Genomic DNA, 72,089 nt, shown 5'->3' with positions numbered 1-72,089 from the left:
GTTCCTCTAGACAGCATCCTTAATTACCTCATTTTGGTATGAAGGCGGTGTTGCACGGGTTCTTTGTGTACACTATCCTCTTTAAAGATGACATCATTGCTGCGTATAATCTTCCGTTTGACGGGATCCCATAACCTGTACCTCATTTCACCTTCGTCACCATAACCCATAAAGATGCATCTAAAAGACTTTGGCTCCAGTTTGGTGCGTAGTTCTTTGCGTACATGAGCAAAGCACTCGCAGCCAAACACACGTAAGTGCTTATATGAGGGTGGCTTGCCAGACCACACCTCCTCTGGCACTTTCAACTCCAAAGCCTTGTTTGGCGACCTGTTAATAATGTGAACTGATGTTTGCACGGCTTCTGCCCAAAAGCCATGGGGCAATGCAACATAAGACAACATACATCGAACTTTCTCCTGAATAGTTCGATTCATCCGCTCACTTACACCATTTTGAGATGCATTATGAGGGGCTGTGAGTTCCTGTTTAATGCCCTTAGCTTCGCAAAACTGCACAAAAGCATGTGACACATACTCACCCCCATTATCGGATCTGAGGCATTTCAGCCTACGACCTGTCCGATTTTCAACCTGAGCGACAAACTTCTTGAAAACATCTAAGGCATCACTTTTATGCTTCAAGAAATAGACCCACACTTTGCGTGTGGCATCATCAATAAAAGTAATGAAATACTTTGCACCCCCTAGTGATAACTGTGGCATTTCACACAAATCAGTGTGCACTAGATCAAGCGGTGCTCTATTTTGGGGAGTTCTCCTCTTATGAGGAGTCATAGAATGCTTGCCAAATATGCAATGATCACAAGTAGGCAAATCTGAAAACGAAAGAGACAGCAGATAACCTAAACGTGATAGTTCTTGCATTCCTTTAACGGACATATGTCCCAACCGGCTATGCCACAATGAAATCTTTGGCAGCTCGGTTATGGCAACAACATGATTACCTACACTGGAAACATAAAGAGGGTACAAGGTATCACTCTTAAAACCTTCAGCCACTACAACTTGGCCATCAGTAATCACCCATTTGGAATCCCCAAATGTGGTATGGCACTGTCATCCAATAAGCCAGTGCTAATCAGATTTTTCTTGATTTGCAGCACATGGTGAACACCATCAAGCATAAATGTGCGTCCATCAGGGAATACTATCTGTATACTGCCAATCCCTGCAATCTGACATGCATAGTTGTTCCCAAGGTGAACAACTCCATGAGTACCTGTGTAGGAAGTAAACCACTCCCTATGAGGAGTAACATGAAAAGAAGCACCTGAATCCAAGAGCCAGGTGTGCATGTCATGGCCATCAATAACCAAAGTATGTGCAATTACAGCGGAAGAGTATAAAACATCATGTCTGTCACTGTCACTGTCCTCTGCTGCAACATTCACTGCATCCAAGTCATCTACCTTGGCCTTGCCTTTGCCTTTGCTTCCACTGCCTGCATCCTTTGCTTCAGCCTTCTTGGCTTTCTGATCCCGTATAAACTTGAAGCACTTAGACTTCACATGTCCCTTCTTGCCACAATAAAAGCATTCAATATCCTTTTTACCACGGGACTGATTGCGGGATTTGGACTTACTAGCAGATCTCCCCTTCTGCTGAGTCCTGCCTCTTTCCTGTACCTGCAAAGCATTTGAAGACTTGCTGCCCGCATTATTTTTCTTGCTCATCTCCTCCATGAGGAGAGAGCTCTCTACATCAGCATATATAAGAGTGACATTTGAATTAGACAAGGTGGTCTTGAAAGTGTCCCAACTCTCAGGAAGGGTACACAACAAGAAAGTAGCCTTGAACTCCTCATCAAGGTTCAACCCCTGTGCAATTAGCTGTGTAAAGATGGCATTGAACTCACTCAAGTGTGAGGTCATAGCTGTACCTTCCTTCATGCGAAGATCAACCAGCTTCTTCAACCAATACACCTTACTGGCTGAACTCTTTTGGGCATACAACTCTGCTAGCCTCTGCCATACACCATAAGAGGTCTTTTCAGCCTGAACATTGTACACAAGAGAATCACTAAGAGTAAGCATGATAGCAGCCCTCGCGGACAAATCTAGCTCCTCCCATTCATCATCTGACATCCCAGATGGCTTGACACCCTTCACCCTTATGGGCTTAGAAATCTTCTTAAGCAGAAGTACATTCAAACACTGTTCTGCCCATAATGCATAATTGTGTGCCCCTTCCAATTTCTTTATGTTCAGAATTGATGATTCACTTCCCCCTGATGCCATATCAGATAAGGAAAGTACCTGACTCCCTGTAAGTTAAAAAGGACTGAATAAAATTCTGATTTCTCAGAAAAAAACCTGCTCTATCAAGAGCCAAGAGCACTCACAATAGTGCTGTTTTTTACTGTCAGAAAATCTGCAGCAAAACAGAAAATTCCCTCCAGTTACTGTACCTTCTGACACACTGTACCGTGCTCAAATAGGCATAAAAACAGTAATTTCAGAATGCTGCAGCTGCTCCACAAGTGCTTTAACAATGCATCATCAGTTGACAAAGCACAAAACACTGCTGTCCTGATCACTTCTCCCACCTCAGATGAGGTATTGCACTGATTTAATATGCATAAACCACTTGGCATACACTGTTTTGTTCACTGAAAAAGAGGCTCCAGACACTTCAGCCTGTCACAAACCTGCAACAGAAAATGGGATAAATCCCAAGCAATCACCCTTCTGCCAAGGGGATAAAAGGCATCTGAAGATCTCTGACAGTAACCCAAGTGCTCTCAAGCAAAATCTGGGCAAAAGCCCCTTGATTTAACACCTGTACCAAGTGAAAAACACCTCAACACTGAGGTAGCAAAGAAAATACAGCGCTCTCCTGGCACTTTCACCTGACAATGCAATGCATAAACAGCCCTGTGTACACAATAACAACACAGATCCCAACGTACAAACACTGAAGAGAAAATCTTTTAAACACTGTCAACGATGGACAGTTAGGGACCGAGTAAACTCGATGCGCCCTGGCCAAACGTGGCTCAACTGAGATTTTCCAAGGTGTCGTACACAAAATGTGACCTGTAGAAATGTCACTGAATACACTGCGGAAACAAGACCAATGTGGGCTCCCTGGCTCCACACTGCCTCAAGGCATACACTGCATAAGCTTCCAGGCAAAAGCCCTTTGAAAATGTCACCCAAAAGCTGAGATTTGCACTCAGCAAAAGCATAAAAATCCTCTTTAAAAAAAACAGTTTGAAGGACTGAACAGCCGGGAATGCTCTCTCTTTGCCTTCTTTCCCCAAAGAAAAATGCTGTACTTGCTGTACCTGTGTACTGGCAGCACTGTACCTGCTGTACCTGTGTACTTGTGCAGGGTACGAAATCCCAGAACAGAGAGAGAAAGGAAGAAAAAAAAATTTCCGAAATGCTCTTCCCTGATGCAGCTCCCTGTCGAAGAAGTTCCTGACGCTGCTCCCTGTACGTACGGCGGCGTCCGTACTGTACGGACGCCGTACGGCGGTACGGACGGCCGTACGGCCGTACACGCGCGCGCTTGCGCGCCGCCCTGTACGAAGCCCGAAGGCTGTAGCAGCTAGCTGCTGCTGTGCAGCTGCTGGCGCTGCTCGGCGCCGCCCTGCTGCAGCCCGCGATGCGCCCTGCGCTCCTGCCCGCGCTGTCCTGCTGGCCCGCGCTGCGCTGCCGCTGCAGCTGCCCGCGCTACGCCCTGGCTGCTGCCCTTGCTGTCCCGCTGGCCCGCACTGCCTGCGCAATGCTGAGGGCATGAAGCCCGAGGGGAGGGGGAAGGGTAGAGAGAGGGGTAGGCAGGGGTAGGGAGGGAGTGAGGCTGGCTCTGATACCAGTTGAAGGGAGAAAGGGATGAGGGAGAAGAACAACCGGGAGAGAGTGAGAGAGAGAAGTGACACTCAAGATGCGGGTGTGAAGTGATGAGCCACACCACAAACTCATAGGTTTTATTAGGATTAGGTTTTTCACCCTATGACTGTCTTAAGACAGTCATAGGTGTCATATCTTTAATAAAGGGGTGGCAATGTGCCTTTACCCTAACATCTTCCTCTCCCAAACTGAGATGCACGAGAGAGGAGGAAGAGAGAATGGAGGTGGTTTTGATGTCAAGAAATCCATGGGATGTAATAGAGAGGCTATCTGTGATCAAGTTGAAAAGGTGATGGGGAAAGGTAAGGAAGAGATTCAAGAGTGGAGGCATTGTCGGTGGTGAAGCTATTGAGTGTAGCAGAGGAAGAGTTGGTGTTAGTGTCGAAGTACCAATGGGAACAAATGGAGAGGTAGGGAGAGTGGAGGTGGTACCACGCCAATGGCGCAACGGAGGAGCCAGGTGGAGATAAGAGTGATGATGGCAAAGATGCCAATATTGTCTCCTCTTCAAGATGAGTATCAAGGAGTTCAAGTGACCGTGCGACTCTATATCAATCGTAGAAGAGGGAATGTTTGAAGGAGGGAGAACGGATGAAGAGTTTGATCAAGTATCCACGTCTCTAAGCTCACAAGCTCCTTGATCTTCATCCAAGACTATGATGTCCTCTTCACTAAGCCTCTCCTTAAGATGATTGACATGGAATAAAAGATGAAATTCGATACCTTTAGAGTTCTAATACACACACACACACACACTTTTTTGTTTAAAAACCTGTCATTAAGAAGAGATGAACACCACCATTGATGTACAAGCACTCATGGTGGGGATCGTAGAAGAGACTTGGCAAAAAAAGAGTGGAAACTCTTGTTGTTTTTCGGCACATTGAGTGCAGATAGAGGCAGGCCCATGGGGGAGGAAGTTCGTCAAAACAATTGAAGCTCACTATAGCAAGTAAGATCATTGTACAAGCCCATAAGTGGCATTGGAAGAACTGAGCCCGTACCAACTCTGATGTGGATCTCTAGAAGAACAACAGATGCGAATCTGTGGCGCTAGAAGAACTGATGCCAACGATCTCAAACCCATCTAGAAGAACTGACGCCATGAATCTCAAACTTGTGCCGCTAGCAGAATTGATATGAATCCGATGGCACTTGAAGAAGTGGTACTGGTGAATCCGATTAGCGCAAAAGTGCCACTGGTAAATCCGAGGGTGAAGAAGCGGCATTGCACAGGATTGGTGTCGCCAGAAGAACCTAGCAAGATTGGTGGCCGGAGGAGAATGAGCGAAATCTAGGCGTAGGAGAAGTGGCAAAAGAGAGGTGAGGATCAGAATCTAGGCATTGGCACTAGAAGAGAGATTGGAGGAGAGATCGCATTGGAGAAGGCAACTGGCGTTGGTGCTAGAATACAAAGCTATGGAGTTGAAGCATGTGCATTGAAGGTGGTAGAGAGCTAAGCGTGGAAGATGGCAGTTGGAAGGGGAGGTCAAAGCAACAAATGTTTGTAGGAGGGGGGACCGATGAAGAGGGAGAGTTGAACACTACCTCGGATGTACAAGCACTCATGGTGGGGATTGTAGAAGAGACCGGGTGAAAAGAAGAGCGGATGCTCTTGTTTTTTGGCGATGTGAGTGCAGATTGAGACAGGTCCATAGGGGAGAAAGTTCATCAAAACTATTGAAGCTCACTGTCGCAAGTAATCTCATTGTAGAAGCCCGTAAGTGGCATTGGAAGAACTGAGTAAGCTCGTTGTAGAAGCCTGGAATTGGTGTTGGAAGAACTGATCCCTTACCAACTCTGTACCAATTGATGTGACCCCCTAGAAGAACAACTAATGTGAATCCGTGGTGCTAGAAGAACTGATGCAAACTTGGGTGCTAGAAGAGCTTATCCCAACAATCCCAAACCCCTGACGCTAGAAGAACTGATGCCAACAATCTAAAACACAAGAACTGATGCCACTAATCTCAAATTCATGCCACTAGCAGAATTGATTTGGATCCCATGGCGCTTAAAGAATTGATGTGAATCTGATGGCACTTGAAGAAGTGGCACAGGTGAATCCGATGGTACAAAAGTAGCACTGGTAAGCCTAATGGTGAAGAAGTGGCGTTGTGCATGGTTGGTATCACTAGAAGAACCCAACAAGATTGGTGGCCGGAGAAGAGGTGACTTCAGGGATCCAACGATCATAATACATGCGTAGTAGAGGTGGTGTAAGAGAGGCGAGGAGCGGAATCCAGGCATTGGAGTTGGAAGAGAGACTGGAGGACAAGTGGCGTTGGAGAATGTAGCTGGCATTAACACTAGAAGACAGAGCTACGAGGGAGTTGAAGGCTGTGTGTGAAAGATGGGTAAGCGTTGTGCGTGGAAGATGGCAGTTGGAAGGGGAGGTCGAAGCAACTGAGGTCGGTTACAATGAATCGGTAGTCAGTATTGATGAAAAAGTCAACTACTTTGCCATGAAAGCTAATATCAAAGTGGAACATTCACAAGAGTAGTGTAGCAATTGAAGCTTGTACCAATTGAAGACCATATCAACTTTGTCACAAAAATTGAAGCATGTATTATCACGAGAGAGACGTTGACATGGAAGGGAGGGGTGTGTGTACGGAAGAGAGGTAGATGGGCAACGCAAGGACAGAGATGGAGTTGGCAATGTAGTTAGAGAAGAGAGGGCATTCACATGAAATGGAGTGTGTACAGAAGAGAAGTGGATGGGTAGCGTGAAGATGGAGCGTTGCAGCAATAGGCAACGGCAATGTTGTATGAGATGGAGCGTTGGGTAGAGAGCAACGGGGGATAAAGACAGAGAGCAAGAATAGCATTAGAAAAGCAAGGAGTACAAGAATAGACGTTGATAGATCTAGCGATGAATGGGAGTACAACGTTGGCACAAAAGAGCTTTGGAGGCAAGACAACATTGAAGGCATCGTAGGTAGGAATTGATGATTGGTGTTCAATGGATCTCCGATAAAAATGGCTTGTGGACGAAAAATGGAAGATACGGTTGGTGATCAGAGATTGTCAACGATGGAAAGCCAAAAATCTAGATTGAAGATGGCTTGTGGCTAGAAGAAGATACGATTGGGAGTGCTAAGGCCGCAAGGTGTGGAGTAGGTTGGATTTTTTGTGACAACGTTGAACTGGTCTAGTGACAAGACCTTGGGGATGACTGGCTACAAGAGGAGTCATTGGATTGGACATCGGTGACAACCATGACAAGCTATGGGAGGCAACTTTGGTGATGAGAATTGTACAATAATGGCCGAGCTAGTGGCGTATTGGATTGCCCACAAGGGGAGGTTCTTGTTATGGGGCTGGTGGCAAGGGGAAGTGGTGGTGACAAGAGGAGGTTGGTGTAGGGTTTGGTGACAAAAGGACGGAGTTCTTTACCACCTTAACAAACAAGAACTTGACAGAACTCTTGACTCTCGAGTTGGTGACAAATAAGAATTAAGAACTTGAGAACTCGAGTGGTGATGGGGTGAGGAAAAAGAACCTGAATGGTGATGGGGTGACAAATACGAACTTCACAGAGAATACTTGAGAACTTGGGAGAATTGTTGGTGATCAACTTGGTGACGATGAGGAATGTTGGTGATGATTGTCGGTGATGAACAACGATGAGAACTATTGGTGATGAACAAGAGTGAGTGAAGAATTATTGATGACGAACAAGATTTGGTGACGATGAAAATTGTTGGTGACAAAAATCCGATGACAAAGAGAAACAGGTGACAAAGTTATTGAGTGACAAAGAAGTTTGGTGATGAGGAGTTGGTGACGATGAGTTGGTGATTAGGAATTGGTGACAAAGAGACATTGAAGAGGGGTGACAAAATGGTGGGAGCTAGTGTTGGTGACAAAGTGTCAGGCTTGGGTGATGGACGAGTTGGTGACACAAGCGACAAGGAAAAAGCACTTGGTATGACAAGGTACAAGGAAAAAGCTCTTGGTGGAAGTCTGTTGACGAAAGAGGTGTGATAAGGAAGGTTGGTGACGAAAGAGGTGTGATAAGGAAGGTGTGACGAGGGAGGTTGGTGACAAGAGCCGGTGACAACTGAGAGGGACAATTGAGGAAAAAGCATCCGATGATGAGAAAGGTAGTGATAAGGATTGGTGTCGAGAAGAGTGTCATAGGTTGGTGACAAGGGAAAAAACAAGGTTGATAACGAGAAGGGGGTGACAAGGAGTTGAAGATGTGTGGTGATAAAAATTTGGTGACGGAGGTTTGTGCCGATCACCAATCCATGATGCCAAAAGTCTAAGGCGGTGAGGGCCTTTCTTTCTCCGAGATATACAAGTGGGCAAGATGGTGAATGAAATTGCTCATGGTTGGAGAGGGGGGATGTGGGTGAATGGAGGAGGGGTAGAGCTTGTAAAAAAGGGAGGAGCCAGCACTGACATCAAGGGGATCTTAGCAACACTCTATGGTCCTTCACAAGAGACTAGGTGGCTCACAGGGATATGTAGCCTAGGACCCAATATGTCCTTGCTAGTTTTCTCAATTTTAGTTCTACATGTTTGTAATTTTGTTTCGTCGTCTTAATAACTTTAGACTCAGTTGGATAGGTTTACATAAGCGAGTACAGATTGTTGTTTTTTTTGGTCCAATGAAGTTATGTCCAAAACTCTCTAAACCTTGTTTTGTACTTGCTTTTTTTCCCCAGTCCCATAGATCCTAACAAGTCTCCCATGGACTTACATACAAGCATAGCATAGCATTTCATTTCATCTCTCTCTCTCTCTCTCTCTCTCTCTCTCTCTCTCTCTCTCTCTCTCTCTCTAAGGCACGTTTGGGACTTACCTCGACGGAGACTACCAAGGCAAGCCCTAGAGTCATCCAAACAACTAACAGAGTGCAAGGCAGACACATGGTATGCACATACATCCACATGGTTTGCCAAGGGTGCGGTATTCAGATGGACAGGCTTCCCCCCTTTCAATATATCATGGACGCACCTCTTGAGTCGATCCTAGGAGATGAGATAAATCGTACCACAGACATCTCAAAATTGGGAGGGGTGATCAAGAGCTCCACAATAAGACCCAGTTCTATCTCGACCACTTCCTAAGAGTATCGAAGGAGGGATTCATCATCACACCAATATGTTGAGGACAGAGGAGTCTCGCATGCATTGAGAATTGGATAGGGAGAGCAACAAGTATACCCAGAGAGCAGTGGATCTGTATGCTATGCACATAGGGAGTGGTTGAGACAAAGGAGCATTTTCTCTATGCTTGCAGGGGACGATACCACTGCCTCTACCAAGAAAGGAGCTGCTTCTGCCCACTCTCACGGACTGATCCACTTCCATGATCATGTCTGCATTAGGCTCTATCTACTTCAAATGCGCCAACACACAGAGACTCTACTACAAGATTAGAGAGCAGCAAAAGGCAACCAAACGACAGGATACAAAGGTTGACCGGTCACACCGACGTGTCACATATTTTTATGCATTTGAGTCAGCACCAAGGCACAACGGCGTGGAAGAGGAGCTAGTTGATATGTGGATAGTCTGGATCACTGAGAGAGATGCAGAGGCCACCCATGACACAGAGCCACTAGAGCACACTCTATATCACAACTTTCCTCAAGGAAGACCGCCCAAGACGAGGGGTCACTCTCAACATAGCCCAACGGTTTCAACAATCGAGGAGACCCCGCCCCCCCCCCCCAACACAACGTGAGACAGCTCGATAGACGCAGATCTGAGATATGTTCACCACTCATAGACCAACCACCATAGTGCCATGCTTCGATTTCTGAGTCCCAACTCTCAATCTGTTTCGGTTAGTATGTGATTTGTACTTGATTTTTTGCTTGAGCTATTGAGCTGTTCAGATCAGCATAGTACTCAGCAAGGGTCCTAGCACACCTTTTGCTCCGACCCATTGAGGCTTGTATGAGTTTTTCCTTTTTGGTGTACTTTTTACTTTGTTCCAGAGGCCTGCGAGGCCTCCCATGGATGTTAATACGTCTTTCTTTCTTCTTTTCTCTGTGCAAAAGTCTTAGCAAACCCATTGCTTCAGCCCCCTGCGGCTTGTATGAGTCATTCTATAATTGTACTTTATCTTATAGGCCCGTGAGGCCTCCTGACATTGTTTGGCCTCTATATAGACGACCTTGAGTCTCTCTCTTCTTGATTCCTGGCTTTATATGCCGATGATGTGGTGCTCTTATCTTCATTTGCTGAGGGGCTCCAAAGACATCTAGATGCAGTGCTGACTTTTTGTGAGTCACGTGACTTGAAGGTCAACTTAGGTCAAACCCAAGTCTCGAGCAACTGTCCACAGAGAGCATTTAACTTTTGACGGGACACCGCTTGATATTGTTTCATCATATACATACCTGAGGTTCTATTTTATGGCCCTATCTTCATGATGACTACGGTGATGCAGGCTCGACTTAGTAGAGGATACACTTGCCTTGCCTGATTAGAGAGATCGTTCTTCCACTCACATTTCCAAGACCCAAGACCAAGATTCTTCTCTTCAACTCCTTGGCCCGACCTACAGGCACGTATGGCAACCCTTGCTGGTGGCCAAACTTCTCTGATAAGAAGTGGACTCGAGTGGATAGACTCCAGATTCTCTTCGTATCACGGACGATCCGCAGCAAGCCATCAATTCCCCATCAGATCATCCAAGCTGAGTTCGGGGCATCTCCATTGCAGCTAGATGCGGCATTCCAGACTATCACTTATCTATACCGCGTGCAAGACTATGGCTCTTGTGCTACAGGGCAATGCAGGTTACCTTGATTGGCGCTTTCCAAGTCTATGGTATTAGCAGCTCAAGGCAATTAGAGATGCGGGTATGGACACATGCACATGGTTTGAGCGTCTGGGTTTCCATATGACAAGCTGCCACCCTTCCAATATAGCATTGACGCTCCGTTTGTCCTATTTCGGGTCAATAAATTCAACCCAATCATCCGAAAGGATCTGTTATAGCTACACACATTCAGGACCTGGTTGGGACAAATAGAGCTCTCTAGGAAGCTCAGCTTCATAGGGACATTGCCTACGCATCTTCGAGGAGGGGTTCATTGTCCCGACAGGTACACTCAGATCCACTACCACACTCGCTTACGATTGTCATTGGGCAGTTCCATGTTTCATCGCACCGACTCTGTGTCGAGAGTGGACGAGCAGAGGGGATCCCCACAGCCGTATTTGCACACAGTGTGATGAGCATGAGGTTGAGTCAGAGAGCACTTCGCCTTACGTTGCCCAGACTACAAGGTTCGTGGACCATATAACTACCGCTTCAAGAACAGCTTCGGGCCCCTTTCTAGACTCTCCTCATACCTAGACGAGAGGTGCCCCGCGGCTCTCTCCATGAAGCGGTCCAACACATAGTGTCTCATCAAATCACAGAGACAGCAACCGGAGACCTTATCAGACCCATCTCAGAGTGTGATCTTGGAGTTCTTCCAGCCAGAGCACACTGTCCCGACTCCCCACGATCACCGATAGCCAGCGCGACAGAGACCCCAAGATCGAGATGCGACATAGGACGGATGCGCATATTACGCTCGTTGACATCTCATCTATGTTTAGACCTGGGATACAGCCGACTCAGGTTACTGTAGCGCTTGTCAGGCGTACAGCCGCTACCATGAGATCACCACCAGCTACACTTCCAGACAGTAGACAACCATCTATCACAGGGTTTTTACCTACACAGCCTAGTCCATCACCAGGCCTACTTTGATGTTTCGTGCCGCGTGTGTGTTCTATTGTATTGTATTGACTATGTCCAGGATGCTCGTTTAGTAGCTCCACCCTCTTGCTCTTTGTATCAGGTTTCCTATCAGTCTCATAGACCCATCGGTCTTTAGTAGACTTTAATAAACTCTCTCTCTCTCTCTCTCTCTCTCTCTCTCTCTCATGCACGCGCACACACACATATATTTCTATACTTCCATGCACATGTGGCATGCATACATGTGTACTTAACCAAGGAATGCTGTGAATACATGGCTGTCTACAAGGGAAAAAGACAGATGTTGAAGCCCATCCCTTCCCATTTTGCTATCAACAAACAAAACACCGATCAGAAGCCTTGTTATACAAGCACAAATGCTCTTCAATAAATAAGTTCCCCTGTAGCATTCTTGATTATTGCTACATTATTCATGGTGACCTGATCCTCAGCAATTCAATATCAAAAATAAGAGTGCCGAGAGTAGAACCTTCCCCATTAGCCAACCGAGTTGGGTTGAAAATTGTTGTGTACAGCCGTTGCCGATCAAAAACCTGTAGAAAACCAGGGTTCAATCAGCATTCGTATTCCAAACCTAGAAGCATAGAATATATCACGCAGCACAGATGCACACCTTTATTTTTTGAACTCTACAAGCTTGTACTCGATTACATGTAAATTTGTAATTTCTTGTGTCCTCTATCTCAAGTGCACTTACCAAAGGAACCTCTTTTGTCCAACCTACCAAGCATGCATCCAAATCGAGCAAAACAGAATGCCTTAAATCTCTTTTGTATCCCCACAGCATTGTCATTCACCATGACAGCTACCTCAAGAGGAAGGTTAAAGATGTGCCATTTCTGAGACATTAATGAGAAAATGCAATAAGAATCCAAGGGTGACCTCTTGGACTTAAGACTGAATATGACCCTGTTGGTGATTTAAAATCAATGCCCCACCAATGAGCCCCAAATCAGGAGAGCTCAAGGGATTGACACATCAGCATACTTGAGAGTAGATGAACCTATAGGGGAAAGGGTTGAGGCTGCCATGTGGGCAGTAACATAGCTGCCATATGTAGGGACAAATGCATGCACGTACTGGAGCTGGTATAGCAACAGGTACAACGGGAAACCATGAGCTGAAGCAGTGAGCAGCATCAGAAGAGAAGAAGGGCTATGAATATACAGCAGATCTGCGGCAGCAAATGCAACATGGTGGAGAGAGAGAGAGAGAGAGAGAGAGAGAGAGAGAGGGTTAGGGTGTGAGGAAATGATGCTCAAATGAAGACATGAAGAAGGCTTTCATTCATTCATCAAGTATATCATGATAAGTGAAGTACAAACCTATATAGGCTACTCACACATTAGCACCATGTGCATATGGGATAAGTCCCATAGTGACATGTGACACTCACACATGACTCACACACATGAACTAGTACTAGACCTCCTAGTACTACACACCAACACATCAAATTACCACACACTCTTTGGCTATGATATCTCCAACACCCCCCTTCAGAGCAAAGAGTGTGAGACCCAACACGCAAAGAGTAGACCGATCCCCCCTCCACCACAATACTACAAAGAGTAAGTCCAACTATCCAACATATTCCGTGTGATAGCGACTTCTCAGTCAGCTTGCGATCGGCAAGGGTAGACCATCACTCGTCACCCCCCCTAACTCTGAACCGGGCGGTCAATACCATCAAACCAAAGTAAAAGACAATAGATTCATTTTTGGGGACAACCTAGGGTAGACTACCTCTTAATGACTCCAAATACATTCAGTTTAGAGGGACAGCTTAAGGCTGAGAACCTTTCTTTGACTCAACACAAACACAAATAGCATAGGGGCCTAGAAAGCCCAACCTTGGTCGAAAGGATCCTCAACCTCAAGAGAGGCCATGAACCTCTGCTGTAGCTGCATGTATCTCCTCCGGGGGCTCTTCAGGTTCAGCTTGTTCTTCAGCCAGGAGATTGGCATGATGCTTTTTTTATTCATGTTCCTTCTTCTTGAAGCAATGGGCTTCAATGTGTCATTTCCTCTTGCAAAACCTACAGATAATGTTCTTGTTGGTCTTCCATTTTCTTGTGGAAGCAAATGCTTGATCACCAAGAGAGGCAAGAGCGGCTTCCTTATTGCAACAGTTCTTCTCAATGAGGAGTGCCACCAAACCATCAAACGTGGTAATGGCAAGGCGAAGGACTTCAAGAGTGTGCTTAAAGCAAGAAATTCCATGCATACTCTTCATAAGGACAGTCATCTTATCTTCATCATTAGGTGGGCTCTTCAAACTTGAAAGTTGTTAAAAAAGAGATTGAAACCGGGCTAGATAATCACTCAACTCATTGCTCTCTTCCATTTTCAAATCATAAAACTTGAGGTTCAGAAAGCCTTTAGAGTTGGTGATTTTATTACCAAACAAGGTCTCGAGGCGATTCCAAATCTGCTTAGCTATCAACTTAAAATCCACATGATGGATGAGAGTCACTCCATTTGTGGAAACAATTAGGGTTATGGTTTTTTCACAGATGAAAAATACTATCTTAAACAAATCATATTTGGGAGGCCATTGAGACCCTAGCAACCGTGTGCATCAATTTTATGCAAAAAAAACCCCTGCAAGCCCAAAATCCGACATCGTGCAACGAGAGTGCAGAAACTGGGCTCTGGTCGCACGATGTTGGATTTTGGGCTTGCAGGGGGTTTTTTTGCATAAAATTGATGCACATAGTTGCTAGGGTCTCAATGGCCTCCCAAATATGATTTGTTTAAGATATTATTTTTCATCTGTGAAAAATCCTTATTCTTATTAATTCTTGAAAAATGATGTTTTATTAATTTATATAATCTTTGGGTTTTGATGTAATATGTTTGCACGATATATTATGGATTGATGAATATACCGGACGCAAGGGTGAAACCAAAGGATTCTCAACCACCGCACACGTTCTTGGAGCTATTTTAGTTCCAAGCTAAGGAAAATGTAGACATTTGCAAAGACCAATGAGGGCAATGGCCTTAGCATTCTACTGCTTCCAAATCTTTGGTGTTGCTGATCAAGTAACTCGACTTGGTCATCCTCAACAACATCCCAAACTCCTTCATGCATAAGGAGCCACTGCATTTTGGTCTGCCATGTGGGAAAACCTTCCCCCTTGAACTTCTCCACGAGCAAGGAAGTAGAAGACAACAAAGTCATGATGGTAAAGACGTTCATGAAAGGCGGGCAGCAAGCAGAAATGAAGCACCAGCAAGTGAGTCAGCTGGTCTAGGGCTCTGAAATGGAACAACAAACTCCACGTATGCAAGACGGTGAAGAAATGCTTCGGAGGGCGTCTCCAACAGCTGGTCGATGGGCTGAGAGGCTTCAAAATGCAGAGACAGGTCCAACATATGGAAGGTGTCTCAGCAGGACAGCTCCGAATTGTTGCAGCAGGTGACCAAAGCAGAAGTCGGCTGATGTAGATGTGCTCTTGACATCAGCAGCAATAGATATTCGGAGGCCTGGTGTGCTCTGAAATGCACACAGCAGCAAGAGAATGCTCTGAAATGCAGAGCCAGACCAGTACGCAGCACTTGGAGGCGTGGAAACTGCTCAGAGGTGGTGGCTATGGCGCTGCAGCTGCTTGGAGGTGGTCTGATATGCAGCCGCAGCAAGAGACCTAATCGGGTTGAGAAGGCTGAAAGGAGGAGGTAGAATGAGGCCGAACTGAGGTGGCTGCAAGAGGGAAGAGGCTAAGCAGAATTAGGGTTAAGGCTAGATATGATGACGCGGCAGAACAGAGATTAGGGCATGCCAGGACTAACCTGCTCTGATACCATGTAGGAAACATATTAACGAAGAGAGAGAGAGAGAGAGAGAGAGAAGAGAGAGAGAGAGAGAGAGAGAGAAGGTTAGGGTGTGAGGAAATGATGCTCGAATGAAAAAATAAAGAGGGCTTTCATTCATCAAGTATGTCATGATAAGTGAAGTACAAGCCTTATATAGACTCAATTACACATTAGCACCATGTGCATATGGGATAAGTCCCATAGTGACACGTAGCACTCACACATGAACTAGTACTAGAACTCCTAGTACTACACACCAACATATTTGAACCATACAACCAAGAGCCACACCCACCCATACTTCATCGCACATGGGGCTGTCTTCACCCGTAAGCATTTGAAAGGAGGGGCTTTGCAGTTCTTGCTTTAGGCCCAGTCAAGTTGATTAGGTGGGTTTAATTTTCCATCTCCCACATCATGGTTACGGAGCAAGGGAGTTAAGCTACCAAGAAGCCCAATTCAGCCTGTAGACGACCCAGTAAGAAGCATTCTAAGGGATCTGAAGACGACCTTAGCGAAGGATTTGTGAAAGAAAGATCAAGGAGTTTCAGTCTTTGAAGCGAAAGCCTCAATTTCAGCATCTATTCGAGGAGATGATGACCAAGCAAGTTTGAACGTCGCTAAAAGAAAAGGGAGATCAAGAGCTTTCTCTCACTTCTCCATCAAAAAACCTCTCTAAGCATTCACATACTTCAAGGAAGTGTTCTTGGAGTCCTACATCGCAGTAGAAGCGTCATACCTCAAGAAAAAGAGGGAGGAGGTTGAAGCCTCACGGGAGCCGAAGCCGAAAGCATGGAAGGAGATCTCCCAGTTCAAGCCCATCTTCTTCTTCTTCTTCTTCTTCTTCTGTACCCCGAGGATGCTCTTGTGATAAGGAGATCCAAATCTCGAAGCAGAGACTTCAAGGAAGGTAGTAAGACGGTCAAGTTCACTACTTTTGATGGAAAGTATGGAGCCACAGAAAAAGCTTTGCAGTTAATTCATTAGTTTAATATAGCTTTCAAAACCGGGCACTATCTCGAGAAGTCCAAGTTAAAGATTGTAAGTCTTCAGCTGGCAAATAGTGCCAGTGCTTGGTGGGGAGCTCTTCTAGTTGCAGAAGAGGCTCCAAAGACATGGAAAGACTTTTAGAAGTTGTTTTATGAGCAAGAACTTCTATGATGATGTTCATACATCCTGGGAAAGCATGTCCATGGAAGCCTCTCACACCATCAAGACATATAATCAAAAGTTTAAGACAGTTTATCACGCTGGTCAAAAAAATTTTAGAAAAGACGAAGCTTCGGAAGTATTGAGTGGGATTGCTTCCCAACAAACGAACTCAAGTAAGCATTGCTCCAAAGAAGACAAAGTTTCAAGATTTGTTGCATTCACCTTCTATGGTTGAACTACTAAGGGAAGATCTCCTTCAAACTATAGCAGAAATGTAGGATCGAATGAAAGAGAGAGAGAGTGCAGGTAGCAAAGAGTCGCTGAGTTAGCCATCGTGTCAAATCTTAGATAATGAAAAATAGAAGTACAAGGTACTTGTACCTAGACCTATGACTAAGTGTCCTAGGTGTCACATAGGACTAAGTGTCCTATGTGGCCTAAAAGACACTAACACTACAAGTGCCTACATTTATGCCTACAAGGCACATACCATGGCCTATAGGGCATCACTAGAACCACCAGAAGATGGCCTACAAACCCCCCTCCATGGGATGGGCTGAAGTACTCTGGAAACGTCTCAGAATACCTGGTATTGTCTAGTCATGGTGGCACATGTTCATCCAAAAGGATATAGCCACCTATGAATGTACAAGGAATGTAAGATCATGTAACAAAGGGAACCAAGTGTAAAGCCTGTCAGAAGACTTCGAACTTGGGACGAGGAAGTGCCTTTGTAAACATATCTGCTATGTTGTCCTCTGTGGGAAGACAAGACAACTCTATGCCTCCTGCTGACAACCGCTCCCGAACATAATGATAGTGAACTTCAATATGCTTGGTACACGCATGAAACACTGGGTTACGCGCAATGGCCAAAGCACTTTGGCTGTCAGTGTAGACAATAGTGGAGGATGTCTGGCAAATACCAAGATCTGTAAGTAACTGTCGAAGCCAAACACACTCTACTGTAGCGGTGAAAGCTGCCCTGTACTCAGCCTCACAGCTAGGCGTGGCAACTGTTGGTTGCTTCTTGCTGAGCCAAGAGATACATGAATTGCCAAGCAAAAAACAATTGCCAGTATGTGACACTCTGGTGTCGGAACATCCTGCCCAGTTACTATCCGTGTAAGCATGCATGGTAAGTGAACCCTGATCACCATAGAAGAGGGCTAAATCTTGAGTGCCTCTGAGATATCTAAAGACTCTCTTCACTGCCTACCAATGCTATGAACTGGGCATGTGCATGAATCTGCTGAACTGAGATACTGCATACTGCAAGTCAGGTCTAGTGTGACATAAATAAATAAGGCATCCAACAGCCTGCTGATAAAGAGTGATATTGCATGGTGGGCTCCCATCATGAGCTGAGAATTTGAAGCCAGGGTCCACAGGAGTAGAGATTGGCTTGCAATCCTCAAACTGAAAACGATCAAGGAGCTGTCCAATATACTTGGACTGAGACATCATGATACCCCCCTCAAAGCAAACTGAATGCCCAAATAATAATGGAGCCGACCCATGTCTGACATGTCAAAAATCTGCTGCAAATCAGCCTTGAAAGCTGCAATTTGCTTAGTATCTGGGCCCGTGATGAGCATATCATCCACATATAAAATCAGCACTAAAGAATCAGATCCACTCCCAGGTACATGAACATATGCAAGAGATCCAAAAACTCTCATGTGTGAAAGTGAAGGCTTCCTACCTTTCCATGCTTCATAAGGTGTAATAGTCTTCAATGCTCGTGTAGGTGATCTATTCAGCACATAGTTGGCACACATTACTACATCAAGCCAAAATTTATTGGGCAACGACTTGGCCTTAAGCATGCATCTGGCCATCTCCATTGTGGACCTGTTTTTCCTTTCAGAAACAGGATTCTGCTGAGGAGTGTAAGGAGTAGTGCATGAGTGAATAATTCCCCGTGAAGACAGAAATGCATCAAACTCCTTTGACATATACTCTCCCCCCCTATCTGTGTTAAGGGTGACAAGCTTGCATCCTGATTCATTCTCAACCATATTCAGCCATCTCTAAAAGCATAAGAAAACTTCAAATTTGGCCTTTAAAGGATATACCCAGCAATATCTTGTGAAATCATCAATGAGAGTCATGAAATACTTATACCTCCCAATGGCATTTGTCCTCATTGGGCCACAAACATCACTGTGTACTAGCTGCAATTTCCTTTGTAAGAGTTTTGGACAATTCTTTTGAAAAGGAAATTGATGCATCTTACCCAAAAGACAACCCTCACACACATGTTTGGAAACTGTGTGAGTCTAAGGTACATCATTTGCCATCTTCTGTGAATGTAGCTTTGCAAGAGCTCTATAATTGAGATGGCCCATTCTCTCATGCCAAAGATGACTTTCAGCAAGCTGTGAATCTGAAATAGCCAATGCTTCAACAGAAAGTGCAGCTGAATGATGATCAAGGTGATAAAGCCCTTTTTGCAAAGTGCCAGTGAGAACTATGGCATTGTCATCACGAAGCTCATTAACTAGACATCTGTAGCCATCAAAAATCACTCTGAAACCTGAAGTAGCAATTGCTGAAATTGAAATCAAGTTGACTTCAATGCCAGGCACAAAAAGAACATTTGTCAGAGTGACAGGATGGCTTGAAATGGATGTGAGCTGCACATCTCCAACTCCTTTTACAGCATATGAAGCATTATTAGCACATGTAACAGTCCCCCCTCGAGGTGCATCAGCTAAAGAATGAAACAACTGTCTGCAAGATGTGACATGCTTGGAAGCACCACTATCAAAGTACCAGGACTGAGCGTCATTAGCAGTAAAGAATGCATCAGCCTTGGAGGGATCAAATGAGCAATGGACAGCCCATGCCCAATCATCCTGAAGAGCATGTGCATGTGAAGCATCTTCTGGCTCATGGGATTCAATAGCATGTGAGGCATTAACTGTCAATCCTGCGATCGTCCCGGAGCATAATTTCTTGGAACTCCTGGATTAGATTGGCCATGGCCTGCCCCAGAGGAGGAGCTGGCTGCACTGAATTTAGCAAACAGCAGACATACACCAACATGCATACGGCGCCTTTGCGAGCAGCACGAGTTGTTTCCCACTATTACAAGTAGCAAGATGCCATGTGCTAAGCCATATAGGTCATTTGATGCTACGCCAGGAGCTAAGCCAAGCCCTGGAAATGAGAAATCAGAATTTAAACAACACACCAAGACTATCATGGACAGCAGAAAGCGGGCAAACTTATGTTTTTAAGTGTGGTGAGAAATGGACTCCTGAGCATCGAGAAGTTTGCAAAATGCGTAACAGTGGCACTGCAAAACTCAACATGATTATTCAGATATCAGATGATGAGGATTTAATGGATGCTTCTGAGACCTTGGATGCCATTCATGATGATTCAGAGGGTGCACAGGACGTGGAAGAAGCTCCAGATACTGGAGCCACGAAGGGGGCTGATTTCCCCTTTGATCCCGGTGGTGCTATTGAACATAATATGCATGGTATACAATCCAACGACACTCAACCCACCTATGGCATGCAAGGCCGTTGGCCTACAACCTTTCATGTGGAGCATCAGGTTGCTATGACCTTTCATGCACGAGAGGATGCAAGTGAAAACGCTCCTGTAGCCAAGGAGGAGATCTATTGGGATGCGCAGCAAACAATTTATGCTATCTCTTTACATGCCTTGATGGGTGCCAAAAGTGCTGAGACTATCAGATTGAAAGGGCAAATTAATGGCAAGACTGTTCACATGCTTGTGGACAGCAGTAGTACTCATAGTTTCATCAATTCTAAGACCTTACAGAAGGTGGGACTGATTGCTACTGAGATTGATCATGGGCTAAGAATAGAGGTGGCAAATGGACAGCATTTGGTCAATAAATTTTGTTGCCAAGATGCAAGGATCAAGCTCTCTGAAGATTATGAATTTGCTGTGGATCTCTTGGCACTGGATATGGGCCCAATAGATGCTGTCCTGTGCTGCGATTGGTTAAAAACTTTTATCACTCAGCTTTGTCCACAAGGGTAGAACAGTAGCATTGCATGGCATTGCCACTCCTAAATTGCAGGTCATTTCAGCAAGGCGGTTGGCCAGAGAGATCAGAAAGGGGCATGCCCTCTATGCATTGAATGTGTCAATATCTCAGGGGGGTAGCATTCCCCGTGTTTAGGATTGTGATATGCAGAAGTTGCTCTCGGAGTAATTTGATATCAAAGCAGGCCTTGAGATTTGAGAGAATCTTGCTAGTCAATAACCAAAAGGAATTTGGAGGAAATTTATTCTTGTGTTTTTGTAGGTTGTATTAAGTTCAGAGACGACTAGCCCTACCAAGGGGAATTGGAAGAACAAACTCATGCAAAGTACAACTGGAAGCTAGAAGAGAGCATTCCATGTCGTCGACCCATGAGGAGAAAAAGCAAGAAGAGTTTGATTTTCAGGCTGCCCAATTGGGACAAAGTCAAGGTAAGTGATGATAATAGGTCCATCCTAGCTAAAGATTGGAATGAGGCCGTCCCCAAAGCCACTATCCAAATCCGAGGCCAAAATATCTTCGTGGTGACACTTGCTGGATTCAAGAGCAAACATGCTCTCTAATGCAAATTAGAAGGATGCCTATCACCTTAGTTCGATATATGCAAACGTTGATGAACCACAATTGGATGCAATAGGCAAGCAAACGCAAGCATCATGCAGGCATTCAATTGGACGCACTAGTCGCAATTCACACAACCATGCTCTTCCTCCTTCAATGTCAATCTCATCAGAGCTTTTTAATCTTCAATGCGTATTTGTGCTTCCAATAGGTTAGTCATCACTAACTTTGGGTTTCTAGGACTAACTCCTTGTGCATACCTACAAGACCACCAAAGGTCAATAAGTATCCAAGAGTTGCACGCACGCTACATTACTCTATGTCCATGACTGCTATGCTATAATTATGGAAAAGTTCACATAACAGACAAAACGTTAAGATTGTACAATTATGCTTATGTACAAGGCAAAAGGCTTGCTGGCATAGAATCTGAACTAAAAAGAGACCACAAAATCAAACTCATGAGTTTCTATGGATAATCTCAAGGCACATCCACAACAAATCTTGGGCACAGAGTCGTACATTAGGAGGGATAGGGCCTTGCAATGTATTTTGGTAGCCTTGTGCGGGCGGAATAATAACACGGCGAACACCACCTTCCTTCATTGTTTGTACGGCAAAATCAAGCCCTGAAATCACCTGTAAACATCAAGAAACGATTAATCCTGGCAACATCAGATAGTTAGCACGAACAACTTAAAGTTTAGATGAAATCAAGAGTAACTACTAAATCAAGAAAGATTTATTAGTTAGCTTCAATTTATATATTAACTGAAATGAAATTGCAAAGTGGTCAACATTTGTAGCACCATCAAAGAATGATCATATGCTGCAGTCTCCTGATGAGTCAGAAAGGCAGAAAGAGAAGGATTGTAAATCCCATGACTAAGTTCTCCACAGATAAATACAATATAAACACTAGACATGCAACAGGACTCGCCCTGTTTCGAGCTATCTGTTACTAGTTTGGCTTAGGCCGGAACTATTCCTTAGCAATACCTAAACTGAACTGGAAAGAAATGTGCAGCCAGCCAGTCTGGACAGCATGGTAAGAAGTACCTTCATTAGTTGAAAAGAATGGAGGTCAGGGGCTGGCCTGCCAACAGGAACTTGTGAGGGGCTGCACAAGGACAAGCACAGAGTGATCTCCTTCTTAGAGTTCATCTTGAGCAAGTACTCAGTTGTTATAATTAATGACATGCACAGTTCCAGGGCTAGCTGCAAATTGCAAGATTGCTTATGGGCCACGTGGCAATAACCCAGCAGCTTCTTAAAAGGCTACTAACTAGCTAAATAAATAGCCTACCAACTAGCCTCTTAGTTACAGTTCATGCCTCCCAAAAAATAATTTGTCCCCAAATTTTGAAGAAGGGCAGTAGAAGTATATCAGTTTCATGCAGCTACAATGGTAGCCAAACCTCTCGAATTCTGCATCAGCTGAATAGATAGGGATATTGCTCCACAATAGATGCAGGCTGCCATGAAGATTCATCATCCAAGAGACCTCTCCAGCCTCATCTATAGAGGGTAATTCCTTTAAAATTTACTCCACTGGGCACAGGTATTTCTTGAGTATTGAGACATGGAAAACATGATGAATTCTAGTAATAGGAGGAAGCTCGAACTGATAGGCCACTCCGGCCCTACGATGAACAAGTGCTACTGTCACATCCTCTCGGCCGTGCCTCCGATCGGGTGAGCATGTAGGGAAGGCCCCTAGTCTGATATGTGCCTTGACCCACTGGTGAGTATGACGTGTCTGTCGCTTTCATCCTCGCGTCCGCCATTTCCCTGAGCCTTGTTGCTCGATGCTGTCTGGATGGAAAAGCTCGGTGATCGTGCTCTAATCAGAATCTGGTTATACGTCCTAATCTTGCCTCTATGTCTTGAGCAAATGATCCCTATGTCGGACGGCCTCAAGGATGAAAGCCACCAGGCATCTCTTATCTAGGTAGGACAAAAGACAAGATCGGGGTCCGAAACCATCCCTAAAGAGGCAGGGATAGCGACCTCTTATCTCATAGTACACAAGGCATCTGAAATCGAAATGCTCCTCCGACCCTAATGATCGTATAGGGTGCAGATGCGACCCTCTCTATGTATGCCCTCCACCCATTCACTCTCATTGCAAAGTCGGTGTGATGAGATGCGAAATTACTCAATAGATATCCTCAAGAAGTGGGAGAGGTGGATCTGTGTCTATCGTGGTGGATCAACGAAGCACTCTATTGAAACCCACATATACCTAGATGAATCCAAGAACATTCCCAAACTCATCCTCTAAAGACACAACATAGTGCAGTTTCAATCTCACGAGAGTCACTCATAAGATTGAAAACCATAAACTCCATCACGCATAGCAGGGACTAGCTACTATGACATCCCCACTGACGTCATCAACGCCCAACAGTGGGTGTAGACCATAGTATAAAAGTATGCTCTCACACATACAAATCCACACACCCACACATACTTGAGCATCCATTTATACAAAGTCTTCGTACTGAGTTTCTGTCGGCACTCCGGAGGTGAAGGGCAAACTCAGCCACGAAGGCTAGCACTAAAGGACAAGGCTAATCAAAAAGTAGTCCAAATCTCTTCATTCCAGCTACAACTGCTTGTGAAGTCTAAACGATTTCATTTTAGTCTCTCCCAAACGAGCATCTAAATCTAGTATCAGAGGCTTCAAATTTGACTCATTTCTATGAGTATTGAAGAGAGTTAATAGCAGTCTTATTTCAAAAGTGGGGCAAGTGCTGCCTAAGTGGTCGACTGTGAGTCCCTAGTGGTCAGTTGTCCGAAAGATATTTTGAAAGACCTTGCAGAGTACGATGGATCCCCATGGAAGAGAGAAGATAATCGAAAGCGCCTTGATGAAATTTGATGGACGCAATTTTGCACATAAAGATGAAAAAACAATCGGGATGCTGGGACGAGCTTTAGGTTCGGATTTCTTCACCGTTTGGACATGATCAAGTCAGCAGCCGACAATTGGATCCATGGAAGAGAGAGAAGATAGTCGAAAGCACCTTGATGAAATTTGATGAACGCAATTTTGCACATAAAGATGAAAAAACAATTGGGTTGCTAGGACGAGCTTTAGGTTCGGATTTCTTCCACTGTTTGGACATGACCAAGTCAGCAACCAACAATTGGATTTTCTTGGAGGCACTATTGGAGTACGAATGAAACACTCGAAAGTTGCCCTGAAGTAAAGAGCTATTCAAGATTCAAATGGGTGAGAATGAAAAGTTTTAAATCAATGCAATCTTTACTAAGCCAACTAAATGTACTAAGGAGCGAAGATAGAAATTGACGATGCAAAGGCAATACTTTTGGCTAGTCTGGCTCCACGATACTCTGACACTATGAGGATACTCGGAATGAATGACGAACTTGATTTTCTTGATGCAGAGTCACACTCCTAAGTGAGGAGAGAAGAGATATTGCACTGCAGCCAGTTGGTGAACCAGCTTACACTACCAAAGACAAGATCATACAAAGAAGAAGAAAGGATGTGGATATTGTAACAAGCCAGGCCATGGTGAAGAATATTGTTGGACGAAGCAAAAAGATGAGAAGGCAAGAAGTTGCCAGGTCCTTCTAGAACCTGAATTCTAGCTACTGCATCTGCCAATTGCATCTTTAACTCTCTAACCTGCTCTTGTAGATAAAAAATATGTTCATGGTGCCCAATGATGGGTCGGTCCAAACCTCCTCGTAGGTATGTATGTGCATACGGAGAGGGTGTCATAGCTGCAACGGTGGCGTACCGAGACCTGTTGCCTGAAATGATTGGGGTTGAGGGGAGGGACTTCCAGGAGAGGCTCGACGATTCCTTGCTTGCCATATCTTCTGCTGCCCCCTAGCTGAGCTAACCCCCTAGCTGGGCTGGATGTGAGATCTGGAGGCAGTGTCGGCGGAAGAAGTCGAGCTTCACAGGAAGCTCGGAGTGAAGAAACCATGTCCGCCAGGTGTGGAGCTGAAGCAGATCCACTCGAATGAGCCGGTTGACCTCCTAGTCAGTGGGGGAGAGGGGAGATGGTGGAGCGTCGAGGCTGTACTGAAAAGGAGGCAACCGGTCTAAGTCGAGGCCCAGTCGGGTGAACCAACTGGAAAGACGACTATACCAGCATCGCTGGTCCCCATCAACGGATAAGGCCATAGAGGAGGATAGGGCTAGCCAAGGTAGGCAGAGGCGACCGTCGACGGAGGAGCTGAAATCCCTGACTATGTGGAGATAGGTGATAGCCTAAAAAGCCGCATCAAGCTGTAGGGGTGAGGCGCCGAACTCTGCTAGAATGATCTAGTGTGGTACTGATGGTTTGCTGCGGATCATCCGAGCAAACATCAGTATCTGTAGGTACTCGACTCGAGCCCACTCTGTGTCTGAAAGGTCGACTCCCCACCAAGGGATACCGTACATGCCTACTGGGCGGACCAAAGAATCAAAAAGGAGAGACTTGGTCCGCGGGTCCTGAAAGTGGGAGTGGTAGCACTGTCGCTCCAGCCTGGCAAGAGCGGCGTATCCCCGACTGATCCTTGCCTGCATGGCCGAGCGCATCGTGAAGATCGGGCCTGAGAAGACAACGCCCAAGTATGTGTAAGAGTCAACTATCTCAACACGGTCGCCGGCGAAGAGAGAGAGAGAGAGAGAGAGAGAGAGAGAGAGAGAGAGAGAGAGAGAGAGAGAGAGAGAGAGAGGCTGAGGGTGATGAGTGAGAGAGAGAGAGAGAAACTGCAAGTGATCTCAGGGCAAAACCCCACAGCCTGCTGGGGAAAACTCTATTGAAAAGGACTGCCAAAGAGCTCACAAGTCTGCTCACAAGGCTCCACACTAAGAGCCTTGTGTCCGCCGATAAGCATCTGACTAGAGCTCCCCGCATAAAGCGCTGAAACTCCTTTGACCCATCTCTCTGAGAAACCCAATCTCTGCATAGTACCCTCCAGGAAGGACCATTCCACCCTGTTGTCCAAGAGAATGACGGCTAGCGGCTATGACTCCTCCCTGGACCAATTCATTGCCTCCCAAAATGTGAAGATGTTGTCCAAGATGCTGCGCTCCAGGACAAACCCGGTCTGTGTGTCGTGAATGATATCGGTAAGATGGGGCCATAACCGCAAGCTCAAGACCTTGGCGAGGATCTTGTGTGCAGTATCAAGCAAAGTGATCGGTCTCCACTATCGAATGTCTGACCTATCTCCCCCTTTGCAGATCAAACAAATCACCCCCTGCTCAAGGACTAAGGGAGGAAGCCTATGTCAAATATCTCCTGGCAAGCTAAACGGAAAGGGGTGGAGATAATCTCCCAGAAGTTCCGAAAGAAGGCCGGAGTCAAGCCATCCTCACCCAGGTACTTCTCGATCAGGAGAGCCCTGAGGGCTTCCCAGAGCTTCTCATCTGTGAAAGGCTCCTCCAAACTACTACATAAATCTTACAAGAATACTGTTGGAACGTGATCCCAAACTACATCTCAGGCCACAAGACAGCTGGGGTCACCCTCCCCGTCTGAAAGAGCTGGCTGTAAAAACCTGTGGTCAGGTCTAAAATCTCCTACGGGTCAGTGTGCATGATGCCTTGCGAATCACAGAGACGCTGTAGTTGTGTGCATGCCGATCGTGGCCCAGTGGTCTGAAAGAACTGCTTCGTCATCTTGTCCCCCTACTGCACCCACCGGGCCTGAGAGGAGTATAGGAGAACTCAGCCTGTCGAATCTCCGTGTCCTGAGGCTCAAGGCGAGCACTCTCGAACCTGCAGGTACACGTTAGACCACCCTCCAGTAGTACTTCACTTAGATCAGCCCCGTCGAGGTCTCCCCCATAAGGCGGTCCGCATTCCCAAGGACCTCGTGCAGGACGAGGAGATCCAGCAAGTCATGGCAGGGATTTGGGAGTAGTCAGAGATGACACCGTGCGAGGGCTCGGCTGCGTGGGTGGCTGATACGATCTATAGGAGCAATGAGGAGTTGCAACCTCACGCCCTTAGGCGGAGGACTCTCTAGGAGCGTGAGCGGGCTTTGAGGAGAGACCTCGCCTCCATAGAGCGGCTCAAGGAGCAGGACCCAGGTTCTCAGTGGCTTAGCAAGGAATGAGCTCGCCCTGATCGTAGACCTATGGAGCCAAAGTCTGTGAGACTGAGATGTAGACCCCTCCGCTCCGTCCTACTGCGGGGGACCACTCCTCTGGACCTCTCCCTCGGAGAAGGTGGTGTCGTCGTCTGATGTCTGATGCTCAAAACATGTGCTCCTGAATCAAAAGGATGTCCACTGCCCGCCCTACCACTACCCTCTGCAACTCTTGCCGGAGTATCAAGTGTTGCGGCTGGCTACGAGCACGGTCATGGAGCCCGTGCACGTTCCAACTCACTATGGTCCAACTAATGAGGACGGGGGTGCCGAGAACAAGGCTCTCCTATGGGTGGGTGCCTGTTCCAGAAAGGCTGCCTTGTGTGACTTTGCCGGGGGTTTGGAGGGCGAATAGTCCGTGTTTGTGCGACGACGTACTAGGGTGGATACCGACGCAATACCGATCTTCCATGCCCACTTCATCATGAAGGAGACTTCCACCCCGAATAGCTCCGCACACTTCTGGAGGGGCTAGTAGTATGGCTGCTCCACCTTTGCCTCCGGCGGCAATCTGATAACTCCTACCGCCAAACCACACATCAACTCATCGCGTGTGAAGCTCAGCTGAAAGTTTACCGCCGCACCATGGGCGTGCCAAAGGTCCAGTCCCTGTGGCCCCAAGATCTTCTCGAATGACTTAGCCTCTCAAATCACCTCCATGTATGCGCATACTAGCACCTCTAGAGGGTCACCCTTAGCGATGAGGATAGGGCCAACCACAATAGCATGTGTCCCCTTGTAGTACAAGAGCCATACTCCCTAATACGGTAGAGATACATGATAACCTAAAACGCTGCATCAAGCCGTAGTGAGGATGCTCCAAACTCAACCAAGACTATTTGATGTGGGTTTGACGGCTTATTGCTAATCATCCATGAAAGCATGAGAACTTGTAGCCTCTCAACTCAGGCCCAATCTGCCTCTACTAGGTCCAAGGGCTGCCATACATACCTGCTAGTTGAACCCAAGAGTCAAAGAGAAGAGTCCAAGTCTGAGGATCCTAGAAGTGAGGGTGAAACCACTCTCACTCAAGTCTAGCAAGTGCATATACCTAGATGAGTCCAGGAACATGTCCAAACTCAACCTCTAAAAACTCAATATAGTGCAGTTTCAATCTCATGATAGTCACTCATAAGGTTGAAAACCATAAACTTCATCATGCATAGAAGGGACTAGCTACTATGACTTCCCCACTGACGTCATCAGCGCCCAACAGTGGGTGTAGACCATAGTATAAACATATGCTCTCACACATACAAATCCATGCACCCACATGTACTTGAGCATCCATTTATACAAAGTCTTCATACTGAGTTTATGTCGGCACTTAAGAGGTGAAGGGCAGACTCAGCCACTAAAGGAGAAGGCTCACACTAAAGGAGAAGGCTACTCAAAAGGTGGTCCAAAATCTCTTCATTCGAGCTAAAACTGCTTGTGAAGACTAAATGATTTCATTTTAGTCTCTCCCAAGCGAGCATCTAAATCTAGCTAATAGGGCAATGCACCACTTAAGACAGAAAGAATTATCGCAAAACTAGCAAGTCTAGCAAGTGCAGCGTATCCTCTACTCAATCGGACATGTGTCGTTGGTCACATCATGAAGATCGAGCCAAAGGAAAGAACCCCCAAGTATGTGTAGAATGCAACCACCTCCACCGGTAACACATCCAAAGCAAAGTGCTCTCTGTGCATAGCCGCCTAGGATGTACTAAAGACCATGACCTTGGTTTACCAAGGTTGACCGTCAAGTCATGTGTCTCGTAGAAAGTACAAAGCACGTCCAAGCATCGCTAGAGCCCTCACTTCATCCTCTCAGGACTCAAATTGTCACTCCTTAGAAAAGGGGTGACCCTTATACTCTCACACCGATGCAATTGTCTCAAGCAATCATCTCAAATGCAATCTCTCTCTCTCTCATCAATCACACACGCGTTAGGGCCAAGAACCAACAAGGTGCCCCCCCGGAAAGGTATTTTATTCATTGATGAAATTCTGAGAGCAACACTTTTGCAGCTCAAGGCTGGTACGTACATAAACGTGAATCTGCAAAGACACAATTGTGGGAGCAGTAGGGTGCCTAGATTTGGCGAGTACCTTGTAAACAGATGGTAGCGAAAAAGATGTAGCGGTATCCCATTGGAGGGTTGCCATGGACCATTATATCAGACAAGGATTCGAAGTGTACTTATTATTTCTTAAGAGCCTTGTTTGATAATTTTGGCACCAAATTACAAATGTCCAATGCACTTCATCTGCAGACAGACACATAGACAGAAATCTACAATCAGCCAATGTACAACGTGCATAAAGCGTCATGTCATGATACACAGTCAAAATGGGAGCATTATCTTCCTTTAGTGTAGGCCATTCTTAATGACACTCATTCATCAAGTATTGGTCACACAATATAGGAAGCAGCTTTTGGCAAGAGGTTTTCATCACTCCTCACCAAGCTGATTTCTTCTCTCAAAGCGAATAAGACGACAAAGACCAAGTTGGATATAACGAAGTCAGTCAAAGACCGTCTAGCCAAAGCACAAGCTGATTTCTCCTTTTCTCGAAGCTAATAAGACGACTGAGACCATGTCGGAGATTACAAAGTCAGTCAAAGACCATTTAGCCAAAGCACAAGTAACATACATGCACCAAGCAAACAAGTCCCGACAAGATGTCAAATTCAAGGAAGATGAATGAGTCTATTTAAATATTATCAAGCAAAGGTTGAAGCAGGTGGGCAAACGATGCCCCAAGATTTCCTTCAGAATCTTTGGACCCTTCTTTATTCTTAAGAAGATCAACGACGTCTCCATGAATTTGCAGCTACTAGAAAGTTTGACTATGCATAATGTCTTTCACGTATCGTGGTTGGAAGGCATACATCGGACCAACACTTAGCAACATCTCAAATGAGCCACACCCTGAATGTGAGTATTGGGGAGAGAGAGAGCAAGAGAGAGTGAGCTGAGAGCTGAAAGCTTGAAAGCTTAGTTGCAATAGAAGAGTGTGAGAGTACAACTGAAAGAGTGAGAGATAAGGTTTTGTCCTAGTGACAAAACCTTAGTAGTCACTAACCATAGTTAGTGAACTAACTGCGGTTAGGGGAAAAAACCTCTTAAAGAGGGAAAAGTGCCCCTAACTAGCTTATTAAATTACATTGGTCGCTGCTGAATTATATCTATAATTCTAACACCCCCTTGCAGTGCCAATGTCATGTACAAGGCTGATCAATCACCAAACGGATATAAGTTCAGGGCACTGCGAAATGCCTCAAACTTTTTACGTGGTAGTGCTTTGGTGAAAATATCTGCAACGTTGTCATGTGTGGACACAAAGATCATACTGATATCTCCTGCATGCAACTTCTCTCTGACGTAGTGATAGTGAACCTCAATGTGCTTCGTGCGAGCATGAAACACTGGATTCTTTGCCACTACAATGGCACTCTGACTATCAGTGAGAATTGGAGAAGGACCCTCCAAAGACACATGAAGATCAACAAATAGGCTTCCCAGCCAGACACATTCAACTGTTGCTGTGAAAGCTGCCCTGTACTCAGCTTCACATGATGAGGTAGCCACTGTAGATTGTTTCTTGCTCAGCCAGGAAATGCAAGATTTACCCAAAAAGAAACAATTGCCACTAGTGGACTGCCTAGTGTCATAATCACCAGCCCAATCTGAATCACTGTAGGCATGCATCTGCAAGTCACCCCCCCTGGGAAATAACAAGCCAAGAGACTTCGTGCCCTGCAAATAACGGAAGATGCGCTTAACTGCCTGCCAATGCATAGTTTTTGGGCTGTGCATATACCCGCTCACCTGAGATACTGATCAGGTCTAGTGTTGCAGAGATATATGAGGCATCCAACAGCCTGACTGTAAGATGTGGCATCAATTGATTCTCATGCATCATGCATTGTGAGTTTCAGCCCGGGCTCCATGGGAGTAGCTATGGGCTTACAATCATGCATGTTAAATCTATCCAAGAGTTTCTGTACATACTTGGACTGAGACATAACAGTGCCACGTCTCTCTTGAGAGAACTCGATCCCCAAATAAAAGTGAAGCAGCCCCAAATCTCACATGTCAAAGGTGGTCTGCAAATCAGCTTTGAAATCTACAATATTATCTTCATTGGACCCTGTGAGCAGTAAGTCATCGACATAAAGAAGGATGACTAAAATTTCCCCCCCGTCCATCTTGATGTGCTCTCAGTAGGACTATTGTGCAGCCCCTTGCTGGTCAAAAAGGCATGAATCTTGGCATACCATGCATGAGGGGCCTGTTTCAGCCCATACAAAGCTTTGTTTAGCTTGCATACCTGAAGTGCATTTGCTGTAATTTCAAAGCCTGGAGGTTGTTTGACATAAACCTCTTCCAACAAGTCTCCATTTAAGAAGGCTGTTTTTATGTCCATCTGATGCACATTCCACTCAAAATGTGCAGCCATTGCAATAATAGAGCGGATGGTGGTCATCCGGGATATTGGAGTAAAAGTCTCCTCATAATCTATGCCCTATTTCTAAGCATAGCCTTTAGCAACCAACCTTGCCTTGTATCTATCAATGGAGCCATCTGGCTTCCGTTTCACCTTGAAAACCCATCGTGTACCAATGGCATGTTTACCTGGTGGCAAGTCTACGACATCCCAAGTCTGATTTTTCTTAATGGACTGCAACTCATCGTGCATGGCATTCATCCAATGCACATTGTCCTTTGCTTCTTCGAATGTTGCAGGCTCCTCCTCATCGAGAAGAGTACCTGCATATGCTGATTCCACTGAATTAGCACCTTCCATGTGCCTTGCTGCACTGCGAGTCCTGCCAGGTAATGGAGCATCAATCTTACTCTCTGAGAGTCTGTAACAGCCAGTTTGGGACTGTTTTTGCTGCATGTATGTCTGCAATTTCTTGCTGAACCACCTGTTCCACTGCCTGTGGAGGTGGCAAGACATCTTGTGGCTGAACTGCAGCATCGGGAGGGGGCTGTAAATTCTGATTTGCATCAAAAATATCAGCAGGGGAACCCAAAGCAATGGGTAGTAACCCCTCAAAAACATCCTCTGAAGAAGAAGGCATATGAAATTCAGCCTGAGTGTGAGCTGAATTTTTTGCAAATATCACATCTCTACTGACAATGATCTTGCGTGTAGCAAGATTGTAGAGATGGTACCCCTTGCTTTCTGCACTGTACCCAACAAATATGCACTTAATTGCCTTATCTGACAACTTGTGCCTAAATTCAACTGGCACATGAGCATATGCAAGGCATCCAAAGACTCGGAAATGATCCACTGAAGGCTTTCTCCCATTCCAAACCTCATAGGGAGTTTTTGTTTTCAAAGCCTTAGTGGGAGCCCGATTTAAAATGTAGTTGGCACACATCAGACCTTCAAGCCAGAATTTGTGAGGCATGTGTTTGCTTTTCAGCATACATCTGTCCATCTCCATAAGAGTTCTATTTTAACTCTCAGCTTTGCCATTTTGCTGAGGGGTCAGCCTCACTGTGAGCTGATGCACAATACCCTTGCCTTTCAGAAAAGCATCAAAATCTACAAACAAGTATTCCCCACCTCTATCTGTGTGCAATGTTTGTATCTTGAGTCCGGTTTCATTTTCAACCATGGCTGAAAAGTGTTTAAACACCATGAACACTTCTGATTTGCGCTTCAGCCCAAAGACCCAAGTGAAATTGGAGTAATCATCAATAAAAGTAACAAAGTAGAGATGACCACCCACTGATGGAGTCCTCGTGGGACCACAGACATCACTGTGTATAAGCTGTAATTTGCGTACAGCTTTAACTGAACCATCCTTTTTCAAGGGGAATCTATGCATCTTGCCTAAAATGCACCCTTCACAGGCATGTGGAGGAGGTATCTCAAGAGGTGGCAATGCATCAACCATAGAGTGCTTCTGAAGTGTGGGCATGCCATAATTCTGCATTCTGCATGGCAGCAGTAGGAGTAGAAACTGCAAGAGCATGGGCTGCTCTTTTCTCAAAAAGATCAAGCTGAAAAAGCCCACGCAGCAAAGTACCAAATAATCTCAAGGCATAATCATTTTCCCTGTCTCGGACAGCACATTTGTCATCCTCAAAGATGGCCTAAAATCCAGCCCTGTTAAGAGTGGACACTGAAAGAAGATTCTTGGTGATACCAGGCACATATAAGACATCTGAAAGTCTGAAAACTGAGCCATCAATGGCAATAAGCTCAACTTCTCCTGTGCCACGTACTAAATATGACGAGTTATTGCCACAAGTGACTTTCTTACCAACGGGAGGTGGATGCAAGGAAGTAAAGAGACACTTCCTAGAAGTGATATGCTTGGATGCACCGCTGTCAAAATACCAAGTATTCAGTGTTTCATTGACACTAAAAGCATATGCATCCGTAGAAGAGTCATAACTGCAAGTCAAAAATGCATATGTATCATCATTACAAGTGGCTGTACTATCCCGAGCATCTGGAGCAGCCGGCCTAGAATCTGAAATGCAAGATAAAAAGGCATAATCCTGTCCAACAAAGTTGGCTGCAGCATCCCCACTGTCAGATGCATGAGGAGCTGAATCTGAAACAACCATACCGGAGCTGTTTTTCTTCTCTTTTGCAAGCCTTTTCCTGTATTCTGCAATGTGATGACCTGGCTCTTTGCACTAATGACAAAAACCCTTCTTCTTGGGCTTACTTGCATCATTTTTAGCCTTTTGTGAAGGCTGTCCTGACCCACTGGAAGGCTGATTTACTGATGTCTTTGCCTGTCCCTTTGTTTTTGACTTGAACTTTGAGAGCATAGCTTGTTCACCTGCACGTGAAGCCAAGTTTTTCCTGGTCTGCTCTTCCTGAAGCAGAAGTCCTATCAACTCATGAAAAGTGAGAGGATTTGCACCCCCCCTCAATGATAAGTTCAGCGAGGTATGAAAGCTGAGATAAGACTCAGGAAGAGAATTCAAAGTGGTAGTAATCATCTCTGAATCAGGAATAATCTCATCTATGTTCAATAATTGCTCTCTGTAGCTTTGTGAGGTGGACCGACATGGAGTCACCCTCTTCCATATGTGTATTACTTAACTCTCTTTTCAAGAAAGATACCCTTGCATCATTCCGGGCCGCATACATGCTTTCTAAAATATCCCACGCTGCCTTCGAGGTCTTACACGACCAGATATGCGGAATGATAAATCTTTTCATTGAAAGAGAGATGCATGACAAAGCTAAGGCATCTCGTGAATCCCATCTCTTCTGCTCTGAAGTAGTGGCTATAGCTGCGCCAAAAACTTGTTCTGCAGCTGCATCTTGTGCACGACCTCTTCCACCTCCTTGCTGAGGAGGGGTATTAGGTGCCATACCTGCTGGTCAGATCTCACCCCCCATTCACATAATCCCATTAATTGCGAGAAATCAGAATATTACGTACCATAAAACTCCAGAGGGAGTAGTTGGTACCATCCAACTTGTCTTCCTGTGAAAGACCACCGAACTGGAAATCATTCTGATTTTGCTGGGCCATATCTGAGAAAGAGATTTTAGTAGATACAAGACTGAATTCCCTTACTGGGAATGAAATGCACAACTCCCAAAAAACACAGCCAAGCACTGGCTGTAAATGCAACTCAGATTTCTGCACTTGCACTGTCAGAAATCTGTCCAAGCATCAAAAACTCTCCAGAATCTGCCAAAAGTGCTGCAAAACACTTGAAATCTCCAAAATTGCTCTCCCAACACAAAAGCCCCAAAATAGGCTCGAAATTGCAACCAGAAAGGGGCAAATTGATAAAAAGCCCCAAATGTTGCAAGAATTGCACTCTGTCTGCAAAAGCCCCAAATTTCACTGCGAAATTGCAGTGTAATTACAAAATCCCCAAATTTCTTCAAGAAATTGTACTGCAGAATTGAAAGCCCCAAATTTCGAGCTTGAAATTGAGTCAAATCCAAATAGCTATTCTCCTGCAAAAGCCCCAATTTCTTGGCCAATCTTTGCAATATGCTTGCAATGTGTGCCAAAAAATGGACAAAAGCCCCAAATCTAACAAACTGCCCAATTCACAGATTGTGCTCAAATGTGTCCAAAGATTGCTCTGCCAAACAAGCAAAGTGTACCTGCCAAATGACCAATCTTCAAGAGTGCCTGTACGGATGGGCTGCAAGCAGATAGTACTAATGTACGGAATCTGTACGGACAACTCAGCGCAAGTGTACGCAATGTACGAACTGAACTTGGCAAGGCTGTACGGCAAAGTACATATGTACGGTGCAGAGACGTATGACGACCTGTACGGAAACATGACCTGTACAGAAGCAGGTACGGCGATGTACGGAAGCAGGTATGGACAATGTACGGAAGCACGTACTGTAGGTACGCGTATGCACGTACGACGAACTTATGGCATGTACGACTGGTACGGCACTGATGCAGGTAAGGCTGGTACGGCGCTGCAATACGGACAACAACTATTATACGAGCTTTCCTAGTGGAGAAGCAAAAGATTGTCAAAAAGGTTTTGAAGATTCAAAAGTCCAAGGAGAAGCTGGCCGCAAAGGCACAAGCGTAAACGATGTAGCATGAATTTGTGCTCAAACATCGTAACATTGACTTACATATTTCATTTGCTCCGATACCAAATGTGAGTATTGGGGAGAGAGAGAGCAAGAGAGAGTGAGCTGAGAGCTGAATGCTTGAAAGCTTAGTTGCAATAGAAGAGTGTGAAAGTACAACTAAAAGAGTGAGAGATAAGGTTTTGTCCTAGTGACAAAACCTTAGTAGTCACTAACCATAGTTAGTGAACTAACTGCGGTTAGGGGGAAAAACCTCTTAAAGAGGGAAAAGTGCCCCTAACTAGCTTATTAAATTACATTGGTCACTGCTGAATTATATCTATAATTCTAACACTGAAGTGATTGCCAATGCAGAGATTATAGTGCCTGAACAAATTCTTCTCCATAAATGTAAGCATGGGTCAGGAAGACGCATCCGACAGGTCTACACCAAGTTCCAAGATCGAAGCACCCATGAGGCCAATTGGTTAGATGAAATCTTTTTGCAGCAATTTCCCCAAGTTTTGGTGGACTACTTGGAAACAATGCAGTTACCGCCAAGTAGAGGAGGGAATGTCACATGTACCCCTGCACTTGGGTGCATTGTGACTCACTGGCATCATCATCAAGTGCTTATGTACAAGAGTAGATCCCTTATAGATGATTTTTCCATATGCCATGACCCCAATGTGAGCCCTAGTCCAAGGACAATCAAGCATGAGCTACGTAGGTCAGTCCCTTAGCCATAGTTCAGTCCTTGTTTACTGAAAGCAACTGGAAAACTCATGTATATACCTTTGTAAGACTAGAATATATCCAATCATACAAATTCAAGTTTCCCTCTTAGTTTTAGTTATGTCTAGGTTCTAGCCATGGTTTTTTCCATAGGCATATGGTTCCTATACCAAACCTTTGCAAACGTCTTTAAAAAAAAAGTATGAAATGGAATTTCATACGTGACCAAATTATTGAAAAAGTATGTTTTGAATACTATACGTTCACATTTCATCTAAAATAAAAGGCATATGAAATTCCATTTCACACGTGACTAAGTTTTTTTAGTTCCCAAATGCCCTATCTTTTAGGTCAACTTTCTTTGCTTTTCTTCTGTAAGCCTTTTGCGTTGTTTGTGGAGCCAACCAACCTTCGTGGAGGCAGCCATCTAGAGCCTTTTGCAGCCAGCCATGGAAATTTGCATAGGCTTCTACTCCTAGTGCTGCACGTCCCCTCTTCAACCCTGCCAAATCCCTTAGCCCTCGATTCCTCGATTCGTCCCTGTTGGATCCCTTAGCCTATGTCACGACCTTCTTAGAGGTTGGGCTTGCTATCTTGTTGATTCGCTAATTAGACCCCCTGCTGCCTCCATTTGTGCTATCCCAATTTCCAAGGCTGCAAACGCCTTGCTACCTCGATTTGGTGTAAGTTATAGTGAGCCACTGAGCTCCTATATCTTCAGGGCCTTCAGCCCAGCTTTGATTGACAAGGCACGTTGCACAGCAACAAGCAGATGCTACGCAAGGCTACAACCCTGACTCTTGAGCCATTCTTTCAACTTACATCAACGTGCTTGTGAAGAAAGGACCAAACCTCAAGGTAATGTTAATTTGGCAATTGGGAAACGAGTTTACTTTTTCCCTACTCGCCACCCCAGCCAAGTTGGCAGCGCACTATGTGCACCATGCACATGCATGCAACACAGTTGCACAAACAATTTTAATTTCCACTTTTTTCTTTCTTTCTTATGGGATCTGCCATCTTCATTTCAATGAAGTCTCTTCTTTTGCCCTATAGGTTGTAGGGATGGAAGAAAAAGAAAGCAAGAGTGGCATTAAAAAACCACTCTTACAAAACTCCCAAAAGGGATGTGCACAATGAAATGCAAGTATTGTCCTCATTCATGGGATGGTGGTTCAACACACATTAGAGCGCATTTTTTGGCCCTCAAAGGATATGGGGTAGAAAAATGCCCAACATGTCCACCACATGTGAATGAAGTATGCATGAGATTGCATCTTACTATGGAAGCAAATGAAGCAAGGGTTAAAATCGATGCTGAAGTTGCTAATTTGGGTGAAGCCCATGTTTCTTCTATTCAAGCAGATAGTAGTGGTGGAATGTCCTCTTCAATGGGTGCACAGGCTGGCTCTCCAACAAAAAACAGAGAGTCTCTAGCACTCAAGGGCGTTTGTCAAAGGCATGGAATCTGCAAGCAAAGAAGGGCAGCACGTAGGCTCTCTTATGCTCAAGATATCCCCCATTTCAAGGTAAAATCTCCTTATTTTTTGGACATGGTGAGGGCAATTGGGAAAATTGGGCTCTAGCTACAAGCCACCTTCTTACAATCAATTTGCAGAGAAAGGAATTGTTTGAAGAACTTAGAAGTCAAGTGTGTTGACAAAGACTTGTATGGTGTGTGGGAAAATGGAAGAAGTATGGATGCGCAATTGCATGTGATGGCTGGTCAAATAATAGGCAGACACCATGGCTAAAAGAAGTGATCTGGAAGTTGGGCCTGAAAATGTTGTGCAAGTTTGCATAGATAAGGCTACAAATTGTGTTCGTGCAAGGTCACTCATTGAGCAAGAAAGGCCTTCTATGTTCTTCACAAGGTGCACATGCCATTTGTTAGAAACATCGTGCGAGAGAGAGAGAGAGAGAGAGAAGAAAGAAAGAAAGAAAGTTTATTAAAGTCTTCGGAAGACCGATGGGTCTATGAGACTGTGAAAATCCTGATACAACAAGCTATGGTAGTGGAGCTACTAAACGAGCGTCCATACCAATGCAAAATGCAAAAATGCACAATGGCAATACTAAGTCCTAAGTACAACATAGTCATGTCGATGGTCGACTATATATCAATCTCAGCATCGTCATCAATATCATCATCATCATCGGCAACAGCAAGATATCAGGATGGATGAGGCAATGGAGGCATGAAGTCGGCAATAGAGTGGTGTCGGCCACTCAGAGGTGTGGTCCTAGCACGTCTCCTAGTCGTAGCTCTGCGTCTGACAAGGGCTACTATGACCCCTGTCGGTCGAGCTCCGGCTCTAAACAAGGAGGGGATGTCCCCAAGTGTGATCTGTGTGTTGACCCTTTGTCTGAGCTGTCAGGTCCCAGGCTCCGGGTCACGATCATGTCGAGGCCTCGTCTCATGGGGGTCCATGTGATCTAGCTGATAGAACTCCGTGATAGAGCTCTGAGAGGGATCAACCGAGGAAGAAGTCTACTCCTGTCTCCGTGCTCGGAGTATCCTCTCACGGTATCTAAGTGCCTCATGAATGAAACCTGCCAAACACCGCTGGTCTGGGTAGGAGAGGAAACAGGCCAAAATCCCATAACTATCCCTAAAGAGGCAGTGGAAACGCCCTCGAATCTCATAGTACACAGGACACCTGAAGATGAAATGCTCCTCTGTCTCAACCTCCTGCATGTCACACAGTCTAAGTGCCTCATGAATGAAACCTGCCAAACACCGCTGGTCTGGGTAGGAGAGGAAACAGGCCAAAATCCCATAACTATCCCTGAAGAGGCAGTGGAAACGCCCTCGGATCTCTTAGTACACAAGACACCTGAAGATGAAATGCTCCTCTGTCTCAACCTCCTGCATGTCACACAGTGTGCATATGCGCCTCTCCCTTGGTAGTCGCTCTGCTCTGCCACTCTCGATGCAAAGCTGTGTGAAGAGACCCGAAACTACCCAAGAGAGATCCTCAGCGTGTTAGAAAAGACCCAACAGAGGGTACACGCAGCGGAAGACTTATAGTAATGCCCAGGAGCTCACACAGTGTGCGGTGTGGGTGTGGAATCACAAACTTCTTTACTTAATGTGCGTCACATAGATGTGCAGACTCATCAATAGACAATGGACCAGCCAGATAGAGAAACCACCAAAATATATTTCCGTCCAAAACTATGGACACAATACAAAATAGACAGATCCAGAGTCCCACCAATGGTGTGGTCCTCTGATCTAACCACAAGGTCCTTCTCCAATCTGCTGGCTATCTCCAGACTCAAGCCCGCGTGCTCCACCTCGAGCGTAAGTAGACTTTCCGTCTAGATCCCTTCCACCTTGCTGTCTTTGCACCAGCCTAGGTGGGCAGCACCCTCAGCTAAGTCTGCAGCTACTGTATGCCCTCTTCTCCTCCAGTGATGAGGGCCAAGACAAGCTTCCTGCTGCTCCTTTGATGGGGCTTTTCTGCTGCTCCAAGTGATGTGAAATGAGGCTCAAATGGCCTCTTTATATAGGCCCCAAGGGGGCTGGTAAAAAAACCGACCAGCCTGTTACAGACTGGCCGACCAGTCTGTGGCTGGTCCAGCCCTAAAAGGGCACACCCCCCCAGGGCTTTTGCCCACACTTTCAGGGTCCTCTGGCCCTCCTTTCAAGGCAGGTCTCCAGCCTATAAAAGGCCTGCCTCGTGCCCACTGACAGCCACAGTTCCTGCTGCAGATCTGGGCCTGCACATCCTGCCATATCTGCGCCTCTGCCAGGCCCTCTTCCCAACCACGTGTCCTGTGCCGTACACTGCTGATGTCATCACGCCCTGCCAGGTCAGATCTAGGGCTTGCTGTCCCCGCCTTCAACTCCTTCCACAGGTTCCGTCCTTTGCAGCCTTCTTCTCTTGTGAGGTGCTGCCCATGTGGCAGCCCCCTCTCTTTTTCTTCTCTGGGCATCTTCTGCCCTAGGTCTCCCTCCCCCACGCTCTCCTCATTTGGGAGCTTACAGATGGGGAGGTGACCTTTCCAACACAGCGAGTGGGGTAGGTGAATCTGCGTGTATCCTGGTGGGTCAATGAAACCCTCCGCTGTGATGTGTAAGAAGTGGTCTCTGTAGAAGCTAAGCTTCACTGGGAGTTCACTCAGTCCCAACTAGGTCCGAAATGTGTGTAGCTGTAGTAAATCCTCACAGATAACCTGGTTGACCTCGTGTGATAAGAGGGGAGAAAACGGAGCATCCATGCTGTACTGGAAGCGAGGTAGTCTATCCATGTGGAGTCCCAATCGCTCAAACCATCTCTCTGTACGAGCATACCAGCACCTCTGGTCTCCTCCTGCTACAAGTGCCATAGAAGAGGATAGAGCTATTCATGGTAGCCTGCTTCGCCCCGAGGTATAATCCCCATATTCCCTAACTCGGTACAGATACGTGATGACCTGAAATGCAGCATCTAGCTGTAAAGGAGGTGACCCAAACTCAGCCTGAATGATCTGGTGAGAAACGGATGACTTACCACGAATCATCCGTGATAACATGAGAACCCGTAGCCGCTCCACACAGGCCCACTCTGTATCCGACAAGTCTGGCCCCCAACAAGGGTTGCCGTACATCCCCGCTGGGCAAACCAAGGAGTCAAAAAGCAACCCCTTGGTGTGTGGATCCTGAAAGTGCGAGCAGAAGCACTGCCTCTCTAGTCTGGCTAATGAAGCATACCCTCTACTCAAGCGTGCCTGCATCGCGGGTCTCATAGTGAAGCGGGGTCCTAAGAAGATAACCCCAAGATAAGTGTATGATGAAATTATCTCAACAGATGACCCCTCAAATGTAAGCTGCACCTGACGCATGATGGCTTGAGATGTATTGAAGATCATGACCTTGGTTTTACCCAGGTTGACCTTCAAATCATGAGACTCACAAAAGGACTATAGTGCGTTTAGGTGTCTCTGAAGCCCCTCTGCTGAGGAAGACAAGAGAGCCACGTCGTTTGCGTAGAGCAAAATCTGGATCAGCGTGCTCGCAAGAGAGCAACCTACACCCCCCTGTGTCTGCATCACTGTCTCAAGCTCGTCAATGTAGAGGCCAAACAAGGTAGGCGACAATGGACACCCTTGTTTAACCCCGATGGTGCTCATGATCTCCTCTGTCCACCCGGATCCTGCCCGAACTCTGCCAAAAACTCTCTCGTAAAGTACCATGACAGCCCAAATGATCTCCTGGTCATAACCCAAGTCCTATAGGTGCCGTATGAGGCGGGCTCTTGAAACCGTGTCAAATGCCTTACAAAAATCCACAAAGCAACAATAAACCCTCTGCTTCCGTGACCTTGCCTCCTCGATTATACATCTGAGCATGAGAATGTGGTCCATGGTTCCATGATCACGCTGGAATCAGGCCTATCCTGCTACTCTATGTCCTCGACACTCTACAAGTCTACTAACCTCGTAGTCAAGTACTGATGCATAAATCTTGAACATGACATGTCCAATCATAATGGTCATGTAGTTCTCCGGGCCCATGGTATCCCCTGCCTTGTGGATGGGTGAGATAGTGTTAATGGTCCAAGTGTGTGGAAATCCCATACAAATAGCTTCATTAAAAAGCTTTGCTAAGATCGGGGCTAGGAGGTTATTCCCATATGCAATGAACTCAGTGCATAGCCCCTCATGCTCCTTCGCTCGGCCATTATGAAGTTTCATTACGGCATCCTTTACCCCTCTTCTAGTGAAGAGGGTGTAGGATGTGAGACGAGGCATGTGTGAGAGGTTAGGAACGAACTGGCTGATTTGGGATGTCATAAAGTGTGCATGCATAATCAAACCAGATCTGAGTGTCAGTGAGTGGCGGAGGGGACCGTCCTTCTAGAAATCTCCACTAGAAGTCCTTAGAGTTGTTACTAAACAAAATATTCAGTAGCTCCCCCTCGTTTCGACAAACGAAGTCTAGTTTCTTCGTCTATACCAGTCTACGGTATTCGCGTAGTGTATCTGGTGCGCTCGGAAGACTGTTTTTGGTTTCGAATCTGAGTTAACAGCGTAAAGCCTTACACTCATCATCATACCAACTATTAGAGGGTACAATTCCAGGGGGTGGTAGGCGGGTGGAGCGGGTGGTGTGGGGGAAAGCGTGCAACCTCATGCAGTGGGCGGGTGACAAGGGCACCACGATCCTCTAAAAGGGGTATGAAGTCAATATAAGCAAGAAGTATGTACAGACGGCCAGAGTAAGAAGGTGAGATCAAGGCGTATATCGTGGTAGGTGGAGTAAGCACTGAGTGAGGTGGAAGGTGCTATGCGAAGGAAGGTGGAGATGCTAAAGAAAAGGTATGTATGATCAGCCCTTGGGAGGAGATGTCATGTGCACGGATTGGTATCCGACGTGTACTGGGTACACAAGACTAGCTCAGGTAGCCTAGGGAGGCTTAGAGCTAGGCAGGCTTGATTCTCGGGTTGAGTGGCAAGGGTACGAACCAGTTAGAGGTCTTCGCTATTTTTGGCGCTTGGGGCCCGAGTCTATATAAGGGGCCCAAAGGTTCAGTTCTCAGAGAGCCGAGGGGAGCAAGTCTCGTTCCCAGGTGCTAGGTCTAATCCTAGATTGAGTCGCAGACGCGCGCCTGCATCATAGCATGGCCTAAGGCCCAACTGCAGATCCCACGCTTCACAATGCCACCTGGTGGTATGGGACACCAGGCTGGTTGATCTGGTTGGGAGTTCGTGCCAGTAGCTCAGCTCGTGGCTCGGAGGGGATCACATCTTGTAGATGTCATGGTTGGGTGGTGAGCAGCCTGCTCAGTTTCCTCACGTTTGTGTGTTCTTGTGTTTGCTTGCAGATCAGAGGTTTTGGGAGTACTGGGGACGTGTCAGTTGGTATCAGAGACAACTCCTGAGGTAGGAACTTCTGTTTCAAATTTTGGACAATTTTTTTTCTCCAAGTATGCCCTCGAAATTCTTGTTTATTACCCTGCACATGCCTTATGGTTCATGGTTAAGGGTGGCGGATGGTCAGTGACAGGGACTCCAAGTTTACAAGTAACTTTTGGACACTTGTTTTTGAGAAATTAGAAACTACTCTAAGTATGAGTTCCTCAGATCATGAAAAATCCCGATGGCAGTACAGAGAAGGTCAACCAATTGGTTGAAGATATGCTTCGGGCATATGTTTCTAAGAGACAGTCTTCATGGGAAGATTATCTACCTATGATAGAATTTGCTTATAACAGTGCAAAGCATTCGAGTACTGGTTACAGTCCTTTTATGCTTATGTACGGGTTTCAACCTAAGTCACCAATTATGGTTGGGTTTAAGGGAATCCAAAATGATGCTGCAAAGACCTTCTTGCTAGATATGCAGGAAATGTTGCAGTTTGCCAAGGAGTCTATTAGAAGTGCCCAAGATCGGGACAGATTTTATGCTAATAGACATCGTTCACCTAGAGAGTTCTCTGAAGGAACGATGGTATATTTGCGAATTCTCGAGCCTAAGTACTGGTTTGGTTCCGAAGTTATCCCCTTGATACTGTGGTCCATTCAAGGTTATTATAAGACTAGAATTGCCTCCTGATGTTAAAGTACATCCAGTATTTCATGTCAGTAGACTGATAGAAGTATTGGGTCCGGATGATCAACTTGTTTCTCCTCAAGAAATAATAGAAGTTACAGATTTGACTTTTATTCCACACGAACCTGAGTGTATTCTTGAATTTCGCGAAAGACAAAGTCGTAATAGAACTATCACGGAATACAAGATCAAGTGGAAGAATCGTGTTGAGAAGGATACAACATGGGAGACATTACAAAACCTCCAGAGGACATTCCCGGGTTTTTTAGCGAACTCACGAGTGAGTTCTTAGAGGAGGGGAAGTATGTCATGTGCACGGGTCCGACGTGTACTGGGTACGGTAGGCTTGATTCTCGGGTTGAGTGGCAAGGGTACAAACCAGTTAGAGGTCTTCGCTATTTTTGGCGCTTGGGGCCCGAGTCTATATAAGGGGCCCAGAGGTTCAGTTGTCAGAGAGCCGAGGGGAGCAAGTCTCGTTCCCAGGTGCTAGGTCTGATCCTGGATTGAGTCACGGACGCGCGCCTGCATCATAGCGTAGCCCAAGGCCCAACCACAAATCCTAGGCTTCACAGTGCCACCTGGTGGTATGGGACACCACGCTAGTTAGGATCTGGTTGGGAGTTCGTGCCAATAGCTCAGCTCGTGGCTCGGAGGGGACATCTCCTATCCGGGATCACATCTCATAGATGTCATGGTTGGGTGGTGAGCAGCCTGCTCAGTTTCCTCACGTTGGTGTGTTCTTGTGTTTGCTTGCAGATCAAAGGTTTCGGGAGTATTGGGGACAAGTCAGGAGAGGTGCTACAGTGAAGTCAGTAATGCAAGATGTGAAGACAGGGGATCCCATGATGTAATCAACACCACTAGAGCCCCCCCCATGTGGAAAGCAAGTGAAACCACTAGAAGAGGCCATCTGTCAAGACCATTATAGATATGAGATCATGTATCCTACCGAGGTCTAATAGGGCCTGCCCATACGATGAGAATGGACCTCGCCTGTCAGCCGAAACCCGTAGCATACCTGCCTCCTCAAGGTCAATATCTAGCAGTAGAGTGGAATCATCTCTGAAGTCAAGAAGTGGTACCTGACGGCCTTGTCCTCACGTTAAAGTCCCCCACTAGGAGGACTTCTCCGCGGCTAGAGAAGTCAACGATGGACTGATAAAGGACAGCAACTGGGGATGTCTCATCATCACCTCAAATATCTCTCGCAAAGTGGGCCTCTGGTGTATCAGCCCACCCATGTCCATGCTGAAACTGTGGTGACTGTGGCATGAAAGTCTGGGACTGATGAGTCCGGAAACTGGTCGGTGACTGGGTGAACTGGGTGAGGAACGGAGATGCCAGTGGAATGGATGAGGCAGTCCCAACAGGGTGTGGGAGTGCGGGCTGACTGAGAGGGAGAGGAGAGTGAAGCGTAATGCGGAACAGTGTATGACACCTCCGAAGTAGGGGTCATAAGTGGTGCGAGAGCTGTAACAAGAGAGGAGGGGAAGGGAACAACAACCGGCGCCATGGGCATGAGTATGTCGCTGATTGTAGATGTAGAGGGAGCTGAGAATGGAACTGGCGCTGAGCCTGAAGCAGGGGCTGAATTCGAAGTAGAGATAGAGATAGAGGGAGCTGAGGCTGGAGCTGAAACCGAAACTGAAACTGTAGCGAGAGCTGAGGTTGAGGTAGAGATAGACGCTAAAGAAGCTGAGGCAGGTCCTGTCTTTGCCTTGCTGTCTACCCCGAGTCCACTTTGGTTGTAACGTGTGTTCACATCCTCCAATTTCAGTTTTGCTTTTTTTTTTTTTTTTGTCGTCTTTCTTGGCTTTGTCCCCCATTTCTCCTGGACCCCTTTTTTTTTTTTTTGGGTACAGGTCTTAGTGTCCGACCGGGAGCGGGAGCACCGGCTCCCCCCATAATGGGAGGCACGTCCTGTGCGAGGTGGTCGCGGGGTGGAAGCTTGAGGTGGAGATATAGCCAAGAGGTGGAGAAGGAGAAGCTAAGATGGCGAGGAGTTTTTTTTTTTTTTTTTGAAGGGAGGTGGCGAAGGTGGCGAGGGGCTGACGCGGGAGCAGGAGGACCAAAGAGGGGGGTGGCTAGGTAGGCTAAGCGTAGGGAGGGGGGTAGGGGGCGTAGGCGTAGGATGAGCGTAGGCGTAGGGGTTGGGCTGAGCGTAGGGCGTAGGTGTAGGGGGTGTAAGGGTATTGTAGGATGAGAGTAGCGGGCGTAGGGGGCGTAGGCTGAGCGGAGCAGACTGAGTGTAGGCAGAGCGGGGTAGGCTGAGCGAAGGGGTAGGCTGAGCGGGGTGCGTAGAACGTAGGCTGAGCGGGGTGGGTATGAGTGTAGGCTGAGCGTAGGGAGGGGGTGGCTAGGTAGGCTGAGCGTAGGGAGTGTAGGGGGCGTAGGGAGAGGCTGAGCGAAGGGTAGAGCGTAGGGAGAGGCTGAGCATAGGGAGCGGGAGAGGCTGAGCGTGAGTGGGAGAGGCTGAGCGTAGGGAGCAGGAGACCTCACGGGTCTATGTCACGTAGCGCAGGAGGCAGCGATGGAGCAGCGTAGAGAGCAACATAAGGAGCAGGAGCAGGAGCAGCGATGGAGCAGCGATGGAGTCAGTGATGGGCAGCAATGGAGCAGGAGCAGCGATGGAGCAAGAGCAAAAGAGAGAGAGAGAGAGAGAGGCTAGGAAGTCAAGAAATGGTAGAAAAATGTAGAATCCATGAAGGCTTTCATTCATTCATCATCACTAAATGAGACAAGTGAAGTACAAGCCTTACACGCTACACACTTGCACCAAGTGTATATGGGATAAGTCCCATAGTGAACGTGGCACTCACACATGCCTTGTACTAGATCTCCTAGTACTACACACCAACACATCACATCAACACACTCTTTGGCTATCATATCTCCAACACCATTGTTTGGCTTCGTTTGTTTGGCTTCGTTGTTTGAGGACATAGGAAAGTTGGTTTAGCTTTGCTCCTGTGTTGGAGCAAGTCACCAAACTTGTGAGCTTCATCACAGGAAAGCCATGTCTTTTGGCATTGTACAGAAAGCATAGCACAAAGGAGCTAGTGAAGCATGCTCCCACAAGATGCATGCAGGTACATTGAGCTAGTGAAATTGTTGGACAGCAGAGTGTTTAATGGATTGAGAAGAATGGTTGTGAGTGATGAATAGCTGAATTTGAAGCCCTCTCGCACTTAACAAGCAAATGAAGTCGCATCCATCATCTTGGGGTCTTTGTTGGCAAAATGCAAATATAATAGTGGAAATTTGTGCACCAATCTTGAAGATTCTTCGATTGATTTATGAGCTCACGGATCAGATGGTGGAGAAACTTCAATCTATGGATGATGCTGATGCAAGAGGCTTGATGAAGTCAAAAATCTTTGTATTAGTCGTTGGGATATGATGCACTCTCCCTTACATGTAGCAGGCTTTGTTTTGTTTTTTCTAGCAAGAGGAAAGGGCCAAGGAAGTGACCGCAGAGATTAATAGTGGATGGATGAAAGTTACAGAGCACTACACTAAGTATAATATACAGCAACAGTGAGTCCTTAGTCATGAGGTAGATGTATACACATCAGAGGGGGGTTCATTTGTTCATGCCATTGCAAAAGATGAAAAGTCAGGGGTAAACCAACGTTTGACACAATGGATTGATTTTCAGTAGTATGTGAAGTGATATTCCCCGTATCAACGTTTCCCGGATTGCTGTTCCATGAATCGATACTTCACGGCACAAAAACTGGTTCTTCGTGTTAGTTGCTTCGCAGCGAGAATCGCGACAACTGTGCCAATTGGTGGGAAACATTTGGTGCCAGCACTCCTAAATTGCAGAGCTTGCAATACGGATTCTCTCTCAAGGAAGTTGTGCATTCCCTTATGAGAGGAATTAGAGCGCCTTTTCTCTTATACACGCTAAAAGAAGGAATAGGTTGAAGCCCTCCCACATGGAGAAGTTGGTCTACATACATACAAATCTCAGGCTCATTTCTAAGATAAAGGGGAGAGGTATGAGAAAATGGAGGTAGCTTTGGAGATAATCAACCAAGAGAAGGATGATGAAAGGCTGATTACTTTGCAAGAACTACAAGAGCCAGATAAAGAGACTTCCACTAGACGTGAGACAAGAGTGCAGGCTCAAGTTTTGAAGGGTCACATGATGTTTTGGATGCTGCTGTTATGGTTGATGATGATGATGATGATAATAATAATGATGATGGTGATGATGATGACGATATTGGAAATGACGATGATGAGGGAGAGGAAGAGGAAGAAGTTGAGCATTGAGACTCTAGGGCTAGCACACTGAAAATAGAGTCTCGACTTTTGTAGCCTCATTCCTATTTTGCAGCCTCATTTCTTTTTTGCCTAGGCATTAGAAGTTTTGAGATTTCAGCTTTGATGCTTGAAAGTTGAAAGTTGGAACTTGGAAGTTTTTCCTAGACTTCTCTTTTTAAAAGTTTTAAGCCTCGTGACTCTTCAATCCTTAATCATTGATGTATTTGGCGACTGATGAATCATGAAGTAACAAGTCTTTCAAGTTTCAATGATCAATCACAATGTTTGTGGATCTAGTATTGAAGATTCTATTATCTCTTTTATGGTGTATTTTGGAATGCTTTAGTAGTTGAGACTTGAAACTTGAACTTGTTAATAAAATTTTACGGCCGTGTATGTTTCAGCCAAGGGCATTTTTCCCCATATGCATCTTCTGTATGGAAATGTATGAAAAAACTATGATCCTAGCATAGGATAGTAGGAGCCCCAAAGGGGCCCCCAAAGACTGGCCTAATGACTAACGAGGAGACTGGAATAGGTGCCTTACAGGCAGCCTCAGCCGCCCCCAAGTCGGCCAGTAGCACTGGCTATTGCTGACCCTACCGGCCAACCGACTGGACTGGTCGGCCCTTTTGGCTTGCCCGTTGGCTGGTTGGAGAGGCATATGTAAGGGGCCTTTGCCCCACTTAATAGACATTCAGTTCCCCAACATTCCAGCCTTGTGCCAGCCCTTGTGCAGTGCAGCTCCTGCTCCAGAGACTGCCATACAGCAGCTGTACCAGATCGTGATTCCAGGAGAGGACTCCACGCAGCCTATAGCAGGGTTTGAACAGCCCGCACGGTTTGGGTGTTCTGTTTCAGCAGCTTTTCCGGTTTATCTTTCAGCTCTTAGGTTAGTGTTAAGGATACAATGGCCTCGATACTTTTTCCCAATGGAGTGGAAGAGTTGGGCCAATCGAGCCACTTCTGCCTTGTCATGACATGGTAGGGTTGATCCTTGCATTGCACCAGCTTGAAATTTCACACTTCAAATAGATCATAGAATGCTAGATGGATCATGATAGCATATTGGGAGAGAACAACAAACATGTAATAGAAGATCTTTATTAAACCAGATCCCACGTATACTCTCCGCAAAATCATGAGCGCATGGGGCTTTTTGCATGATAAAGCGTATGTTGTTGAGCACCTAATCAACAATGTTGCTCACCCATAAAAGCTTCCCCATATCCTGCGTCATCAAATCAAGGGAATGGACCACACGAAATCGTAATCTCTCATAGCCACATTACCCATGGCTTTTGAAACATGCACTCAAGCATGGGTTAGCTAGGCCTATTCCAAGATCAATTCTTCAAACACCGCAACAATAGCAAGGACTACATAGGGAGAGCTGGTGAGCTCACCTGCCAACCATAGATCCACTATGCCGGATCTCCCACCAAGGCCAATAACAAGCCCATGTCCTCTCCCAAGCATCTGCATCCCATACTACAAATACCCACCAGTCCAAATGTAGATATTGACGAAGCTTGCACTAGGTCCTAGTCTCCGAGGGAGTACATCCCCGTGCAATCGTCAAATATGAGCCCATGGCTCATATTTGAAGACTCACCCAAGGTTGTCTCTAACTTAAGGATACTCACACGCTGGATGTAGTGTTAACTTAACCATAGTCTAACTAACTCTAAGGGAGCCCTTTAAATGGGTCATGTGCTAGGACTTGACCTCATTCTAGTGCTAGCTCATATTATGTCCGAGGGGGACATAACATCCTCCCATCTTAAAACTACCTTATACTAGGAAATTCTGAGTAACAAACTCAAGAAATTACCCCTTGATGGATTCAACACTTTCCCAGGTGTTATCATCATCAAACCAATCCTTCCACTTGATAAGAAACTCAGGAATACTCATACTCCTAAGTGGTTGTTCCTAGTATTTGGTTCATGGGGGATATAGGTCAGAAGATCCTCCAAACGAACAAGGTCCTCAATTGAAACCAAACCATCATTTTCACCCAAAACCTCTTTCAGTCGACTGACATAAAGGCTAGATGCACCTTTATCCAGGTGGTAACTCTAACTCTTAGGCAACATCATTTGATTGAATAAATCACACGCAGATTGTTTGTAAACCATTCACTTCATTGGGTCTCACTACGCAAGGTTTCATGGACCTTGTTTACGGATGGTACAGGTTTGAAGATAGGTTGGAACAGGCCCCCAGGCAAGGTACTTTGTAGGATCCAAGCTTTCCTCAGTGTTTGACGGAGACAGCTAGATGGTCATCGCTCAGATGAATGATGGCCTCAATGTTGGTGACTTCATCGATGAACATATTGATGGTACTATATTGAACGAAGGTACTGGCATGTTCGTGATGAACTGTAGGTGTTGCACAGAACAAACCTGTGTTCCGGGATGGCTTGCATGTATGGAGCTAGAACTAGGAGAGTAGGAGCTGCGCAGTCATGGACCAAAGTTCAAGGACGCCTTTGACTTGTTCTTGAGATCTTCTCCATAGAAGCTAATAGAGCATCTACATCAACAATACATGGATGTTGGCCAACAATAGGTCAGGGATTGGAATAGAATGGTCACCTCCCAACCTGTGAGCTGCCATATGGGGACAACAAGGGGGACAATGACATGCAAAATAGGAGGGGATGAAGGGGGATACAAGAGGAGCTGCCATGTGAGCAGCAACCTAGCTGCCACATGGGCAGCAGGTATACTTCCTTCTGGAGCCTGCTCACATGGTGGGAAAAGGGTTTTTAAGGAAAAAACTAACTTCCATGATAAATATAATCTTTATGTCATTTTCAACCCTCAAATACTTCACAAAGTCTTTTTCCCACAAAACCATTGACCTCAAGAATTGTTCGGAAAAAATGGCAAAAAAAGGTGGGGGCACCTGCATTTAATTTCACAAAACTACCACAATGTCATAAGGCCTTTACATTAGATTTAGTTGCTTATTTTTAAGGTGCAGTTATGACGGGAAACTTTCCATGTGCGATCTTAAGCACATCGATTCGGATACATTAGAATTATGAAAGGGAGGGGCCAAACCTTACAGTGCCAGATCCTATGATGAAGACATAGGGCTCGGGCGCACCCGTGCTATCTTTGTGGTCATACGTAGAGTCAAAGCGCCAACCTTGCTTAGCGGCAAGTCTTGCATAATAATGAATTGCAACCTGATTAAATAACATGAAATCCAAATGTTACTAAATAGCATCAAAAGTACAAGTGAGGCATGGGATTCAGTTCCCGTGCACACCTTGTCTCCAAGCTGAGGCATTTTTCCGGTGCCCTCTCGAATGTCTAAAGCCTTGACGCCAGGTGCGCCGTCCAATTCGTAGAACTGAGGCGTTTTAGCTTCGGCATGAGCTTCACCTGCTATGGGGAAGAGCAGACAAGAAGAATGGGCTAAAGAGAAACCACCAAGCAAGTCCCTCCTGCTATACAGGGCGTCCGATTCAGTTGTAAGTTCTTCGATTTCCTGCTTCAAAGACTGCGCAAGAAAACGTTGAGGCAGCGGGCAATTGGAGAGAGCACGGTTGAGGGGCGAACCATAAACGGCTGTGCTACGGACATGCGAGGTGGAACCAACAAAACATGGCATGTAAGGAGGTGGAACTAGGGAAGCCATAGCCAGATTGATTCCCAAACGAATTGGATGGCTGAGATAGGGAATTGACATGTGGAGGGCATTCCCTCGGAGAATCCCCCACTCAGACACCTCCGGTTGGGTTCACACCATCCGCGCACTGGCTCGTCAAAGAGCTTAATGGGCTTGAGCAGGGCTCCCAAGCCGGACAAGAATGTTGCAGACTTTGCCGTGAGCTGGAGACGTCCGCCAAGTTGTGTGAACAACCCATTCCACTTGTTGGTGTCTCAATGGAGATCCTCAATACCTAGCCTGTGCCACCAGTTGGTGTGAACCGGGCCTCAGCGCTGTTGTGACACACAATGCGAGCAATGTGGCACATGAGGACAATGGCATGGGCAATGCAGGCATGATGGCACTAAAGCAGGGTGGAATCGTTGAGCTCATGTAACCCAATCTTCTTATAATGGCTGTCAATTAACAACGATTTTTTGTATTCTCTTGCATGTGCCCACTTGCAATGCTCATTTCACCTTAACATTCCCTTTGGAGTCACAGAAGTTTATATCGGACACCATCACAGGTTTCACATCGAGATGTGCAATCACTACCCTACTAGCTAGCATTTTGTGATGTTGTCGCCTATTTTTTTAGACACGTGGCATTCTTCTGATTTGCAAGGCATTTGATGGGAAAAGGCATAACATTCAATTGCACCTACCCATCAATAGGGTAGGTGCCATTAAGACCATTGCCAAAATCCTTGTGACAAGGTGGCTCTTGACGCTCAACTTGGCGCATTCCAACACCGGTATCTAAATTCGGTCCACACCTAAGCACTCTTTGTTTTGGCCAAACCCTTGCTTCATTTGTACTTATTCGCTAGTGCTTTGGCTTTTTCCTTCATTCAGCTTCTATTTCATCTCCTAATTTAGGGGTTTCAACACGTCCTTTCATGGGAATTTTGGAGCTCCCCCTAGCCAACACGTTCATGTGCTAGAAAGAGAGCCTTGTGGGGTGTTGGGATTCTTTGTTTGGTAAATTAATATATAGATAGGAAGAGGTGGTCTCAAAGGGGATGATAGCCTCAAAGATCTCATCTAGCAATCCCATACCATTATTCTTTAAGTGGGCCCACTTGCTTACTTGAATATGAGAAGAATAAGAATGCTTCGTAAATAAAGGTTTGACATCTTGGATTGGATGCGAATCTTGATGGGCTTCATTTGAAGAACAAGAAAACCACCTTTCTTGCACCACCTTTGATAAATCTTTGCTAAATTCTATCTTCGTTGCTATGGGAGAAGATGACCCTCAAACACTGTGTAAGGAGACTATCTTTGGGTAATTGGTAAACTATTAGGGGAGTTAAAGCTATCGCTCTAAAATCAGCCTTGATTTAGCAATCTCTCTATTTTTCCTCCCTATTGTCTCCTCGACTACCCAATGCCCATCCAAGATTTGCCATTTGCAATCCTTGGAGCCAACATGGTGAGGTCAAATTACTCAAATTTGGCTTCTTCCCACACGTTCTAGGTCAAAGTTTTTTCCATGGAAAGTTCTATTTCACTTTCTTCCATTGAAGGAATTTCTATCGAAGATCCTAGCCCCATGCTTTTTATAAAAAACTACCTATTTTATAGATATTTGCTTCAAGGTCACTTTTGTCAATGTTTGTTGTGGAATTTCCCATCCTCTTTACCCTTATTCTATAGATTTGTTGAGGACAGGTATTACTCTCAATTTGGTTGATACACAGTTGGATTGCTTTTGTGGAAAGGAACATCAGAGATAAGGAGGTGGAGACTCTTGTGGTTGACATTGGTTATGTTAACGCATACTCACCATATCAAGTAAGGGAGGATTAATGAAGGGTGAAGAAAGGGATATCACATGTGAGACCCACCAATGGTGCACTTGTTTAAAATGTCATTTGTTTGGTGTTGTGTAAAGATTACAATATGCACATTTGTGTGGTGCTCTTTAAAGTCAACATTATACATTTTTTTGGTGATCTTTAAAGTTAACATTATGCACATTTGCTTGGTACTCTTTAAAATTAAAGTTAAACCCTAAATTTGATATTAGGCATCATGCATGTGAGAGTTTGAAATTCTTATGGAGGGAAGAGTTACAAGTTTTGAAAAATATTATGAACCTTGGTGCTTCCTTAGTGTGATTCAACACCTTCCTTCTCCCCACTATTAACCCTATGAAGACAAGAGTCAAAGCATAGTCAAGTGCAATCCATTAGATCAATGTGTGTGTGTGTGTACTACTAAATCAATTCTCAATGTACCAGTAAACCAAATACAACCATATATCATTGCCCTTAACACCGCATAAGTGAGAATAATCCATTACCACATCGGCCTTTCTAACAAAGAGTCAAAGTGGGAGCCGATTAACATACTCACATTCATGTTAGTAAATTGCTAAAAGTACAATAATACTCATGACTAGTCTCCAATAGAAAGTCCCATCTTATTTATTAGTAGTTGGAGATAATCGGTCGTAGAGTACTCCTCGAAGTTGCTAACACCGTATCTTCATACCTTAGATTTTTCAATGCAAACCTGATGGAGAGGTATGTCGACTCACCTGGCACCATCACAACCAAATGAAAGTATAACAATTCATTCAAGCTGTGGTAGCTAGGTTTCAATGTTGGCACACAGTTGTTATCCATGTCACTCTATCCAGACTAGCATAATCAAATCATGGCATTCTATTCAAAAATAATCAGAGGTTGGCATGTAGACAGTTAATGAAATGCTTATAAAATCTTAGAGTAATTCCCAAAGGATTATATGGACTAATCAAAGGCCATGTTGTCCTTTGATAAATTCTCAACCAATCATGATGTTGCATCATGTTAGGCATGCACACAAGAACCCCAAAAATGATGGATAGAAACTTGCATATAGATCACAGGGTAAAATATGTCTTGACTCAACGCATATCCAAGATGATCCCATTTTTCACTTGCATAATCTAGAACATAAGGAAATGCAGAAGTGTATATACCACCACCCAAGGGACACATAGCCACAAGAAAAGAGCTTACAACTTTCGGTGATCATTGTCACATAGACTCTATTAACATGCAGGAATGGCGTGGGTAGCCGAGTAGAAGATTTGATCGTAAAGAGGCTAGGTAAGGAGAGTCGCTTTAAAGAGAACTCCTAGATGCGTTATCAGAGCCCGTAGGACAAATATTCGTCTGTAGAGAGCATAGTACACTGCCTCTAACCAGTGTATACTAGTCTTCTACCAGTGTTTTTGGCAAGTAATATGGTGAGAAGATTTACTACAGAGCATCCATCCTAATGTAAGCAAGACGTAGCTCCATAATCATGTGAGCAGGGATGAAAAGCTTCCTAAGTGGATTTGAAGTCGTTAGTCAACATCATGCTTTGTTGAAATTCCGCTTGCAATAGAGATTCGTGCTCGCCATACACTAGTATATGCATCTCTCGCAGTATACACTTGTCCGCTTCTCTCGCAGTAAAACAAATCAAGGAAAAAGAGTCAAGGAACAAATCAATTTCTTGAACTTCTTTCACACACATACCTGAGTTTATTTGAGTGGACGCCTATGTTGAATGTCTCTTCTTTTATCAGTGCTTTTGAATGGAGCTATGCTGCATGGGCACCTGAGTTGTGCTGCGATATTGAACCTGGCAAGACTCGCCTAGTTCAGTCCTCAATGTCAAGAATAATGAAGCGAAGGTGGTCATCTACTTGCCATGTTCTATGGACTCTTGCCAATTGTGCTTGAATGTCGATCTACTTGGCAGCTTTCCTCTTCAGAATAAGGGTTGTGAACCCAGTTCATTCGTCAAGCCATGAGTTCCAATAGGTTCCAAAGGCTTCTCAAATCCACCTAGGTACCACGTCTGCTCTGAGTTACTTCCATTATGGCACGTGAATCTGATAAGTGCTCTTCTCCCTTTTTACAATAGGTTAAAGTCAAGTACTAATGGGGAGCTAAGCTTTGGAGTCGACTTTTGAGAGGGATGTACTTCGTGCCTTCGATGTCTGCCTGGGCCAAATATTGGTCCAATTAATGTTTTCTGTAGGGTGTAGTCAATGCTCCATGTAAGGCCCATTGGTACTCTTGTTAAGTCTAGAAGGCAACCAAGGTAAGTGCTCAACAACTTGCCACTTTTACATCCACCACTAGTCACATTCTGTTGGATTTTACTATCCACTAGCCCATGTCCATCCATCACATGGGAAAAACAATTCATATTCATCACCCTCACTATTTCTTAGGTCCTTCCTTAAGGCAAGGGAGAGCATCTCCACACTAATCTCAAGGATCCTAGTCAACTCCAATTTTCAAATCTAGTCCGAGTGCTTGGGTCTACATTGTCTTTAATGCTCCATAATGTTTTGCAAAAGTGATCCAAGCATTATCTCCATAGATAATCATCAATCGGATACTAGTATTATAAGTATCAATCCCAATTAGGTGGAAAATGCCAAGACCAATCCAAATTACGAGGCTCAATGGCTACATCTTCCCCTCGCTATATGACTTACCTCAAAAAAAAATGAAACAATAATCAACATATATCTCAAAGCATTTCTTTTGGTATCCATATGTGATCCTCGTGGGTGTGGTCCATTCTTGCCATTTCCTCGTGGGTGTGGTCCAAGCCCCTCTCTCTTTAGTGGACGCTCGAAGGATGATCCTTATAATCACTCATCTCTACTCATGTCCAGGGGGTAATAGATAGAAGCCGTCCTCCCTTGGTTTATGACCTTGTTCTATATCAATGAAATAGTGGGGAACCTTTCTAAGACCATTTATAGGACAATTGCTTTCCCAACTCCTGGGTATAAAATGAAGGCATCTTATATTAATAATTACATGTTTTAAAGCATAATAAACCCTATAACTACCCTCTACTAATGGGTAAAGTTCATAATAATGAATAAATAATAGCTTGGCCATGTTCCTCCATTATTTCCACTAAAATGGTTCCATGTTTGGGAATGCCCTCTTATATTTTCAACCTTCAGTAGTGTGGACTGTGCGTGTTCTAAATGCCCTGAGTTGCATGCAATATGATTTCCCTTAGTCTTTGTGCCTTTGGAACTCTCATCCCCACATCTATAATATTCTTTGGCCTTCCTGACTCTAGTTCCTGCAGTCAAATCATGTGCTTCTCAACCTCTCATTCTGGGTATTCATGCTTCTTCCTAAAGTGATTCTGCTCCTTGCATGGGAAGGGATGATGATGAAGGAGGCGAGCTCCTCGTGATCCCGATAGCATTAATTGGGAGTGGCTAGGCATACTAGGTCCTGACTATTGCATAATTATGTTTGGCTGCTAGTCAGGGATCTGGAGCCGTTTATTCTCCCCAGTACCTTGGATGTCCCTTTTCTTTATTAGTATACAGCATTAATAGTCCTTTCATTGTTGGGTACCCCTTACAAGGTCCCTAAAATCGACCACTTTTTCTTAAAAATACTTCCCTTAATATTTTACTCGGGTTATTCAATCTTAGGGTATTTAAAGTAACCTTATATCTCTTATATACAAATGTATCAATATAGGTAGGCACATATATATGCATTCATCTACACACACACACACACACATTTTTTTAACACTCATACACGCATTCATGTGGTTAATGACATGTAGTTATTCTCATTACTTTTGCCCCCCCCTTTTTTTCTCCCCTCCTTTACTTTTCTTGTCTCTGCAACCCCCCCCCCCCCAAATCAATTTTTGCCCCAACTAATCCCTAGTCAAAACTATCCCCCCTTCTTAACATATGTATATATTAATCTCTCTCTCTCTCTCTCTCTCTCTCTCTCTCTCTCTCTCCCCCAGCCCACTACTCTTTCTCCCTATTTTTGTTCTGGGATAAAAAACAAAAAAAGAACCCCCCATACTTTCCTTTAGAAATATAGTTCTTCCTTGTTTATCCTTTATTTTAATTAAAAAATCAAAACTCTTTTTTCTTTAAAAAAATAAATATATACTTCCTATTTAACCCTTCCTTTCAAATTTTCCTCTATTAAATTTAGTCCCATTTGCTTTGTCCTAATTTAATTTTATTGTTTTGTGATTTTCTAATAATTTTTAGGAAAACCCAAATAACCCCCCCATATTAGTGTTGACTAATCCTACCTATAATAAACCCAATAATCGTGATTATCTAAGCCTATTAGTGTTGACTAATCCTACCTATAATAAAAGACCTCCTCTTAGAAATCTAGACCGGGCCTCGTTTTGAGATCCATCTCACCTAGCCTACCCGCCTTCCCCCAAAAAAACACTCAACCCCAAAAATTTAATCTACGGAATACACGAGTCACTCGACTATAGTCTCTAACTACCCAACTAATCGACTGTAGCCCTACCTAACATAGACGACACCCCCTCCTTTCTCTAGCTAAATCCCCCATACTGTGAGCTTCTACTCCTCCCTACCACTATGCCTCTACGGAGTCGGTCTCGGACTGCGATCCTCAACTATTGTACCCATAGCAGCTCCTCAACTAACCGGTGGTGACGCTGTTCTTACAGGTACCAGCCCTTCCTCGACTCATGTACCTCTGACTCTCCGCTCACCTCCCGCTTATGTGGGAGCGACTGAGTGATCTCCCCTATTCTCTGCGTCCAATCATCTTCAACGATCTTTACACGAAGTCACAAACCGTGTGCGGCCATCTATCTTCCAAAGGCCCTTGGACCAGTAGGTCCTGCTCCATAGTCTTCTCGCTCTCTAACGACTGTCGGCCTTGTATGAGCTCATAGGCGCATACTTTGTAAGGTCATTTTTTTAGTCACTTATTCTTAATTAGTGTCTTTAAAGTGTTCTTATAAGAACACTTTAATTCTTTGCCCTTTTATTTGCCCATTTTTGCCTCTTCTCTAACTCCTTTTCCCTTGTATTTTTTTACCCCATATATTTGTCTATTTGTTAAATTTTTTCCCTTATATGTTTTAACCTCCTTGATCATTGTCATATAAGATCCCTTAAAGTCCCCCCTTTTTAAAACTCTTTATTTAGTTCCTATAAGGGAGCCTGGCCCCCCATAATCCCCCCCTTTATTTTCCATTTTTTCAATAATATAGGCTCTTAGTCCTTGTTTTTTTCGTAATTATAAGCTCTCAATGTTTTTAATGCTATTATTAATTAAATTATTACCCTCTCTTAGTATTTATTAAAATAAGTTACCCCTCTTAGTCTTTCCTCTATTACCCCCTATTACTATTTAAAAATGTCAATCTCTCTTTATGTTATTTTCTAGATTAGTACTAGACTGTATAGACTTATATTTTTATTAATAATTTGTGCTATTCTATTTAATTTTTCATGCATTTGCATTTAATCCAATGAATGTTCTTCTCCTTTAAACTCATTTTGTCAATGTATCAAAAAAATAAAAATGGCAGGCATATATGTAACATTTAGACAACTCTCAATATTTTCCCAAAATTTTCACCCTTATTAAAAAATGCTAGGTATGTACCTTGGGGGTAGATTACCCCACAATTTTAATGATGGGCTCCCCTTGTGGAGTACCCTCCCTGTGGTCTATCTTTGTACTCAATACTTCCATATGTACTTTTTCCTAGACTATATAGACTTATATTTTTATTGATAATTTGTGCTATTCTATTTAATTTTTCATGCATTTGCATTTAATCCAATGAACGTTCTTCTCCTTTAAACTCATTTTGTCAATGTATCAAAAATAAATAAATTGGCAGGCATATATGTAACATTTAGACAATTCTCAATATTTTCCCAAAATTTTCTCCCTTATTAAAAAATGCTAGGTATGTACCTTGGGGGTAGATTATCCCACAATTTTAATGATGGGTTCCCCTTGTGGAGTACCCTCCTTGTGGTCTATCTTTGTACTCAATACTTCCATATGTACTTTTTCCTTATTTTAAACTTTCACGAGAGTGGTTCACCCCCCAGTGCTAATCCAATGAAGTTACTTGCCCCTCAAGGATCACTCAAGGATGAGGTTTACCCTCTTTAAGATTTTTTTCACTTTCATGTAATTCTTTAGAATGTTAACCCTATCTACTTGTAAAGATCCTTTTCAAAACTCTGAAGGGTGTTCATGTTTGATAACAAGCCAGGGGATATAGGCATTACCTGATTACCCATATTCAACTTCATTGTTCTAACAATTGGTTGGTTTGGATGGTGGCAGGTAAGTGGACCTTGACCTTGTAGCTTGGACTACCCTATGGATTCGACACTTCTATATACATACCAAGATGGACTCAAAGGAAATTTGAGGGACCAACTCAAACAAATTCCGTAAGACTGCTAGGATGTCTGCAAACAAAGACCCTGCCAAAATGGCCCTTATTTCTAAAATGTTAGAGGATGCACGGAGGGAAATAGAAACAAGTAGACAAGAGAATAGAACTAGACCATTTAATGCAAGGAAAATTAGGGAAGTCATAACACCCAGTTCTTTTGGTGAGTAAACCCGGAGCTTGGAGCCTGGACTACCTCATGGATTCAACATTTTTTGGATACATATTAGATGAGAAATCTGTTATCCACCCTTATTTTAGCATCATGTGCCGTGTCTTTAAAAGGTTTTATTACTTAAAAAAAAAAAAAACACACACACACACACGTATACATCCATATATATATATATATATATGTATGTATGTATGTATGTATATGTATATATATGAATGCTTGTATATATTTGTACATACATACATAGGTATTCAAGGTTCACTATTCCCATTCATGTTTTCATAAAAAATCTAATTTTCCAAGTATAAGGCTTAAATGCCAATTTTCAAATGATGGGGGCCTCTTTCATTTGCTGATACTAGCATATCCCTATTCCAACATTAAACATAATCATTCAAGATGTATAAATATATATGAATCAATATCCGATAAGAACATATGAGGGTCAAATATAGTTTAATATATATACATCCTTATAAAGGCATCTCTCTTCTGTAAATCAATTGTTTTGAGGGGGGATATAGTAAGCATGTATGTCTATATCATGTCAAACACAAATATGTCTATATATATCTCCATATATATATATATATATATATATATATTAGTGTATTATTTTGTTTTACCCCCCCATCCAAAAGAACCCCCCCCTTGGGCCTCACATATTATGAAAAATATGTACAAATCTTAAAATCTTGCATATTTTTCAAGGTATATACTTTATATTTTGTGGGAGGGGGGACATGATATTTTCATATTTTTCCCTTGCATATTTGAAAATTTTAAAGGAAATCCATGCATATTGTATATTGACCTTGTCCCCCCATACCGTGGATTTTGGACGAGGGTAGTAACATAATACATATTGAGTTGGTGCTCCAGGGTTCATAACTTCAATCCTAATTTTATGGGGCTGGTGTCAGAAAACCCTTATTTTGCTACGTATTAGTTATGTGGGCGATGGACCTTTATGTCCTATATGCCAAGACCATTTTGATATGATTAACTGGTTATTATGCACTCTCATATGACCATCAGTTTCACCTAACATGCTTGCTAACTTGTATTTAAAGGTTAGGACTGCATGTCCAACTTGCAATGCTCCTCAGGCCCATCAATTGTATGAAGTTCTTGGCATCAGAGCAACATTTTCAGTGGATCCTCGATTGACATATATCAATTTTGTTAATGGATTTTGGAGATGATCCAAGAAATCATAATATTTTCCCCGGCTATATTTTCTATTATCTTTTTTGGCGTTAATTTTTTTAAACGAGTTTTGAGTGTTGTATTTTAAATGTTATGATTTTCCTAAATGTTGAGAGATTTTGATCTTGCTCTCCATCGTGGCCACCCTCATATTGATGGTGTTGCTATATGGCTTGTTCATTATTCTGTTGAACAAGTGCTATCGGTGCAACTGTTCTTGTGGACCATTGAATTGACTCAACTTTTTGGTATTACAAAATGTTAACTTTTTTGGTTCTTTAAATTCATATGGGATTTCTTTTTTATACTTGGCCACATCCTATGTAAAAGTGATTTTTGCAAAATGGGCATCCCTTGTATTTTTTTGGCCACATCCAATGTACCTATATAAATTTTGTAAAATGAGCACTCTCTATACTGTGCTCATATTGAGCATGGCAAACAATGTATACTTTGCCCAAATTCTACATGGCTAACCATGTATACTTTGAACTTATATAATATCTCAACAAGCTATTTCCATGTTTGTATACTTTGAACTTATACAACATGGCATGGTTACTTAACCTACACTTTAAAATTTCACTCTGATATTGTTTTACAAATGTTTGAGAAGCTGCAAGTTTGCCTTTACAAATTGGCCTTTCATGAAATTATAGATCTATCCTGCACACTTTCATGAGGTATAAGCTCCCTTAGTAAACCGTGCTAGGAAAGATTTATAGCTTCATCAATGGCTAGCACACAACACTCCACCACTTTCTTTTTGCAAGATCATGGGCTACTAGTAGCAAAGGAGTTCCCTAAGGGGTAGTCGCAGGGGTAGGCCCATGAAGAGTTCGCTGAGGGGTAGTTGCAAGGGTAGGCCCGTGAAGAGTTGGCCTTTCTATCTATGTACCTTTTTCACTTGTAAGTGTAATGAGTCCATTTGGAAATTTTGTGTTTGATTTCTAAGAGCTCTTATTCATGATGGTCGATATTTTCCCTTTGGACTTTGAGGAGTGGAAACCAGTTGAATCATTCATAGGCAAGTTCACGATTCATGAGGATTTAGGTAAGCAAATGCATGCCAGGGAGAAGTTGGCCTCCTTGCGAATGAAGAATGTGTATTGGTATAATGCAACATACGTCACTCCAATGACATCATCAAGCTATGGCCGTCTGCAAACCATTGCACCACCACAACTTCAAGACATGGATTACAGCAATGTGGACTCGAGGACATTGCAATTGTACAAGGACAAGATTGCAAAGGAAGTTTACATTTGGATCCAAATGGGCAAGGTTATTTTGGTTTATGCCTCTGCACATTTTTGCTTCTTTATTTCAGAATATACATATGCATAGAACAAAAGCTATGTGGTCCTGCAAGCGTGTAGATGAAAATGCCCTTGAAGATTTACTTGGGATGAATTGGGGAACTAGGTTAGGCGACCAAAAGGGTGATGTGTTTCAATGTCATGCATGTAAAAACAGTGTGGTTATTAGATACCATTTGTCACAACAAATGTTGTATTTAGCTTTTCAGTACAGGCATTGGAAGAAAACAAATGGCCGGTGGCTTCCCCTAGACTCTAATGATGAAGACAATACGGGGGTAAGTTTGTCTATTGATGTTGAAGAGGGAGATGTCAAGAATGTGAATGTCACATCACAATGGACTCTAAGGGATGTGCAAGAACACCTATTGGTCATGGAGGATGGCATGTCAGAGTCCTTCTACTTTATATTAAATGGTGGTAAGATCAGCAGCCATGTGGAGAAGTGCATGCATAGTGCCAATTTTATTCTTCCTGCAACTTTGAAGATTGCTAACAATGTGTTTAACTAGTGCAGCATTTAATTTTTCATCTGTCAAATCCTAGCCTATTGCTTCAAAAGATGATGGACAATTATATTAAAATGTTATTTCTTTTAATGTTTTCTCCTTTGAGTTCATGGTAAATGTTTTTCAAAAAATTTGGGGATTTTATAATTAATTTTAATTTTTAGGGTTTTGATATATATTAAGGGGTAAGAGCCCTTTTTACATCACATTCTCACTTTCATGTTTAGAGAGCCATAGAAACTCCCGTCCTTAGAAGTTACTCTCTCCATCAATTGCTATTTGCCATGGATTCAGCTAGAACTGTGTTCCATGACTTCATCTCACGAACTACATTTGCAGATGGTGAGGAAGAGTTGTTTTTAGTGTTTGATAGGACTTTAGATGTCCTAGGCACATATATGCTAGCCAAGGATGACTTCTCAGATCTCACCCTTTACATGCAAGATAATTTCTCAAATTTTGCTTATACACTTGACCACTCTTTAAAGAGATGGGTTCCCATAGATTACATAAAGTATGTGTTCATAGAGGAACCCAAGTTTGTAAAGCGCTTGGCCCACTTTTGTGACAACCTTACAAATGAAGGGTTTAGGATAGTCGAAGTTCAAGACATCCTAGATGCGGGGATCATAGGAAATACATGCACCAAATTCCTTTCATGGGAGATGACATTCATCTTCCTTCTCCAAGAAGGAAATTTAGAGGAAGAAGCCTCATCGTCTAGCACCCCCTCTAGTAGAACTATTGACCTAGTCGTCCCTAGACTAGACTCGGACATCTACATGGAAGAGAGTCTTGATGATCCAACAGAGGAGATGGAAGCAACTCAAGCATTGATTGTCCCCCCTCATCGATGGAGAAGAGTACATATTCCTCCATGACATAGAGATTCTTTTTGGACTACGAGAGGATGAGGCACTCGGAGTCTTATCGGGGTTCGATGTTGACACACGTGTCAAAGATCCTGGGGTTTTAGGTATTAAAGACCAGACAATGGAAGACTTTCTCTTGACGACGCTAGTTTCAATGAGGGATGCAGACATGTCTGTATACGATGCACAACCCTCTCATGCAAAAGCTTCCACCTCCAACACAGCTTAGGAGAAAGCGTCCACCTCCCAAATGGAACATCACACAGCACCTGGTTCCATCAACATTGCAAATGAGGAAGGGATAAAAGTTGACGACGCTGTAGTGGTAAGTTCAAACAATATTTTTTATTTTGATGTTCTTTTAGTATAATTTGTTTTGTCGGTCTTCTAATGTTTGTTGAATTGTTGTAGGATGTGTTTGAGCTTGATGAATTCTCATCTCGATGGGGTAATGTTCGCAGTGCATTTGGGCGAGATCATTCTTTGGCCCATTACCTTGGCAAAGTTGCAGAGCATATCATGGTTTTTCACAGCAAATTTTCTCCTCGAGGTCCTTTGGAGCTACTGAAGTGCAAGGCATTGTAGCACACTATCGGATACTCCAACATTACTCAAAATGCTGACAAAGTCATTTTGGTACACTGCTTGGCTACTATCAATGCCTTTGGATCGAACATTCATGGTAGGGCATTGAAAGCAACGGCTATGTCTTTGGTAGCAGGAAAGGAGGATGTTAGTGTTGTTGCAGCTAGATTTATATCTAGGAATCCACTAGGGGATTCAAAGACCCCTATTCTCGATGTACTCAAACTAGCCAAGAAGAAAGATAGCTTGTGAGGCCTTTTGTATATATAAACATATATTTAAATGGATACATGACTACATGTCTTTATTATTTGTTTTAAGTTATCATTGCTTGTCATGAATTCCATTGTATTTTGTTTAAGTCATTGATGATATATTGTCTCCATCATTTTAATTGTGTTAATTTAATACATTTCTAGCCAATTTAGTATATTTTGACACTTCTAGGTATCGAAAGTTCATTTTTGTCAAATCCTAAAGGAATTTCACCATCGCGCAGAAGGGAAAAGTGTTCGGGACGTCGCCAAGACACCAGAAAGCCCAAAACCCACCACGATGCAAATTTGGGCATTTTGGAAAGTCCAGAATGCCCAAATTCATGCCAATTTGCAGAATGCCCAAATTCACACTGTGGCAGGTTTTGGGCTTTGTGGGGTCCTGGCGACATCCCGGACACTTTTCCCGTTTGTCCGACGATGAAATTCCTTCAGGATTTGACAGAATTCAAAACTTACATTAAAATGATCAGTTACTGCAGTCATAGAAATGGAAAATACACAACAATGCGATAGTGTAGAGAATGTCAATATATTTTATTAAAAAAGATCAGCCCTTGGGCCTTAGATACAAGATAGTGCCTAAGAGCAGGGGGTGGTCTAAGTCCTAAGAGTGGATTGCAAGAGAATCTAGGGCTTCAAACTTGGGTCACTCCGAGGCCGCTTCGCCAAAGCCATGTCCTTGTCCATGACCGTGACGCGCTTTGCATGGATGGCACACAAGTTGGTGTCCTCCAACAAAGTGGTGGTCACTTGCTCCGCAACCTCCTGGAGCACCCCCAATATAGCTCCTGTGCTAAATCGCACGTTGTCCTTGTATCCCTGTTCTATCTCCCATACCACACGTTGGAAGGGAGCACTCGGGATCAAGTTGTCAGTGGTCTTCTACATTTGCTTGATCTCCCTTAGGGCCCGTGCTCCTGGCTTTGCTTTGTACAGCTTCTTGACTCTTGGTGGAGGCTTTACAAGTACCTGAACATGATCCCACAGCCTCCTGTCTGCCTTAAATTTCTTCCATTGCTCTTGTCTGCGTTGATCCTCCTCCAAATCCTCCTCTTGTAGATGTCTTGAGCCTTGTCCTTCTTTGGGATGGGGCTTCCTCGGCATCTTCTTTACCCTCTTCATGGGCACAGGGATCATCTCTACGATGATCTGTATCACTGGAAGAGGGAAGATTGTGCTCTTCTTAGCAGTCTGTTAGCCCTCAGGAAGCCTCTCTATTTTGGGAGGTTATCGAACACATTTTGTTTGATCGGGGGAGGGCTCTCATGGGGAGGGGAAGGCCGAGTAGAAGGTTGAGGGGAAGGTTGAGGGGAAGGCTGAGGGAAAGGTTGAGGGCCAAGCTGAGGCTGAGAGGCTGAGGGGAAGGTTGAGGGGAAGGCTGAGGGGAAGGTTGAGGGTCAGGCTCTAGGAGTACTCCTAAGTGCTTATACGTGGTCCAAAGGTACTATTGACTGGTTCATAAGCACTTTTTAGGGGTCCTTAAGGACTCATAAATGGTTCTTAAGTTCTTCTCAGTGGTCCAAAAGTTCTATTAAGCAGTTTTGCAATATTATTAAATGGTTCTCAAGTATTGTTAAGGGGTCCAAAAGTTTTATAAAGTGGTATAGAAGTACTTGTAAGTGCTACAAAAGTACTATTAAGTGGTCCTGAAGCACTATTAAGTGGTCCAAAAGTAGTATTAGGTGGTTTTGTTGTACTATTAAATAGTTTTGAAGTACTACTAGGTGTACTACTTAGTGGTTCTAAGTGGTCCAAAGCTCGTCCAAAGTTTTATAAAGTGCTACAAAAGTACTTGTAAGAGCTATAAAAGTACTATTAAGTGGCTGTGAAGCACTATAAAGTATTAAATGGTTTTGCAGTACTATTTAAGTACTTGTAGGAGCTACAAAAGTACAAAAGATACAAAAGTACTATTAAGTGGTCCAGAAGTTCTTCGAAATGCTTTTATGTGGTCCAAAGGTACTAATTAGTCCTTTTAGCTGGGTTTTTTCATACCTTTGAACCACTTCCAGTGATACTTTTAATAGCTTTGTAGCTCTTTTAGGTAGACTCTCAAGAGATAAAAGTTGTGCAATGTTTGTTAATGTGTTTGTCAATACTATAGCCCTTGAGGGGTCCCCATTAGGGGCAAGGGCCATATTGGCAAACACATGATAAATCCTTGTTAATGTGTTCATCAATATGGCCCTTGCCTCTAAAGGGGACCCCTCAAGGGCCATATTGATGACAAACCACTTACAAGTGTTTAAGAACTTCCACTAATTTTAAAGTGATAGTGAAGTACTTTCAAATACTTTAGTACCACTTGGAAGAACTTCAGTGTCACTTGGAATTACTTAATGGTATACTTGCAACACTTCAATTTCACTTGAAAGTAATTTTGTGAATTTACAGTTTTGAAGTATTAATAAGTGTGCTAAAGTATTGTTAAGTAGTCCAGAAGTTTTATAAAGTGGTACAAAAGTACTGGTAAGTGTTACAAAAGGACTATTATAAAGTGGTCCTGAAGAAGCACTATTGACTGGTGCTAAACCAATATTAAGTGGTTATATAGTACTATTATTGGCCAACAGATGATAAATACTTGTCAATGTGTTTGTCAATATGGCCCTTAGGTCCTTCAAACTAGTTTAGATGCACTCCTAAGTGTTCTAGAGGTACTATTAACTAGTTTACAAGCAATTCTTATATGAACTAAAGGACTTATAAGTGCTTCTTAGTGATCTAGAAGATCTATTAAGTGGTTTTGCAATATTATTAAATGGTGCTGAAGTACTATTAAGTGGTACAACAGTACTTGTAAGTGCTAGAAAAGTACTATTAAGTGGTCTTGAAGCACTATTAAGTGGTCTCGAAGCCCTATTAAGTGGTCCTAAACCAGTATTAAGTGGTTCTATAGTACTATTATTGGCAAAGACATGATAAATCCTTGTCAATGTGTTTGTTAATATGACCCTTAGGTCCTTCAAAGTGGTTTAGATGCACTTCTAACTATTCTAGAGGTACTATTGACTGGTTTATAAGCAATCCTTAGATGTACTAAAGGACTTATAAGTGCCTCTTAGTGATCCAGAAGTTTTATTAAGTGGTTGTGTAGTATTATTAGATGGAGTTGAAGTACTATTAAGTGGTAGAACGATACTTGTAAGTGCTACAAAAGTACTACCAAGTGGTCCTCAAGCACTCTTCAGTTGTCCTAAACCATTATTAAGTGGTCTTGAGGTATAAATTAGTGCTTCTAACTATTCGTGAAGCAATATTAAGTGGTTTTGAAGTGCTCTTAAGTAGATTTGAAGCAATATTTAGAGGTTTTGTAGTACTATCAAGTAGCTATTAACTACTATTAAGTGGTCTATAATTACTATTAGTGGTCCTTTTAAACCCTTTTGTTCATCCTATTGTTACTGATGATGAAAGAAGAAAGATGACTTTGTCAAAGAGGCCAGAGCTATCAGTAGGGATTTAAAAAGTACATTTTTTGATTACAACTCACGGCCTAATGCTCTAAATGCAAAAAAGCATGGTTCTTTACATCGATTGTCGACCAAAAGACTATTGCGTGGTGTCCTCTCTTATTGCACGGTACCAACATGTGCATATCGTGTGGTAGCTAGCCAGACCAAGCGGTATCATTTGCCTCGCACAATCCCTCATCTCTATCGTGCGATAGTTTTTAGGGTACCACCAGACATCATCGGTAGCCTGCTTATACCATGCGGTATGTGTCCAATTGGCACGTGTGACACCCTAGATCGTCCGCTTGGGGAGGATAAGAAATCATGTACGTTGACATAACATGCGATGTAGGCAGGTTACTAGCGGTGTCTACGAGAAATCCTATAAAATGACCCTGTTCCCACCACTATCGCCCTGTCAAACCTATTGCTTTTCCACCGCATTTGTCGCTTAGGCCTTTTGGTGAGATTCTAGAGCTTTTAGATTCAGTCAATCAAGCCAAGTGATGACTCACCTCAGCTAGTTGGATTCACCTCGCCTGGCTGATTGTCACTATGCTGTTTGAGAGAGGGAAAGAGAGGATTGAGAAAGAGAGAGAGGGAGAGGAAAGAGAGGGAGGGAGAGTAAAAGAGAGAGAGGAAAGAGAGGGAGAGTAAAAAGGGAGAGAGGAAAAGAGAGAGAGGGAGAGATGTTTGTTTATGTCTTGATCAAGCCAGGAGATGATCTGCTTAGGCCGACTGGATTCACTGTAGTGTCATAAATACACACAGATGCTACAGGAAACAATAGACAAATGATCCACATAACATCCACGAGAATAGAATATAGATATGCAAGAGAATGATAGAATGCTGAAGAACACTATATTCTGGAGCAATAGCTCGCACAACATCTATGTACACAATGACCTCGGAATGCTAGTAATAGCATGCGTATAGAACCGTTTAACAGTTAGAGAAGTAGCCGTTGAAGACTACAACCGCTTGGAGATCCGAACCATCAACCCTTGCAGCTAACCTACCCACACACACCCCTCTAAGTCACTGCTGCTAGCCTGCATGGTTATGCAATAACACATGGCACTCATCGTGGATTGTGTGAACCACACATCCCCAGACTGAAGTCAGATGCCTTCTATGGTGCAAAGTGTATGTGCAACAATCATTTTAGGCATAGCCTCGGTAGAGAACCAGGTGCAGTAAGTTAAATCTCACCCTTCACTCAGTACACAAGAACTACAAAGCATCTCATTCCGAAAAACATTTAGAAAAACATCCACTCTCTGTAGTTGCAATGCCTATGTGAACTTCCTTTTTTATTTCTCCTTCCTGTCCAAAAGCATCCTCGCATTTCGGACATCTTCCATGTTGCCTGTGCAAAAGCAACCATTATAGTGACGTATGCGCTTAGCTACACATTAACACTTTATTCTGTGAGGCCCTTCTGTAGCCATCACCGTAGTTCTACTCTTCATCTGAACTAGAAATGTACTGAATAGGTGCAACAATGCTACCCACCTTGCTCAATCCCACATCATTGCTCTTAGTTAACTCTGTCTGAAACTACATCATCGCTCCACTCGAATGAGCATCCACAGTCATCTCTAACTGCCTCTTCTGCATGAACATCTGTAATCTTTGATCCTGCTCTAGATCCATCAGCCATTGTAATGGATGAGGCTTGGATCTATTCACTACCTGCTATTCAAGCCATTGCTTTGTGGGTAATACTTCATTTATCCATGCACCTGAAGGTAATTGCTACTACCATCGTTCTTGTGCCATCGCAGGTCTTTGAATCACCATCGGCTCATAGGAAGGGGGATCTAGTAACCCTAGAAAAGGTGTGTGCTTATTATAATAAGTACTTCCCCAAAAACTTATCTGCCTCTTTCCAGCAAGGAGGATGAGGAGGTAGTGACAGACTGAAAGAATGGGTGCACAATTCCAACCACAAACAAAGTGAACACCTCTACCACTACAACGCATCTATTCTTTTGCTGTTGCGGAGAATGACTTTCACAATGCCTTTTGCCAGCTCTTCATATTTGGCTTGCCAATCCTCTTCAATCTGCACTAACTCCGCAACCACTGCTTTTCCCTTATCCGCACCACTGCCACTAGAAGATGTGCTAGACCCTTTTGGTCCAGAACTAGTCGGCACCTGCAAACCCTATTTGACTAGAACCTGCACCATCTCCTGCATCTCCGTCCATCCTGGGTTGTTGTTCGTGCGAAACTAGCTCCTGACAGGTCTGCGGAACAACAGCCGCACTCCATCTTGCCACCTACCTATCCCATTTTGCCCGCACATCACTCTGAAGAGCTTCTAGGAGCGAGCCCACCATCTGCTCCATATTAACACTCACATTCCCTGAAAAAGCCGACAAATACTCTGCCAGTGCATGGGTAGTATGTTGGCATAGCAACTCATGCTCAATGCTCGACACATGCTCCGCATGCAGCTACTGCATGGCCTTTGAATGTGCTTTTGCCACGAACTCTGGCTTCAAGGATTGTCATTCGGTCCTCCAGTTGCCACACCCGCTCCTGCTGACCTCGTAGAGACTCATTTTCCATGCGCAACTACGTGACTTCCACCTCTAAGTTGGTCACTCTAGTAGACTCTCCCCCTGCACCAATTTGTGAAGCTATCTACGCGATCAAAAACTATTGCTACACATGCATTGGCTGCGTCCAAAAATGAAACTCGATAGAAGACACTAGAGACACACCCACAGACTCCGAGATCGTCGTTAACACTTTTGCTGCCGACACCCTCACCACATTAGAGACTGCCACTGATGTTGTAGGAGTCACCGTAGTCATTTTTGCTGCACTCTGTTGAAGCTGCTCCATCCACTGCTGTGTAAGCGAACCTCTCACCACCAGAGTACCTCTTGAAATCACCGCTGCAGTGGACACTGGAGTGACCGATCACCCACTCCACCATGATTGGTAATGCCATAGGTGTAGACACAGCAATTTGCATCGTCGCCACCCCAAGGTGAAAATGCCTCCCACACCACCTGTATGTGAAGGAGTTCGGGGTGCAAGGGGAGATACCACCCCCTAGCTAAGGCGAGGCTTCTTCCTTCATTGTTTCATAGCCACTCCACTAGAAGATTCCTCAGCTTCATCCTGTGCAGGCCCCTCAGGTGCAAGAGAAAGCACCAAGGTAATTGACTGTCGAGGCGCTATAAACTCCAGATGTATGGGAAACAAACTCTCTACGACCTACCCAATCTTGGAATTCACTGCTTGCCTCTTATCCACATGAGTTGCCACCCATACAGTCTCTGCATGAATCCGCTCCTTCAGGATTGAAGCCCATGGCACTGCCCTCTCCTCAGCAACCGCGATCATGCCTCAAGT

The 72,089-nt window shown here is 44.3% G+C and overlaps 1 protein-coding gene across 3 annotated transcripts; it reads right to left on the bottom strand.

Annotated features, from left to right (window-relative positions):
• Window positions 1–11,887: 11,887 nt before the first annotated feature.
• LOC147901049 (FKBP-like peptidyl-prolyl cis-trans isomerase family protein) lies at window positions 11,888–52,136 on the bottom strand. Of its 3 annotated transcripts, XM_087376124.1 has the most exons (5): window positions 51,964–52,135; window positions 51,671–51,789; window positions 51,465–51,587; window positions 21,702–21,818; window positions 11,888–12,150 (listed from the first exon to the last, which is right to left on the bottom strand). In XM_087376124.1, exons 1-5 carry the CDS (start codon window positions 52,091–52,093, stop codon window positions 12,028–12,030), a joined length of 612 nt encoding a protein of 203 aa, XP_087232250.1. In that variant the 5' UTR covers window positions 52,094–52,135; the 3' UTR covers window positions 11,888–12,027. The 3 variants fall into 3 exon arrangements, with proteins under 3 accessions (XP_087232250.1, XP_087232247.1, XP_087232248.1); XM_087376121.1 differs by having other exon boundaries at window positions 11,890–12,150; window positions 51,671–52,133; XM_087376122.1 differs by lacking the exon at window positions 21,702–21,818 and having other exon boundaries at window positions 11,890–12,150; window positions 51,460–51,587; window positions 51,671–52,136.
• Between the last annotated feature and the right edge of the window lie 19,953 nt (window positions 52,137–72,089).

Source organism: Dipteris shenzhenensis, chromosome 6, assembly GCF_047967505.1.
Source record: "Dipteris shenzhenensis isolate YYH24624 ecotype China chromosome 6, Dip_SZ_1.0, whole genome shotgun sequence".
Classification (NCBI taxonomy): Eukaryota; Viridiplantae; Streptophyta; class Polypodiopsida; order Gleicheniales; family Dipteridaceae; genus Dipteris; species Dipteris shenzhenensis.
Note: the sequence above shows the minus strand (reverse complement) of the source record. Positions and strands in the feature narration are given on the sequence as shown.

Bases quoted from the DNA above. Each gene is read 5' to 3' on its own strand.
- LOC147901049 (XM_087376121.1), bottom strand. From the start codon at position 52,093: ATGTCAATTCCCTATCTCAGCCATCCAATTCGTTTGGGAATCAATCTG. The intron at 51,588-51,670 runs GTGTGCACGGGA...TTATTTAATCAG, and splicing joins TGCCTCAGCTTGGAGACAAG to GTTGCAATTCATTATTATGC. The intron at 21,819-51,464 runs GTAAGGTTTGGC...TGATGTTTACAG, and splicing joins TCATCATAGGATCTGGCACT to GTGATTTCAGGGCTTGATTT.